This window comes from Chamaea fasciata, unplaced genomic scaffold (genome assembly GCF_029207755.1).
Source record: "Chamaea fasciata isolate MVZ Bird 193981 ecotype frontalis unplaced genomic scaffold, bChaFas1.0.hap1 SCAF_1, whole genome shotgun sequence".
Classification (NCBI taxonomy): Eukaryota; Metazoa; Chordata; class Aves; order Passeriformes; family Sylviidae; genus Chamaea; species Chamaea fasciata.
In genome coordinates, this window is record NW_027094086.1 from 139,171,046 (window position 1) to 139,243,134 (window position 72,089).

General features: G+C 41.1%; 1 protein-coding gene across 1 annotated transcript; it reads right to left on the minus strand.

Moving 5' to 3' along the window:
* Positions 1-12,656: 12,656 nt before the first annotated feature.
* ITGB1 (integrin subunit beta 1) lies at positions 12,657-56,213 on the minus strand. Its single transcript, XM_066200083.1, has 16 exons — positions 56,055-56,213; positions 36,383-36,452; positions 36,052-36,137; positions 34,308-34,530; positions 32,152-32,322; positions 31,604-31,842; positions 30,283-30,438; positions 29,181-29,276; positions 28,299-28,388; positions 27,508-27,648; positions 27,181-27,383; positions 25,955-26,193; positions 24,331-24,553; positions 23,332-23,564; positions 21,010-21,176; positions 12,657-13,897 (listed from the first exon to the last, which is right to left on the minus strand). The coding sequence occupies exons 1-16, from the start codon at positions 56,061-56,063 to the stop codon at positions 13,832-13,834; spliced, it is 2,412 nt and encodes an 803-aa protein (XP_066056180.1). The 5' UTR covers positions 56,064-56,213; the 3' UTR covers positions 12,657-13,831.
* Between the last annotated feature and the right edge of the window lie 15,876 nt (positions 56,214-72,089).

A 72,089-nucleotide genomic window follows, 5' to 3' on the forward strand; every position in this document is an offset into this window, starting at 1 on the left:
TCTGTGGCAGTTTTCCTTGAATGACATTATGTCTCCTTAATTGCTAAATGCTTTGAAACTGCAAGATGGACAGGAGAAACCAGACACACCTGGCCATTTAAAGTTCCTGGTGCAATTCCCGAAATGACTGCCAGCCTTACGTGGTCCTTGTTTATGGGCTAAAAATATGGCAACATAAACACTTTTTAAAATTCTAAAAGTTAGTGAAATAATTTTGTTCAACAGTTAGCCAAGAAAACTGGAATTTATCTGTGTTCTCAGTCTTTTCAGACTGTAAAAAACAGTACTGTTTGGATGTTGCACTTATATTTCCACATTAGCAATTAATTTATTTCTTAACCTTTTGCATCCCCATCTCCTGAACCTTGAAGTTTTGTTTCTGTAAAAAGAGATAATGGTTCTAAAATCTGCAGATAGCTTTGCCTGCTTGGGAACATATTCTCATCTTGCAAATAAGTTTGTAACAACTTAATGAAACTTTAAGTCTCAGTTTTAGGTAAATATATAACAACAGAAACATGATATATATTAATCCTTTTTTGATCTTGTTCTCTGCTATGTGGTGCTTCAGCCATTTTAAAGCTTCATTATATTAGCAGGAAAGTATGTAGTAGATTTAATGTAAATTATTATCAAGGCTGTAAGGTATTATGTATTTACATATAGTCCTATATCCAATATAGATCACTAGATCCTATAGTCCAAAAAGACCACAGAATTAAATATAGAACATAGTTTTAAAATAAAATATGTTACTCTATGTCCTAGATTAAAACTAATGTGTTTTTTCTAAAGTAACCTTTGCTTTTCTCACCATTCGCAAGGAACTAGAACTTCTACTAAATGGCAAAAGGCTACCATTAATAAATCAAGTGAGTAAAATCTAAAAATCAGCAGCACCAGAAGCTGGCCTGGAAACTGGTAAAGGAAAGCTGCTCATGTAGGGTCCTGATTAGAGAACATTAAACATGTCATGAGCATGTTGACAGTTTGCCCTCAGCGAAGTGCTATTTATCTTCATGTGTTTTTTTTTTCCCCCAGCTATTACTGAAACTTGACCAACTCCATCAAATCTTACATTTGTGCCAATTCTCATCTATCTGTATGAAATGACTACTAAAGGATGAGGTAAGGATATAATAAAGGATGAGGTGAAGATATGCTGCAGTGAAATGTAAAATTCTCATCTGGGGATGGAATTGCCAACCTCTGTGCTCTGCAAGTGCTTTCCAAAATGGGCCCAAATGCCTGTGTCTGGACTGGTTCTTACACTGCCTTCATCACTGAGTGAGAGTGCAGGGGCTGCACGGGCCTGCAGCAGGAAATGCCAGAAAGGCAAATTCTTAGGAGTTACAGAAAGTTATCTTGACTCTTTTCAGAAACCACCGTGTGCCACTTTCTAGAGGAAAAGCAGACACTGTTTAGATGTTTTCTCTATTGAACATTTTTCTGAGTAGCTTTTATCTTTGCGAAGGAAACAGAGGAGCTTTGGCACAGTAAAACTTGCTAAGCTGTCATCAGGTACAGAAGATCTGAAAGACAAAGGAGCTTTTGAAGACAGTTAAATAGACAGAAGCACTGCTAAATGCAGCAGAGATACAGAGATCTGTATTCTATTATTTAGGTCCCTGTTTAATTTACCACCTCACATGCACTTATTCAAGAAATGTTACTGCTGTGACCACTCCCAGTCTCAGGATGAAGTGACAGACTCTGGTGAGTTACTGGAGATGCCATGAAAAGTAGATTTATTTTAAGAGGAACTTAAATAAGGTAAAATACTTTATTTTCACACAGGACAGACTGTCAAACAAATGACACAAGACTGGGAATACTGGCAGAATGCACAAAATATAAATAGGCATCAAGCTTAATGAGAAAATATGTGGGAACTGTAGAGCTATACAAATGAACAGGAAGAATACCCACAAATGCATAGAATTGGGCATGAACTAATATATCCTGCCGAGAAGCTCAGTACCACTGTCGCTGGGGGTACTTCACTGGTTGTAATTTAAAACTAGCTCAGATACTTCTTCTCCTTGGCAATTAGATATAGTTTATCTTGTCTAGTGTTCATTTTATTATTTTTTTATGATGCATATTTATGTCACGTGGACATTTAAAAGCAATACTGAAAAATTTAAGTTTTCTATCAGAGGGAACTGGGCTCTGGTGGAAGAATTCAGATGGTATGATCTTGAGGCAAGGGTGTTGCGTGGACAAATTGAAAGGGTTTTTAAAAGGTTTTTTATAACATTTTATTAGGACTTAAAGGAAGCCCCTTCTGTTTGGACAAAGATGGAAGGAGGATGTTGAGTAGATGAAGATCCCAAAATGGCACATGGATTTTCTTTTTTAAGAGCAGTGTGAGGAAAAAACTTAGAAAGTATCCTGACAATGCGTACTTGAATGTGCAGAAAGTAAAGGTATGGCAAGGTTTTGGGAAGAAAGATACTAGTTCTTTTTCTCAAGTTTGGTTAAAGCTGATAAAACTTTGAAATTACATAATTTGAGAGAAGGACAGATGGAGGATATTGCTAGAACAATTAATGATGCTGAGCTTGATTTGTTAGTCATCAGCATGGAGATGATAACTGAGGATGTGTCAGCTGATGAAATTGCTTGGAGAGAGATCATAATGTAAGATGAGAAAAAGGCTATAGATACTGCCCTGGGGAATAATGAGAGTGGGGAAAGAGCAAAAACACTCATCAAAAGATCAACTACAAGAACAGTCTTGAAAAGAACTGGAGTGAAAAAACCTCAATCTTCAAGTCTAGTGGGTGTAAAAAGCCAGGAAGGCAAGAATGACCAATGGCATCAAAAATTGGAAGAAGGTAAAAGAAAGAAAGTATGGGGATGAAGGACAGTGTGATTATGCATGTCAAGGAGCAGGAGGAAGGCCCTCTGGGAGATGACAGCAGGATGGTCAGAGGTGCTGACAGGGGCACAATCCCAAAGAAGCTGGGCAAGGCAAGGTGAGTTGGTCAGGTTATGGTTGTTGGCATCACCAAACAGTCCAGCTCACATGGCAAGTCCAAAATGATGAGACATAATCTGAGGTCAAGTCAAAATGAGGGTCAGAATCAGGGCTGGTGACAGCAGCCAAGTTCAATGAACAATGCAGGGATTGTCGGGCAGGAGCGTAATGACAGGGCAGGCCCAAAGTCACGGCAGGGAAACAACTCAGCGGGGCCAGGTCAGTGAGGCCCCGGCCAGGCAAAGGCAAACCCACAACAGAGCCCTGGGCAGGCCCTGGGGACTCACAGGTCCCACCCTGGGGAGAAGGGACCCCCCCTCTTACCACTGGCTCTGGTGCAGCTTTGCTCAGTTTTCTCCCCAGCTGCATCATTCCAGAGCCAACCTTGAGCGCGGGCAGCTCGGCCCCTGGCAGGTAATTCACTGTATTCAATCCCTCGTGGTGGACTCTGGCACGGTTCATGGGAGTTTTGTGATTGGCTTAACTAGAGTCAGGAACTCATCCTCAGGCCTATGTCTGACCATAATTCCTTCTTGCTATTGCAATGTGTAAGATGGGAAAATAATTTATTATGATCTAGAGGCTAGAATGAGAATCACAGCTGCATTGTGATAAAACCAAGAAGATAATCTGTGTTTTGAAGGGCTTAAATATAAAGTACAGGACATTCAGGAGAGAAGAGTTAACAAGATAATAGAAATGCTAAGGTTTTCCATTCCCTGTGCACTTTTTAATTTTGGTATTGTTTAAATGTGAGCTTTGTCTTCAAGGCTTAGAAATTACTTTTTAAACTCACAGTATAGACTATTAATTTATCATGGACATTTTTTCCAACATAAAAGAAATTTTAAGCTCAGGATCTATCTGTTAGGATTCAATTTTTAAAGAAAAAATATGAATGTAGTTTTCCAGCTAAAGGAGCTATCAATCCAGTGAAAGCTTCTTGCATTTTTGGAATGAAATCTGAAAGACCTGCAGGAAAGCCTGGGTCTGGCAGGCAGCCAAGCAGGCAGCACAAACGGTAACACACAGCTGCAGTCTGATGCTGCATTATTTATTCATGTGTGTCCATGGAGTAGAATCATGGAGACATTCATATCTCTCAGGAGTAAGAGTGCAGAACTGGCTTTTCATAAACATGGAAATTATTTTTAGCAATTTTTAATGTTTAGAATTCTTTCCCTTGAGATGTGAAGGAAAGGAAGTTGAAGGGAATATCTCTTTTGACATAGCTGAAAATGATCATTGACTGAACTTCTGACATGGAGGAATAGTATTTTAGATTGTCTGAGAGCTACTTAAGCATTTTTAAAGAAAAAAACATTAAAAGCCTGATAACCTAGAAGCATATTAGTTGAAGATGCATATACTTGTGATCTATGTCTGCAGTACTATATTGTCACAGTAAATGGAAAATGTTATCAAAGGTATAAATTTCAGCAGGTAGGAATTACTTCCTTTTATTCTCTAAGCTGTACAGAGAGAAGGTGTTACACACTTGCATTATATCTTTGTCATAGTACATTTTGGTTTATAGTCTTGTTTTAACCACCGCTTTAAATATTTTTAGTATTAATATTCTCTGTGTCTAATTTCAGTATACTGTATTTACTATGAGAATGCAAAGGCAACTTTTCCACAGTAAGCACTCTAGCTTAAGATCTTACATTACAAAAGTTTGTAAAGCTTTAAATTGAGTTATACATCTCTCATTTCCTATAGGGAGGAAAGGATATGAGCTGAAAACAATTTTAGCTGCAAGTCTGAAAGAAAAATTGAAAGATCTGCAGCAAGTGAGGAATTCTGTAGCAGATCAGCCAAGTGCAGATGGGTAAGAGGGTGAGACCCTCTGTGGGCATTCATCTGCATGTACAGTCAGCAAAAATTATGGCTTTGGTTGACAGTCCTAGAATGGATCCTTAAAGTATTTTTTTATTTTTTAATTTTATTTTAACTGAAAATACAAATTATTAACACTTGTTTGTGATTTGGAATATATCAGATGAAATGTGAGTATTCTGAGCTGTTCTATGCAGATAATTGTCTATAAAAGATAATTAGCCTTAAGAATCTTTTGCCCTATCAAGATGGGAAGACAAGTCAGGGGATTCTAAACTCCTTTTTTGATAGATGCCTTGCTCTCTTTCAAATTCAGAACTTGATTAATAAAACAGAAAAATTAAAGTTAATGATCCCAATATGTACTGAAGTATTTTTAACATTCATCAAATTTACCTGAAAGTTCTCAATGAGTTTTGAAATATGATTTTGTGATGTTGCAGCCAGGTTCTTTGAAGACCAGTGTTCTAAGGCACAAGAGGCAAAGCTAATTTATGTAGACTTTTCCTTTGTGTTCTTTTCACTGCAGTCGTTGCTGTTTTGTGTCCTTGCAGTTCTACTGAAGATGCAGAACCCTTACGGGCTGTATTTATCTTCTCTGCTCAGCTGCAGCTGCCTTGCTTCTGCAAGCCTCTGAAAAGCTGTGCTATGATTTAGGTGTTGGCTAGGACACGTTTTATATCTAAATATAACTCTTAATTACTCTCTGCAATTGTTATGTGGCTACAGACATTAATATGAAAATTTGATGATAAAATATTGTAGTTTTAAGAAACAATTTTGGTATAAAACTGTTGATAGACTATAAATTCTGATAATGTCTGTTCAGGAATTACTGAAATAAATAATAAATAATTGAAAGATTTTCCAAGAGCAGGAAAAACTTGGTTCAGAAAACTTTTTATACTATTTTTGTCCAATTTTCTGGTTTTATTAAACTCTAATGAAACTGATGGGATGTTTCAGGTAACAGGAAAGAAATATTACGCTTGTTACACTAAAATGTTGTACTACAAGAGCACAGGTAGTACCCCAGTCAGCATGTGCGTGAACAGTGCTTATTTGTGAGATGAAGATTGTCTCAGAAAGGTACTGAACAAATGAGCTGATCAAGGAGCTGCTTGGAGAGATAATTTACTGTTATTCTTGAAAGTGTGGAAAGTTTCCAGAAAGTTGTAATGGAGCTACTGTTGTGCAAGTGTTTTAAAACCAATGGTTGTGCTAGTGTTTTAAAAGAATACAGGGGACAGTATCAGTTTGATATTGAATCATTTAGTAGGGCAACATTAATAGAAAACTAAAAACTAAAGGAAGGAAATATAGCTGATGTAACTGATTCTTGTTTTATAGAAGATAAGATGCAAACCAACTTAATTTTTTTTTTTGAGCAGTGTTGAAGTTACCCTATTTATTAATAGCATTTATAATGCTGGCAGAGCTGAGATCTGCAAGATGGTAGAGTTTTGCAGAAAGATATTTTTACTACGAAATTAGATAAATATGGAATTAACTGTTCTGCCAAGTAATTCCAGCTGAATATTTGTCAGCTTTGCGGTGTGTTCCTTACCAATGTAAAATTAAAACAGGTTATTTTCATTTTAATTTTCTATCTCAAAAAGATTTAATTGAGGAAAACCTGATGTCCAGTGTTACACAGGACCCTGAATTCAGTGCTAAGGTCAGACCTGCTTTGCCACTTATGACAGAATTTTCCACAGAAAACTGAGCTGCCCAAGTCAAAGAGAGCAGTCCAGCAAAAGCTGAATTGTTAAATAATTACCTATTTATAGAGTAACATGCCTTCCTGGTTTTCAGCTCTCCAAAAGATTTCCAGGTTTCTGACTGCACAGTGGTCCAGTTTCAACAAGGAATGGAATCCAACAAAACTTTCTCTGTGGTGTTCTCCAGCCACTGAACTGTACCGTACTTGCCCACACCCAGGGCTCAGGGCTCTGGATCCTGTATGGATGAAGGTGCCAGTGAAAGGACATAATTGACATAAAATTTCATTTTTAATATTTTCTTTTTGTTCACTGTAGATAATTCAAACAAAAGCAGAGAATGATTGTATTTCAGCTTGGGGATTAAGTGAATTGGCACTTGGATCATTTCACTAAAACACCAGTTCTTACAGAAATGTAGATGTATTTGGATACTTCCAAGTTAGAGGTGGCTTTGATAACACCAGAGTCTCTAAACCACCTCAAAATGGCTGCACTTTCTCTTCTGGTAGTAGAATTCATGCATCATGTGAAAAAATTGACTGTGAAGCAGTGGGCTGGTAGGGTCTTCGTAATCAGGTTCTGGTAACAACCTGGATATTTATTTCTGATGCATCAGACTGAAGTGAAGTGTCTCTTACTGCCATGAATCTCTTCTGCAACAGCTTCCAGATCTCTTAGTATCTATCTATATCCTATTGCTGTTAGAGAGATTGATGGGAAAGTGTCCTAGTTGTACATCAGTGGAGAGTCTGGAAATTAAAAGAATTTGTTGTTTTCTGTTCTGGGTGGGAGGTTTTGATGAGCCCATTAGTGTGACACAAAGGAGCAGGGCAGACAGCCTTACTGAAATAACTCCATTATTTCTTTTGATTCATATTTTAAAATAGTAAATGTAATTTACTTCCAATTATTGCTTCAAAGTATTTCTCTTGTGATGGAAAAGAAAATGCAGGAGGTAACTGTAAGCTTTTGCTTACAAGATTGGAATCAAACTGCAAATGCCTGCAAGAAGCTGGGGCTCTTACAGCTGGCCGGTGTTGGGACATGAATAGTAAATGCCAAAGAACATAAAGGTTTCTGACCTTCCTGGGTCAGTTTAAAGGTTCATACAACCCAGTGCCCTCTCTCCATCTGTGCTCACAAGTAAATGTAGTTTCACAAGAAAAAGTAGAAAACAAAATATGATTCTTCCCAGCATACTCTCCAGTTTCAAGCTAAGCAATATTTGCTAGTTCTGTAGCTCGTATCCCATGATGAATTCCTTTTCATTTGAATTTTTCTGCTCATTTTAAATACATACTACACACAGTATTTCAGAATCTTTTGGAGCTTATGAGTAATGGGAAGATGTACCTTACATTTATTTCTTGGGGCTGTCTTTGTCTGATAACTCTTTGGTCTTCCCCTATTCACCTTCTCCACTGCCTCTCATGGTAAGTCACTATGGTATCCTTCTTGTTTTTCCAGGCTGAAATTCCCTTTGTATTTAGTAATCCCCTGTACAGAAACTGCTATGCAACTTTTGTTATGTCATCCTCCTCTGAGTCGTTTCTCATTTTACTTTATCTTTGCTGAGAAGGCTGAAACTGAAGTGATACTCAAGATTTAGTCACGCCAGTCCTTTTTTTCTTAAAAAGAAATAAAATTACTGTTTTCTGTTTTGTTTTTACTCTTTTTCTAGTAATCCCTACTTCTGTTGTGTGTTTTACTGACTGTTACTGAGCATGGTCTGTATCTTATTTCCTGAGTAGGCACCAGGCAGTTCAGAGACTGTCACTGAATACATCCAAGTAATGACTGATTTGCACCCTTTAGCCTGGTTTAAATGCATGGATACTGTTTTCTAAGGGGACAGCAGTGGATGTTATCTCCCCTTCAGTAAAGCTTTTGACACTGTTTGCCACAGCATCATTGCAGACAGGGTGAGGGACACACAGACATGGAGTTTATGTCAGATAGGACAGTGAGGCAGGTTGAAAACTGGCTGAAATGCCAGGGCTGAGCCTGGGGCCGTGACTGGTGGTGCAGATCTGGAGGCCATCACCAGTGGTGTATCCAAGGGCTTGACATTGGGCCCCTCCCAGTTCAACATCCCTTAGCATGACCTGAACCATGGGGCACACCCTCAGTACCTTCACAGATGAACAAAACTGGGAAGAGTGACTGGTTCACTGCAGGGTTGGTGCTGCTGGGGGGACCTGGGCAGACTGGGAATGGAAAGAAACTGGGAATGGAAGAAACCTTGTGACATTCAATAAAGGGAAGTGCCAGACCAGTCCTGGGGGAGGAATAACCCCAAGCACCAGCACACACTGGAGCCCAGTGTGTGGAAAGCAGCCCTGCAGAAGGACCTTGCTGGTCCTGGTGACAACACAAGGACAGGGCAGTGCCCTCATGGCAAGGTGGCCAGTGGGGTGTTGCCAGCAGGTCAAAGACTCATTCACAGCATCTCTCAGATTTGAGAACTAGTAACTGATTTCCTATGCTGTGTTTTTTAACCTTCTGTCTTTAATAGCTGTTTATGATTTTGAAGACTTTACATCCCCTGGAAGTTTCTGCAATGGTCCTTTATGCAAAGCACCTTAAGCCTTCTCAAATGATTAGCACTGGCTTTTGGTAGTTTGCTGCTATTCCTTCTGTTGATTCCTCTGTAGAATATTTTCTTGACACTTCATTTTGAATAATTTCTCTGGTATTTGCCCTCTGCTGGGGAATGTTATGTTGGCTATCTCATGAAACTCTTTCATAAGAAATATATAAGCAAAGAATAAGTTCGCATATTCTGTCATTTCTTTATTCCAACTGTCCTTCTTAATCTCAGTATCAGACTTCTTGTTACAGTGTATTTATTATTTCTTGTGCCTTTCATGAGGAACTAAATCCTCTTTAGCATACTTCTAATGTTTAAACTTCTTTTATATTTTCAGCTTTTTCAAGGATATCTTACTTCGATCAGATGCTTTTACTGCCTGTTTAATCCAGCCTTCTGTTTGTGTAATCTTTCTAAAATCTTCCTTGAACAGGTTCTCTGGTACCCAAGAAAAATTTGGTGGCTCCATTCAGACACACAGTTACCTCCTAGAATGAATTTTATTTTCCTGTTTTCCACTTAGGCATTACTGTAATAGATGATTTGACTTTTATCAGTCTTGCAATGATAATATCCTAACAATTGTCATATTTTTAGAGTTTCTGATATTATTCTGATTGTATTATTACTATTCTGATGCTATGCTGTGTCAGGACTCCCATTAAAAACACTCTCAAGTACTTTAAAATTATGTCCTACAGTGTTTTTTTTCCATCTGCAATTTTTCCATTTTATTGAGATGGGCTTAATGTATTTATTATCATTAATGAACATTCACTGGAATTACATTGCAGCAATCTGTGTTCTGGTAGTTGTATTCGTAGTTGCTAATAAATATTTTCTTTCTGCTAGATAAATGCTTTGGCAGCAATTGATTTTTCAAAAAGAGAACCAGAAGTGCTTGAAAAACACCCTCTAAATAGTAGAATTGTGTAGCTAGAACATATTCACCATCTCTATTTCATCAATTTTTTACTTAACTAAAAGCTTCTCTTATTCTACTTTTCCTCTGAGAATGAATTTTTACTTGTTACAGAAAACATATTGTAGACCTTGCAGAAAAGGAAAAAAAAACCCATCAGCATTCCAAGGGCATCAATTTATCAGTCCAGATCCCTCGTGTGTAGGTGCTCAAGACTCTGCTAAGACTACTTTCCAAGCAGCCTTAGAGGTAGTTTTAAGGCAGGAGGCTCAACATACTATGGCAAAATTAGTTAATTAACAAACCACATGATTCCAGAGAATTATTTTCTTTAGCTGACATATTTTTGTTGTTAGCTTCTATCCAGGATAAAAACCCCTGATTATTACAACTGCCATAAAACAATTCTAGCTTAGCTCTTTAGTTATGAGACAGGAGTTGAGGAAATGGATGGATTAAGGAGAGCGAGATTATATTAACTGTAATTATTTTAAAACAGAGAAACTGCTGGGATCTTACATGAGCCTTGTGTGGGATCACAGTCTTCTAAGTCAATGCACTGCTACTGACTGTAAGAGTTCACTGCTTTGTCAACTGGCAGAATCCAGGGAAGTACCAGAGGACAACTATTTACAAACCAAGCAGGATTCTCAACTACTTCTGGTTCCCAGCATCTATATTTTATCCTATTTGAACTACATCTTCTCTCTTAGCCGGATCATCCAATCCTGCTTTAAAGCAAATCCCACAATCTGTGACACTTGAATCTGATCCTGGTGTACGATGGCAGCTGTTCTCTCATTTAAGCAACTGTTCACTTGGAGATATTAAGCAGCTTCCATCTGCCTGGACGCATCTACTGGAAACCCAGTTCAGACACGGGTTTAGCTCTCTTAATGGGCCACTTAAATTCAAAGCCTTCAAGATCTCTGTGAAAAAGCAGCTTACCAATCCACAAATGCATTTTGAAACCAGACTTGTTAAGGAAACTGCAGAAAATGTAACATAATGAGCGCACACAACCAGGTTAGTGCACATGTAATTAAATATTTGCCTAATTTGGGAGCACTGGTAATGCTGTATAGGGGTCAGTGTTCCTAAAGGTCAGCTTCCTGTGCGACATTAATTTTGCATAGTTCAGAATAGCTCTGCAGTCTGGGAAAAACACCGTTCTGAAGGGGACTTTGATACAGTCCAAATCAGAAATTTGTGATTAATCTATTCTACAAGGTTGATAAACCAACAGCCAAAACTGTCAGAAACTCTCCTTTCTGTTCAAGCTGCTTTGTCTCAGTTGCCATGGACAAGTAATACAGAACGTGCTTAGAACAAATTTCTGCATCTTTTCTTATGCAGATATTGAAAATCCTCTATGTTCTTGGGGAAGTGACCAAAGCATTAGGAAGGGAGGCAAGTTCTCACATGTCCCAAATAAAATCTTATCCAGTATGGAGACAATTCTGTGAAGTCAGTATCAAGAGGAACAAACAACATGAGCAGCACATGTAGGTGCAGCTGCCACTTGCATCCGATCTTGTGGCCAGGCTAGAAGGTTCGCAGGCTGTTTTGGTTCCCTGAAGTGGGACTCTGTCATTAAGCACCACAGGCTAAATTGCTGCACACCTCCCCATCTGTGAGTTTGCTCTCATTGTCACCAACTATCCAAAAATGCTCCTGCTGTCAAATCCAGGAGCCCACAAGCAGCCAGATTGCGGCAGCTCTGCAGCATCCCCAGGTCCATCACCAGGTGAGCTGGAGTGTTCATTCCCAGCAAGGCTGTGCAGGCACTGCACACACAGGACATCTGTGCACACACAAGACACAGACCTGGGACACACAAACAGGGACAACAGCCTCCTCCCTGCTGACCAGGAGGGCCCATGGGTGGGAAGTGCAGGATCCCTACAGTGTCCATCCCTCCCATTGCTGGGCTGGCAACCTCAGCCTGGACACGAGCTGCTCCTGGATCTCTGCTTCCCTCACAGAGACAGGATTCAGACAGACACACACCTCCCATCCTGCCCTCACTCCCAATTCCTGCTGCATGGAAACCAGGCTACTTCTGCCCTCGGATAGGTGTTAAAAGGGACGTTCAGAACAGATCCCTGCAGAGCTTCAGCATAACCAAAGTACCAAGAGCTGAAAAAGCCCCAATGAATCATACAAATTCCATGAATATACTTCCTATTTAATGACAATGTGTTTCATAATCTATCTAACAACATTATACTCCTAAAAAAAATTCAGAAGACTTTATTTTCTTTATTTTCTTATGAAACGTGATTTTTCTCATTTGCTGTGTGTTGTGAAAGAGTATTGACCAAACAACAGCCCACTTGCTGGAACAGTTATTAAACTACAGAACTTTTTTAGCACAGAAGCAAATGAGCTTAGAGGGCTTTACACCAACAGCCCCTGCAGGTAAGATGCTGCACCCAACCCCTGGGCATTTTACAATGGCTCGTGTTTGTTAACCAAGATCAACTTAATTCCTTTCAGGTCGTATTTGGTATTATTACAATTATTACCTTGCAGAGACACCATTCTCAGGTTTTTTGAATAGTATCAATTTCTACAAGATAGAGAGACAAGATCAAGTATTTTAAGGTACTTTTATTTAATAAATAACTTCAGTAATAGCACTGTAAAAAGTGAACATCTGTTAAAATAAAAAGGCACTTAAAACAAGAATATGACTATGATGCAGTTTGAATGGTCAGAGGCAAATATACATGGCACATGTCAAGAATGATGTGTGACTCGTCACATGACAAACTATGCAATCTTAGCTACAGGGTAAAGGCAAATTTACAGCTAAGACTGCTAAAAAAAAAAAAAAAGAGGAAAAAGCTTGTGTTGATACAAAAATATTACAAAATGAATCGCAACCAAATACGTTAGAAAGATTAGAAGGTGACAAAGCACCAGGCTTGAAAGCAAAGAAACATTACAGAATAAAGACACAGCATCACGTAAGGCCCTTAGGTGATCTGAGGATGTCTTGGTAAGGTACTTCATGATACTGCCACCCAGGGCTTGAATTTACAAAGAAAAACTAAGCAAGTTACCAGTCAGCAACTTCTTCAGTAATGGCACATGTTTTAAAGCTATTTTTTCCTTCTAACATTCTTCTCAAAACCTTTCATTTTAACCATAACCTGGCAATACGCAACTTCAAAATGAAAGATATTTATGCACACACTTTTCAGTCTTTTACACTGCTCCCTTCCAGCTTACTCAACTTACCAAATACTTAATCATACATCTAGCAAGTCAAAGACCAATTAACCACCAGCTCCATGCTACATGAGTTTCATTACATCTGCAAACTCAAGCCCTGATTTCCCTGTAAAGCTAAAAAGTTTAATACTAAATGGCTAGGCAGAGCCCTCATGCTGATTGCTTTAACCCCTTCCCTCCCAGTCATGCCACGCAGCATCACGCCCTGCACAAGACCTGGATTCACAGCATGGGAATGGGAAAGGTCAGAAAGGCACCATGTGACCTGGGCTTACTAGGCTACACAGTCTCAAGTTTTTTTTTTTTTTGTCCAACCTCTGGCACCAAGTACTCTTATTTGCAAAAAAAAAAAAAAAAAAAAAATTTAAAAAAAAAAAAAATAAAAAAATTACATATGGTACATTTTCACACAGGAAAACAAACCTATATGTAATGAATTAGTAAAATCACTGCAGTTTGCCCTAAATCTATCTTATTGTGACTACAAAAGTTGCTATACTGCATACAGTGTTGTGAAGTTATGCAAGCAGTGTTCATTTTCCCTCATATTTAGGATTGACGACAGTCGTCACTGCACTCTTGTAAATAGGATTTTCACCCTAGAAAAAGAAGAAAAAATTATATTAACATTTAAAGATTTGAAAAAAAGATATGTGTTTGCAAGAAGCATAAAAATTAGCGTAAGAAATTACCCATTAATGCTTTGTTTGTACACACAAACAGCTTAAGTCAAACTAGTTTTCCTTCTAGCAACTTGAACAAAGGCATGCACAGCTAATAAATAAAGCAAAGGGTTAGCAGGATCCTGTTCCATTTGCACCACAGAGTTCCTTGGAGGCAGCTGAACCTTGCAGGCTCATCTCGGGGCTGAGCCATCACCCAGGGCATTTTATAAAGATCAGAATTGTAAACAACATTGTTTGACACCATGACTGACCACAGACCACATTCTGCTATAATAAACATTAAAATAGCTTATCTTACATTGCAATTGAATTCTAGGAACAATGTGGGAAAACTTCTAGTATTTTGCTAATACACAGTCAATATTTACAGTGAACATTCAGTACTCATCATTGTCATTTTATTCCTGCAGGTCTCCCCACCCCCATAAGGGCAAAATGTACAGATAAAACAAAGAAACTTCTGTACTGGTACAGATGCTGTAATAAAAAAATTATTTCTACTGATATGAGACAAGCCTACAGAACAATTGCTAACATCTCTCTTGTTGAGATTTAAAATCCCCTAAGTTAAGCTTATTTTAAGCTTCCTTTTTTCCCAAGTTTCCTTCTATCTCAGTAAATCTTACTCCATTTATGACATCCTTGCACACCTCAGACGAACAGCCTGAACTCAAAATTAACAGATAAATCTTCACAGGAGAAAGGACCACTGCTAGAACGGCCTGGAGATGCAGCTCTGAGCTCTTACCACAGCCTGAACCTCCGCCTAAATGAATGTTTTCTGCCAGCATGAAGCTCTTCTGTGCATACACAACTGATTTCTGAGAAAATCCAGCTCAGTGCAGATGTCGGCTCGAGTCTGTTCTGACCAGGGCCGTGTCTGGCCTTCAGCAGCAGTAAGGGAATCTCAGTCCCTTCGAAGTTCCTCCCCCAATCTGAGATGGGCTATATAACCATATTAATTCAACTCTACGAATATTTGACTCTATTTACAATATTTCAGGTTAAACCAATTTTTCCTACACTCAATTAAAGGACACACAAACATCCGGTGTCTATTTTTCAGGGCCATAAACCTGGAAAATCAGCTAGGAATATCACAAAATGTGCCAAAGGCAAGCAAGAACCTCACTTGCTGTGAAATTTTCTCATCATGGCTCCTGGGAAGTTTGCTGCCTTCTGTTTGCAAGGCCCAGCACAGGACAAGTAACTGATCTACCCCAGCACCAGTGGCTGCTGCTGAGGGAGACCCTGCAGCTGCTGTCATGGTTCCTTTCACAGGAAAAGGGTATTTCTCCTCAGAGCCAGCTGCTCTAACATGTGAAGAGCAAGGAGGCACATCCAATCCTGCCTAGATCCAAGAAACTTGTCCAGCCAGAACCTGGATTTCCAGACAATGGAAGTCAAAGTTCTCTGTTCAGCCTTCTCAAGACCTGAGTCAATGTAACCTGGACAGAGGCGAAGGAGGAGCTGGGTGTTCAGTGGCTGTACTTCACAAACACGGAGTAAAAGCAGAAGTCCCTTCCCCCTTCTGTCAGTTCCCAGGCAAATGCTGTCTTGATTAAAAGTGTTATCACCTACTGGTCTGGGAAGGGATGAGGAGTAACATTTGGTCAGGTTTTTTTAAATTTTAAATCATGGAAAATCATGTGATGTGCCTAGTTCTCAGACAGACTAATTAATCAATGCAAAATGACGACCTTCCCCAATATTTTTCGCAAAAGGTTTGCAACAGTAACATGCAAAGGAAATGTGAAAAACATCCAGGGATGAGGAATTTAACCTGGTACTGAAGTATCTCTTTATGCCTCCAAGTTCTTGGCAATCAATGTACATTGCTTATTTCCTTGACAAAGTTTAATGGAGAATTCTCAAAAATATAAATATAAACCAATAAAGTTTATGATGCAGAGGAAGTCTTTAAGCGTAAGAGGCTGCATCATATGCAGAGTAGAAGTTATTGCACAGCTCTCTCATGTAATTATGGAATTATGTAATACTTGTTACACTGTGCTGTTAGCCTCCAACATTTTGCAGAACAGACTCCCCCACCACATACAGGGGGTATACACTCACATCTTCTAGTTGTAAAAGAGAGAACTTCTACCACATAGTCTAGGAATGGGTCTAAAGGTAAGGACTAAAACTTGGAAATTTGCTAGATGCTACTCATACAATTAATTTGAACCTGAAATCAGGCTTAAAATACAATTTGCAAAGTAAGATTGCAAATTTTTTACTATACTGCTTTTTGAAGAGAAGTCAGAATTAAAGTTTTCACGCTCTAGATTTAGCATAAGGATACTGAAACTCTGTCCTGCCTTCCCTTGTACTTGCACTTCTCAGAAGCCCAGAGTGGGATTTAGGTCACTGGACAAAGCACTTGACTAGGTGTTTCCCCATGTCAGGTCAGTGTCTCAGTTCCCATTACAAATAATGGAGATTTAGTCAATATTCACAACCCTTCAGCTTAAACCAACCTGACATTTGATCAGCTAAATGGTTCCTGAGGCTCTACTGCCTATAATTGCAACACAGGCACCTGATGGATCTGCAGGTTCCTTCCCTGCTCTCTTCTGGTAAACCACCCTGTCTAGAAGCTGGCTTGGCACGGTCTCCTGCAGACAGCTCTACATTAAAATAAATATCCACTAATCCAGCATGATGCTCCCCTCCCCTCACTCAGGGCCCCTCACAGCTGGCAGACGGTATACATTTTCAGACATTTAGAAACACTCCATTTTTTTAACTGGGCACTAAAACATGGGATTCCAAACTCTCCATCTTAGACAAACAGCATGGTTTTAAATACCTTCTTTTCTTTACGGCACTGCAGAGAATACACTGGTTTGAGCATGCAGAGTTAGGGAAAACAAATTTGCCACATGCCCCTACAACTGAAAACGCCATGCACACTTAGACCAAAATTAAAATTAACAAATAGTAACTCATACAAGACTCAGTGAAATACTGAGTAAAATAAAGATGGAGGTACTTTTGAAAAGGACCTTTAGCCAAGAATAAAGAGCTACGTTCTTGCAACAATATTCACTTTTCGACTAGACTGTCCTGTTCAGAGGACAACCGTTCACCCTGGTGTTGTGTAAAGATGAAACTATTACACAGATGTCTGATTAACCTTACTCCTTTTGCTCCAGGGGCTCACTGTTCCAACAGTCATTGAAGTTACCTCCATAGTGGGTTTAACACCTAAGTCACTGTAAGAAACAGAATTTAAACTCATGCACACACTTTGTTCAAGAGCTGGCTGTGACTATTTCCAGCCCCTGCTGATGTCCAGTGCTATTTCCCAGGAACACGGGGCAGTGCGCAGCCCGGCCCTGCGGCGGCCGGTCCAGGGATGGGCCGAGCTCCGGGGACGGACAGAGCTCGGCCACAGTCAGGCCAGGCGGCCGCCAGAGGGCACCGCCAAGCCCATCTCCATCCATCCTTGGAGCACAACCCAGCGTTGATTGAATACAGGAATTGATAGGAAAGGGACTGCAAACAGCATCTCCGCTGCCACATGTTCATCACTCAGCAGCAAGGCAAGTTACAGGCATAAAATCCAAGTCAGGAGAGAACAAGTCCCTGAGATTTTGAGTATTTGAACTGTTTGTGGGGTTTTTTTAACCAGTAGCTGCTAATAAGACTAACCAAATTACTACAGACTTAGTGTCTAATATAAATGTGTTTATCACTTAGGAAATTCAAGATGACTGAATCTGGAGTCTGTTTGAAAGTACTTAGCAATGCACAAGCTATCCCCATGCAGGAGTAATGGCATTCACTGCAAATAGCAGCTTTGTGTTTTCAATTTGTGATGCAGCTTTTCAGTCCAGAAGAAATTCATCCTTAGACTTGTTACAAGCATGATTGCACCAAAGTTTTTATGGCTGACTGGGGTAGAAGCTGGGCAAACAGAACTCTGACACAGCTGTCTTGAGCATGGACCACCAGGATACCGTGGCATCATCTGTACCACCATGGACCAGCACCAGGGAAATATCTGAGTACCTGGTCCATGACAAACTCCATGGTGCTGCAGTTCCCTCACCACAGAGCCCCAGCCCGTGTGTGGACGATGGCTGTGGGACAGGGGAAAGGTCATACAAACTGCACAAAGTTCATTTGTGTATGCACACACCTGGAGGGAATCCACTATGGTGTAATTTTAGTATAATGGGGTTTCAGATGACTTTCCTGCCTTGACATTACAAGTTAACTCTTAATCTAAATGAGAGGCTATGGCAATAGTCTAAAGCCACCAGAAAATCTTATCTATAGGAAAAAGCAGGACCTTGTTCAACACCTCATGGCTCACCTACTCTGACCTCCCCCTTTCCAGTGGTCCATAAGAATAAACCCACCTCCCTCTCTCCCCAGGCTTCTAATATTTATTTCTATGAATACTAAAAATTATAAAGTCTTGTTTAAAAAAACCCAAACCACACCCTTTCACGCTTTTAACCTTCACATCTGAGCGAACCAAAAAGGCAGAAGGTAATCCTTCCATTTACACCAGAGGAAAGCTTTTTGCAGGAAATACATTTTGAGGAGAAATGGCAGCACCAAGGACATTACATCCTGAAGAGTCACAGGGTAGAGAACAAGAGCACAGAATGGAAGTTACACACCGTATGGTTTGTTAGGTGCTTGTCCTGCATGCAACAGAAAGTACACAATTAAGTGAATGGCAGAAGAACAGGTAACAGAGAATCAGATGGAGAATGTGAAGTGTTAGAAAGGACCAAAAACCCGATTTTCTCCCCAGAATAATTGGCTCTGGGAAGAAAAATGAAAAGGAGGTGAATGTGGTTGACATAGCAGGCAAAAGGAACATTATTTACAGTCCATTTTGGACACACTGGAAAGTGAAATGATTGCAAAGAGAAAAGGAAAGTGTATCTCTTCAGGAAGGGCTCAGAACGCTACACAAAGTATTTGGAACCATTATCACAGTGAGAGCAAGAGCCTCAATACTCTGAGTTCCTGCCTTCTCCCCTTAGTTTTTCTTTACAAAACCTTTTGAATGCAACACTGAAAAAGGGAGACAGCAGACAGTACAAAATTAGAGATCCTTCTCCTTCCACTGCATTCTGAAAAAAACCTCATGGATGTTTAACGGATGTGCTGCCTTCCCAACTTCTTCATTCCTCTCCCTCTTGTCTCATCTCTGCACTACCTTCTCTCAGTGCTCTTCTGGCATCCATTCCCCACCTCAGCCTCCCTTTCATTCCTTCCCCAGCAGCCGGGGGTCCCAGGGACAGAGAACACCTCGAGCACACATGCAAGGGCAATCAGAGTCTGCAGAAGGTGTCTACTCATCACTTCCGCTTCACTGACTTCCTCTCCTGGATACTGCTGTTCCTTCTGGTGTGCTGGGTGTGAAGAGAACTGAACTCAACCAATGAGCTCAATCAACTGAATTCCAATCAAATGAGGTGCTCAGGCTGAGTTTAGAAGACAGTAAGAAATTGAGTGAAAAATGCATCGAGAGGGAACAAGAATATTTCCTCCTATTAGTGTTTCATTTCTATGGACACCCTAAAGCTGGCTCGGTTACAAGGACTGTGATATTGCCAGTTTCAGTAGAAATAAGGATGAAAAAAATAAGGCGCATATTTGATTTTAAAATTAGTAGAGCATATGCATTTCATACCTTAATTACAGACTAAGTCTATACTAGGTTAATAAAGCCAAGGCAGTTTACAAAAAAAAAAAAAAAAAAGTAATGCTACTCTGCATGTTCACAGAGCTATTCTAATAAAAACAGTGATATTTATAGGCTGGGATATTTTAGGAGCATCTAATCTAGCTTAGCAAAAATATTGATTTTAAGCACACTGACTGCTGATTTGAAGAAACAGAAGACAAAGCCTCCCCTGTGTGTCTCTCTACAATCCAAAAATATTCTTCAATCCTAGGAGCTGTTCTATTATGTATCCACACATCTACAAAAATTATTCAAAAATCACTTGTAGAATAGTTTAAGCCAGTCCTGGCAGTATTAGTAAGTAAGCAATCTCACTGTCAAAACCAGTTAAAAATTTTCAAGCTGCATTCTTGAAAACCCCACAATCAAAGCAGCAGTAGATACACTGAGCAAGACTCAAACTGTGATTAACTGACTGTGACACAGTGAGTTTGAAGTGACATGCAAAGGGGAAAAAAAGGAAAGAAAATGAAAGGAGATACAAACTGAGACTTAGAGACCAGCTTTACGTCCATAGTTTGGATTCTTGAAATTGTTAATAGGGCTCTTGTATATTGGATTTTCTTGCTGAAGTAAAAGAAATGGTCAATGTCGAGTAATTAAACAGGAAAAAAAACCAAACAACATTCTCAACTATCACTGAAAGAAAATCATGCTATATATGAAGTGTTAGTAATTTTTTCCCCACTATGAGATTAATCAAATTTTTAAAATAAAACCAAAAGGCTTCCTAGGACAACTAAAAAAAAAAAAACCTCTTATCAAGCACATGGGGGCGTTGACTCCTACAGAACTGTAGCAAAGGGGTTCTTGATTAGCAAACTCCTGACACTGCTCAGAGGCAGCAACTCCGTAGTCTGTGAAAGCCTATGGAGACCACAGGCTTGTTCTTGCACATTTCTCTGTTGACAAAGAGCTGGGAAGATTTCAACAAACCAGCACCAGCCATGATTTTGTGACTTTCTGGAAGTCTCCCAACTAAACCTGTGTGAGTATTTACAAGATTTCCTCAATGAGAGCAAAATTTTCTTCTTTGCTTTCTACAGAAGTAACTCATCTTTGTAATAAACATTTTAATCAAAATGTTGTAAAGCCTGGTAGAAGTGCAAAGCTGAACTGTTCTGTCACCATCATATTTTCTCTCTGAAATGCTATTTAAACCCAAGTTACTACTCTCTTTTCTGCCTCAAGAAATACTTCTCTAAGAGGACTGGTTATAATCTGAAACACTTGGAATAACATGAACAAAAATCATCTACTTTTCGTCCACTACTGCAGTGTTCATACATAGAAAAGCTTCTTGACTCACCGTATCCCACTTGGCATTCATCTTCTCCTTTTCAAATTTAGCAAATTCTCTTCTGTCATGAATGATCATTAGTAGTTTCCAAATCAATAGTAATGCAAGTCCAATAAGAACAATTCCAGCAACCACACCAGCTACAATGGGAATGATGTCAGGACCACTGGGGCACTCTGGGGAACAAAGCAAGGGAAACATGATTTTACAAAATGGTAAAGGTAATGCATATCCAGAAGCTGTTAACATTTGATTTTGATGAACCCAGTATTTTGAATATCAGACATGCCAATACTACTTTTCTTTCAAATAACAGAATTTTTGGAATATGTACATCCTGTAACATTCCAACTTATTTTTATCCTTCTAATCTGTGTTTGATCTTAGCAACAGAACAACCTGTTCTGATGATAATGTTTATACACTGCTAACTGCCTAAGCCATTTATTTACAGTATTAAGAATAAAATAACTGGTAATTGTATTTAAACATGCAAGAGCTCCAAGTCAAAGCTGTGGCAGCTGGAGCACAAACGCTGACCAGCAGAACAGGCCCCACATACAGAAACAGAATATCCTGATTTGAAGGGACCCACAAGGGTCACTGAGTCCAACTCCTGGCCCTGCACAGGGCAGCCCCAAGAGTCACACCATGTGCCTGAGAGCACTGTCCAAACACTCCTTGAACTCTGCCAGGTTTGGTGCTGTGACCACTGCCCTGGGGAGCCTGTTCCAGTGCCCAGCCATCCTCTGGGTGAAGAGCCTTTTCCTAATATTTAACCTAAATCTCCCCTGACACAACTTCAGGCCATTCCCTTGGGTCCTGTCACTTGTCACCACAGAGATCAGTGTCTGCCCCTCCTCTTCCCCTCAAAAGGAAGCAGTAGCCTGTGATGAGATGCAAGGTGATTTAAAGTGGCTGACACAGAAATAATAATCCTCCAAATTAAAATCCAACTCCACTATTAACATAAAATTCCCAATAATCACAAACTGAAGAAAGGATTTTACAGAGCTCAGTGCACAGACAGGAGGAGTCTGAAGGAAATTAATGCAGGTTCCTGTGCAATAGAACAACTGTGGACAGAACACAGCTTCTCCCACACTGCAGACTCCCTATCTTCATAGCTGCCTCTGCAAGAGTGAGGGAAGTTGGAAGGGACACAACAGGAATTCCTCAGGAGCCAGTAAGGAACAAGTGTCTGCTCCACGGAACATAGCTCTACTGCCCAGAGCTTGTTCCTTTAGCACCTGTATGGCACAAATTAAGGTGCCTCCTTGTGCATGATGGGCTTGATTCACCTCTGAGCTAAGGCAGAGAAGTTTATACAGGAAAAAAAGGTCAGACCTCAAAAGTGTAGGGCATGTATGGCTTGTCCTAGGAAACAGAGCTTAAGTTCCTCCTCTATACCGTGGACTACTTTTGTAGAGAATTTAGAACATTCTGAATTGAAGCAGTATTTATTTCTGAGAGCCACTAGTCACTGGACTGTGTTAAGTCATGACCATCAAAATGATCAATTCTGAAAATGCCTCAAGTATATAATACAGCACTAAATCTCTAAGGTGGGCGTTTTCTATCAGGCTTTTCAAAATCAGGAGACCACAAACTGCTAATGTACAGAGCCCTAAGTTTTGCACTGTTAGATGTAATATCCAGTGATTGAAACTAACAACACTCTTGGTAAATAAATGGTAAATTACTGATCAAACCATAGAATTGTTCTCACTTTTTTTCTATCAGAAAACTGATCTATTAAGGATTAACTAAACAAAATGATTTTGGGACCTATCACTGAAGGTACCACAGTCAAGTAAAAGCAAAGGTTCTCAGCATAAAATAATTCAAGCAGTTTGCAGCATAGTACACAATGTCACGTAGACTGATCCCAAATTATTAAGAAAAAGAAAAGAAAAAAAGTTAACAAAACCCCACAGACACCATTGTTTATAACCTACAGCAGAAGCCTAGTAAAAAAAAAACTTATCAAAATTTATCTAAATAGGACTTGCTACAGGAGAGATAAAATAAGCCTGAACGTACATCAAGTGCTAACAGGAAATGTTTCAACAAACATACATATCTGATTTACCTTTTTTTTTTTAAAAAAAATAGAATCTGTTTCTATCAGTCCAAGGGTTTGAAAAATCTAGACCTAGGGAGACTTAATGTTTTTCTAAGGCCACTCAGACACGCACAACTGTCACCTGGGGAACAGGCACCTGTTTCTGAACGCATTTAACTCACCTAAACCAACCAAGGGTACTCAGCAGCGCCCAACAACTGCACAAATGAACAACAAAGGAGGAAGAGGCAACGTCGTGTTCCTACCTGGGGTCTCCACCACGTGGACATTGGCTTCACCATTTGAGTTGACAGAGTAAGTGAAGTAGAACCAGCAGTCATCAACATCCTTCTCCTTGCAGTGAGACAGGGGGTCGGGCTGGACGGGCTGCGGCAGCTTGTCCCGGCTCTCCACGCGCGTCATGTTGAAGTGCATACACTCCTGGGAACACGTCTCCTTCTTCTCTCCCTTATCGAAAGCTCTGCACTGAACACAGTCCCTGGGCAAGAACAAAACAGAAGCAGTGCTTTTGGATGTGTTCATGGAAGATTTCTAGCATTTAATCTAAAGGAAGGTTAAGGAGAATACATAGCCAAAAAAGGCCACGAAAACCAAAGCTTTTGCCATAAAGGTTAGGAAAAAGTAAAGCAAGACATGCCTTTGTACCAGTCAGAACATTTATATACCTTAAGATTAACAAATGCCCTTTTCATAAATTCCTCTTTCCCTGAATGACCCACAGGCTTCAAGGACAGAAAAAACCCAACTTTTTCAACACCTCTACCTGGGAAATGAATGCTCTCAGAGAAGGCACTGTAAGAACAGGGTATTCACAGTGGAACACATACAGGTTAAAAAGAACAAACTCAGTGACAAGCTTTACAGTGGGGTATCATTGAATAATTCATTGAAAAAAGCACATTGAACAGGATTTTTACACTAAAAAGACCAAGGTTTTTTCTCAGCACAAAGTGAGTTGCACAGGAACACGCTCAGCCAATAATCCTAAACTTATTTCAAAGTCTTCATGCAGAAAGTGCTAAGTTTCTAAAACCCTGGATTTCCAAAGCGAATGATGCAAATTTCACCGGCCCACACAGGTCTAGGTTTAGTTTTTGACTGTCAAGTTAGTAATTTTAATAGCATTTCTTTTAAGCAAAAAGCTTAGCTGAAGTTTTAAGTATCAAAAGCTTTGTTTTAAAATTCCTCACATATCACAAACTCAAAATGCACAGAAGCTGGGACTTGGTTTCCTGGGTACGTACTTGTGTTCTGCACAGACACCGAGGCAAGTCTGACACATTTCACATGTGGGGCCTTGGAATTTGGGATCTGTACAGTTACAGGTGCCACATTCACAGGTTCCTCTTCCATTGCAGATCTGCCCATTGGACGCCATACACGGTGTGGTATCCAAGGAACAATCGCAGGCGCTGCCGGTGAAGTTGGGGAAACACTCGCACACTCTGCACTTGCAGATCCCATTTCCTGTGCAGTGAAAAGGTATGGCAATGAAATCAAGTCTAATATAAAACAATCTGTGACATGAGAAATAAACGTTTACCACCACAGGGTAGATAAAAGAAAAAGAAACCATGGTGGAGAGATAATGAAGACTCTAATGAATTACGAGGCACAGAATAAATTTTAGCTCCTTGAAAGACCACTTGCAGGCATTTGTCCCTTTTTCCCATTCTCCTATACATTTGGATTTCCTTTCATAAACAAAATAACAAGACTCAGGAATATCAGACCAAGAACAATATAATGTGATGATCATATCCCCTGGGTGGAGAACATTACAGCACTGCTTCAGTTCCCAATCTTGAATGCATACAGATAAATTGACCACTCCTGTCTCCATAGCTATCACTATACAAATGTACAAAGCAAGATGTAAAAAGATGAGGAGTGCACTAATTGAGTATTTAAAACACAGAAAAATGAAACAGCTTTGGCTCCACAGGACACCAATGTTCAGCTGCTCTACTTCTGACCTCACACACACAATCCAATTTCATGCTCCTTACACTCTCTGCACAAGAAAAACATGCCTTTATACTGATCTGGATGATAAGGAAAGATCTTTGGCTACACCTCTCCTCCAATAAGAATGAAGTGTTTCAGTCAACACTTTCCAGTCACCATGTATCCTGGAACATCACCACCACTGCTCCCATCCTTTGTGGAGCAAGAGTGGACTCTGACCAAATCAGACAAATGAGGTATTCTCATCACTCAGAGTTTAGTGGCTTCTGTGTTTTATTTTTGTACCACAGACAACGCTGAGGTAGTAGTTATACTCCTACTGGATACTTTCACATGCAAAGCAGCAAAATAATTTAGACACTGGCTCCTGAATGTTTTTTTAAGTTGCTTTTGATTTCAGGAATTAACTATCATCAAAGTCTTGTTTCAAGTGCTTAAGGTGATTTTCTGGATGTTGCACATTCTAGTCTTCACTTATCTTTCAGAACAGTGTCAAGCAGTTCACTAGTATCCTGTAAAGCACTAAAATCAAGCACTCACTATTACAAGTAAGCTGAGGGCGTTCTCTCTTTCTATTGCCACACTGAGCCAATACAACATTACAATCTCAGGACAGTTGTCTCAGCCTTCTTTACTGTAATACCTGAGGGTATTTCTGCAATAAACAGCAGAAGTCAGGTTCACTTTACATCCTTCTCAGAGCTGTGATTCAAGGCAGGTGAAATGTGCATTAACAGACTACATGTTCAGAGAGCTGTTTTATTAACAGACAAGTGTTTGCAATCTCTAAATCTGTGAGTATCCTCATCTCTGTTATCAAGTGGATTTGATCTTTCAGCTAAGTATCCTACTCTGCTGGGTAGAGAAGACAGACTTGTAAACTGCTGAAGCAGCTCTTACCTCCACAGATTAAACCATTCGATCGATCACAGTTGAAGTTGTCACATTCACAGTATTTGCCAGAATACACCTCATTGGTGTTTTCCCTCTTCTTGCACACGCATTGTCCACAAATGCACTCTCCATTGTTACTGCAGATTTCTGTGCTGTTCTCCCTCCTGCAGTAAGCATCCATATCCTCACTATTTACTTCATCTGTGCTACATTCACATAGTCTTCCAATACGTCCTTCATTACATCTGCAAGGTAAAAACATGACTGAAAATGTAACCTTAATTGAAAGTCACACCAAAAAAGGCCACAAGATTAGCACAAAGAACAGGAGTAAAAATGACTACACTCTCAAGGGATGTTCCAACTTAAACTTCAGATGAGATTTCCAGCTGACACCCATGTACCAGTTCTGGAAGGCACTGGAGCAAACTGGACTAAGTTGCTTTTATGCTGATTATCTTAACTGATATTCCAGGTGAGAGACAATGTGTCACCCCCTCTAACTGAACTGTGACATAATCATTGTTAATCCCTCTCTCATGCGACAGAACACTAATTATTTCTCAAGTGACAGCAACTGTCCCCTGTAGCTGCTGTCATCTTTCAATGAAAAGGTTTCCTATGAACAGCAATTAAGCTGGAGAGTAGATGATCTTCAGAGCTGTCAAACTGAGATCTTCAGAGATCAGCACTTCTCATTATCAAGGGTAAGGTATTGATGAGCAAATGGAGGTTGCTTCTGTTCCCATCAGTGATCGACAGATGGTTACGTGGTGTCCATCAGAGACAAAGATCATTGGGAAACTGCTGCACTTACAGAAACAAAAGGCTCTGCTTACCCACAGGCCTGTTCCCACCCACATGAAACCAAGTGGACACCAGTGACAGTGACACCAAGTGTAAGATGTTTTTCTACACATAGGTGGGAAAATCTGTTCTCTTTATTCAAAAAGAACACCAAAATCTTATCTATATCCTTTCAAGTACTGACTCAAGGCCAAATTTGAATTCTGACTCATACAACAATGCTGATCTAATGATCTATATTTAAGCATAGGGATTGTTTGCAGAGATATGGCAGCATTTCAAAGTATCCTAAAACAGGCCTGTAACAGCAATTCTTATTTTTTCACTGAAAAAATTAGTAAACCTAAGTAAACCCTAACTAAGGAAACAAAGATCTTGCTCATATTCCCCTTTTGAAAAAATAAAGAAAACGTCTATTTATTTACCTGCACGCACCACATTCAAATGTTCCATTTCCTGCATGGCAGGCTGGACTATTAGGTTCTCCTTCACTTTGACACTGACACTCACAGATGAACTGGAGATTAATTTCCACTTCTTCAGTGAATCCCAGTGGTTTAATTTTAATTGTTTCATTTTGTTCTTTCTTTGGACATTCATTAGCTGTTATATTAATCTCAAATCTAACCTGCAAAAAAAAAAAAAAAGGAATGTCATGTTACTACAAGGAGTTCTGTCTGTACTATTAAAAAGCTGTGTTGGACACCAAGTGCATTTTATATTTGAGCAGCAGAACATGTACTCTGAGTTACCTCATCTCCAATTGAAATGTTAGAACACTTCCTTCCATCTTCTTGTGTGTCATTCACTCCATTCTTGCAGAAAGATTTGTAACTGATTGTCACTCCTTTTGGTAGTTTAGTATTTTCCAGGATAACCTCTGAAGAAAGGGACTGAACCAACAGTTATTACCTAACTTCAAACTGAGTTGCAGAAATGTTTTGTTGAAGAACAGACATTATACAACTATGCCCACTCTGAGCACCAGCCCCACAGGCACACCGGAATTATTTAAGCTCCAATGTGCTGAGAAACAGAAGCCCCCAGGGCTGCCCAAAGTCATGCTGTGGCGACTCCTTCTCGTGTCTGAACTTGTTACAAGGTCTGGAGAGATTTCCATAGATGTTGGAGACACTCGTTTATGCCATGTACTCCAAAGGAGAAGTGAGGCTCATTTACACACAATGCAGCAATGAAGAAAATATTGTAGGGCCAAACCCAGCAAAATGGCCTTTTTTGCTAACACTTGGAAAGAAGGTGAAAGTGAAGAAGCTAAAGAAACAGTGTGGGTTTCAGTTGTGAATTTTATTTTTTGAAAGGGAAAATGTGGATGGTAAGTTTTCTTTGTGATGTCATTTTAAATGACTTTAAGAGCGTACCTTTTTACTCATCTAACCTCTTACCGCCACAGAGTCTGAATGTTTAGTATGGTTTTACAACAATGGAGTTTATTTATAGTGTACAATACCAACTAATCCACCTTGGAGTCTCTGCTTGAAAAACTTAGGAGCAAGAAAAATTAATACATAAAATCTGAACTTACATTGTATGCATCAATGATCAGCTGAATCACATTGCTGGAATTTGAAGACAATGTTCCCACTGCTGATTTTGGTATCAGATTTTTCAGTTCCTTTCAATATTGACAAAAACAGAAGGGAAAGTACACTCTTACTAGCAAACAAAGTATAATTCACAGTGTAAATGGTAATACAATTGTTGTGTTCGTGGACTAACTAGTGAAGTACTTCAGAAAACAAAGCTGTGTTGCCAGTGATGAACACAATTTTTGAGGTTATACACAGCCCTACTAGCACAAACACCCAGCCTTTTCTTCTCCTCTGCATTCTAACTCTGCATTTGATAACAGAATACTAAGCCCTTCTCTTGTACAAGCTGACTACAATCTCTCTTGGAGATTCCACACTTGGAAGACATTAAAAATAGGCAGGCATCATTTTCCAACAAAAAAGGAAAAAAACCAAAAAAAAACAGGTTAAAAGAAGGAAAAATATGCATGTCCTTTACAGTCATTTCCTATTGCACAATCACATCCAGCAGTTTAGTTAATTTTAAACATGGGGTATATAAATAGAGCACAAGACACAAAATATGTTCTTTCATAAGTGTGTCCCCTGATTCAGTGTCCACACCCCCCTCAGCTATGTTGCTGCAAAAATGTTCACAAAAATTAGAACTGCAAATGTGTTTTCCACTCACTCATATCTATAAAGAGCAGGAGGGAGAACGGGCACTTTCTCACTGGAAATTACACACAAAGTCAGTTTTGATTTAAAGAAATTTAAAAAAAAGCTTAACAATAAAGTATGTGGGTAGCAAAATATTACTTCCATAATCACTTAGTTCCACAATCACTTTTATTTCAAATAAGTCAATTTTAATGACTTCAGAGTAATTTCTTTACCTTATAGACTGCCTGAAACTCTTCAGTAACAGCAAAGATTGTCTGAATATTGTTCTCACTAAGTTTCTGTACCAGATGAGCAATAGAGGGATAATCCTAAAAAAAACAAGCATAAAATTAAATTCAAAATTGAGACAAGTTGCTAGAAAATACTCAAAAAGACTCTGGCATCATAAATACAAATCATGTTTAGAAATACACATACTCCTAACTACCCAGTTAATGCCACAGTTCTAAAGCAAAACAACCTCTGAAAACAAACAAGCATTGGTAAGATTTCATATATGCCTCATGAAGATAGGAATTTCTTCACATGGACATTATGACATTCCATGACATATAAAAGGTTAAATCCTTAATCTCAATGTTCTCAGAAAATTATCTTCAGTCCCTCAAAAACACTACTTTTTGCACTGTCACAAAGAAATGATGAAATAAACTGAATTAATTTTAGGTTTTTATTGAACAATTTTCACTCAAAGTTAGGAATATATGAACACACAAACTTGGTAAAGCTTATTGTGGTTACCTCATTTGGTAAATATTTCTCTTTGCATTTTTTGTCTGGTCTCCCCACCAGTAAACCACAAAGGCAATGTTAACCATACTCTTACCATAAACTTTGCATTGTAAGATTTCAGTCTTAAGAAACTATTCAAGCAGATATTTTACAGTATTTTTCACTAGTAACCTATTCTGAAAATGAAGACTGGTGAAATGATAAAATAATGAAACAGCCACTGCAGTTTTCCAGTGGACATACAAGCCCATCACTTAGGAGTTGGACTCTGACTCTTGTGCATCCTTTGTTACTCAGAATATTCTGTGATTCAGTGTGGCATACAGGATTATTAGTCATCAGAAAGGTTACAATCCAGCAACACAATCATAGCGTGAAAGTTGCCATTTCTTGATGTTTTCCAATTAAGACTGGATTAATTCTTGCACATTTGCTTTAGTTTAGCTGAAGTCACTTGATGTAAAGAGATAAATTTTCTAAGACATAGTGATCTGAAACTATACCAGATGACCGAATGAGTTCTTTTGAGCTTAAGATCATCATAAAATATTCATTTCCCTAGAAGATGATATAAAAACTTACGTAATAGTGGCTCATTGTGTACACATTATTTTCCAGATGACATTTCCCATCATTTGGCAGAACAATTCCACCAAGTTTACCATCTCCTGCAAAGTGGAATCCAGCATCCGTGGAAAACACTAATAGTCTTGTAACATTCCTCCAGCCAATTTGTTCCTTGGGAAAAAAACAAACAGATTTTTGGTATTTCATACCAATTTATTTTAAAGCATTGGGGACTAACAGCTGAGAGAGAAGTGCACGGAAAAGTAGACAGACTTAGGAGAAGCCACAGGGCAAAAGTGTCACCCTGGAAAACATTAATTCATGCAAACCTTGGAAACACTTATGTTTCATTAAATGTCTGCTCCAAAACATCTCCTGCAGGTTTTCGATCAAAGGCAAAAAGATTCTTTTTGAGATAGACCCTGTTCAGTTCTCACTGAGGAGCGACAGGGTTTAGAAATCAGGCTCTTCAGTGCCAGTGTGCAGCAGTGCTGCAGTACTGACTCTGAAGAATCCTCAGCCTTTGCCAGTCTAGTGCAAATTTGCACCCAGCACAGAGCTTGCCAGAGGACTGGCCCATGAGCATCCTGTCTCACAGCTGCAGGGCCTAATTATCTAAACTGGCCTTTCCTATTTCTTTAAAATTTTCCATGGAGCAGAAGCCATAGCTAATGTAATAAATGAAGACCATGTTAAGAGTGTCATATACTGACAGCTACCACCAAAAAATCCCTAGAAGGCTTATGATAAACACTGTACTTTTAAATCAAGACTCTAGATCATTTCAGAAAGTCTTGAATCCATCAACCAACAGCAAAGATAATATGGTAATAAAGCAATAAACTTGAGTATTGCTTTTTTGGGAGTCCATTTTGTACAGGTGCATAGACTGTTCTGGTCTGTCAAAACGACAGGAACAATCCTTAGGCCTTCAAAAATAAGTAAAAAACCTGCTTTCCATCTACATTCTCAGAAACCAGTAAAAGTCACAATACACCAAATTTCTGCAACCACAACCACAAGAAGCTTACAGATCTCTAAAATAATATGAGAACAATTGCTTACTCAGGATCTCATACACTTTTAAACAGAATCTGACTCTTCCACTACAGCAAACTTCAAAAGATTTGTCTCTACGTGCTGTGATCAAGACCTCTGCTCAGCACTTTCACATTTTGCAGTTTCATTCACTCACTGAATCCCTCCTCACCTACCCTGTCTTGCTTGCAGGAGGTGACATATTCAAATGCCAGCCACTACGAAACACTAAGGCTGCATTCAAACAATTTGATCTAATAGAACTGCAAAAAAAAAAAAAATTTAAAAAATTACTTACCCCACAAACTGCAACCTGCATTATTGCATCAAATCCACCTTCAGGAGAATCTAAGTTCCCAGAAATGTGCTGTTTACCTACAAGTTCATTGAATTTGTTTCCTTCACTGGTAAGGCTGAGCACATTTTTATAGCTAAATGGACTTGTACAGTTCTGGTCCCCTGTACAAGGATTTCTGAGTTTGGCTGGTGTTGTACTTATATAAGGCATCACAGTTTTCTCCACAAAAGAGCCAAAGCCTAGGACAAGAACAATAAAATCTGTGTTAGTTGAAGAATGGAAGTCTCATTTCTATTATCTCACAACAGAATTCAAACGCATTATAGCTGAACTGACATCAGAAATAGCTCTTATACTTGTTTATGTCCCACCTTCTCCACCAATGTAAAATACTTCTGTGTTCAACATGTCCTATGTATTAGAACACCTGCCATAATACTGCTAAATTAAAAAATAATACTCTTCATATACAATCACGTGAAAAATGTCAGGAAGGAAATTTGGGGGGTTTAATTTGTGCTTTTTTAGAACAGGCAAATCTTTCTTACCAATCCGAAAGTCTGAAGTTATTTTTTCCATCTCTAACATCAGAGCTGTTCCGAGACTTTTAACATTCTCTAAATCATCTTTCATAGAATAGGAGAGGTCCATAAGATAATAGAGGTCAATGGGGTAGTCTTCAGCTCTCTTGAACTTTAATGAAAAAGTCTGGGGTTCCCCTGTTTCAGAGATTAAACAACAAACAGAAATCATTACAAATTCCATAACTGCACCAGCAAGAAAAATGCCGTTCTAAGGAAAGGCTTGTAAATCCTTATGAAGGTTTTGAATTACAGGTGAGTTATTTTTTCTCCTGTTGCCTGCAGTGCTTAACATCAAGTTATGATAAAAAAATGTCCACAAGTGCTTCTTTCAAATGTTCAACTTCATATTTCTGAGGTTCTTTATCTCCCCACAGAAAAACTAGCATGCCAAAACCCAAGCTTCTTGTAGTTGCTGCAATTTCAAATCTTCATACTTGCAATCATTCTAACAAGGTTCCTGTAAGACTGAATGGCACAAATTTTCAACACCTATTTTCATCTAAGATGATTTCAATAATTCTCAAAAGTTAAAAATCCACATTGTTTTAATAGGCTTATAAAAGAAAAATTAGTTCTAGATGGAATATTACAAGTTACTTTGCACCTACCAAGCTCAGAGCACAAAAACGGCAGTGAGAGAACAGCGAGTTAGTATTTGTTGTGATTCTAAGCCCAGACCCTGCATTTTACCAACGGAAGAATGTAGTCTCACTCTGATGCTGAAAGGCAGTGCAGAAGGATTACACACACATACCACACATCCCCTTTTCCAAAAACTGTAACCATATTCTTTCGCCTATTTTATATGAAATAAGGAATTAAATCAATACGATTTCCTGCTCCCCTCAGTCATTGAGCTTAAATGGTAGTATTGCTGCTACTCAGGTTGGCCTAATAATTAGGAAACATTTGCTAAGCATCAGCAAAATTAGTAAAGTGAGAAAAACATTAAATGGTCAAGTTAAATAGCATATGGATCACATAGCTATATAACATGGTTTTCCCAAAAAAACCCACAAGCAACAAAGCAAAGGGGGAAACAAGTCATAACACAAAAAACCCAGCACAAAAATCTGTTTAGATTGTCCTTAGCTGGTATTTCAAAAAGCCTGCACAGAAAGCAAGTATCCCCCTCTGCAAGGACACAATCCCTCAGACAACGTATACCAATGGAAGTGCTTACAAACATCTTTTGGGTAATTAGATTCTGGTAGCCCAGGCCCCTGCTATGCTCTGATGAAGAAACTTCTGTGTCAACACAGGAACAATAATTTGGTTTGAAACAAAAAAGTTCACATTAGAAATAAACAGGAGCCATACCAAAACTGCAAAGTAATTTTCATTACTTTCCTCTCTACATCATGCTGAGCCTGCTTCACATCACCTTCCAATTATTACTGCAACTACCACCAAGCAGCTGACCTCTTCTTCCAGGAAAACACAAGACAGCTGTTCAATGGGTCTACAGTACCTGAGAACTCTCCTGGAGGACAATCTCCATCGGGCTCAAGTGAGCCACTAGCCCTGCCCCTCCTTGGCCCCCTCATTTGAATAAGTTTCTCTTTAGGGGCGAGAAATGCTACACAACTACTTTGTTTTCTCATTACTGTGGTTCTGCGTCCACATCTTTAGCCTCTGGAAGGCATTTTACATAGCAATCCAAAAATTGTGCTGCATAACTACAAAACCACTTTGTTCAGACACGCAGACTTCAGTCAACAGCAGTACTTCAAGCAAAAGAAAATGCTCTCATAACTTAAAAGTTCTTGCTGACTCCTCTGCTTTCATCCTACAGGCACACTGTAGGAAATCAACTACAAAATACTGAAAACAAAGCAATTTTAACTTTCTGACATATCTAACAATCCATGTTGTATCAATTTTCTCCTCAGTTCTATTGAGAAAATAGAACAAGTGATAATATCTAATCTTTCTTAAAAATCAAACAGTATTTGGTGTACCTAAACACCTGGAGCTGAACCGAATGGCTCTGCTATCATTCACATTATCTGAAAAATAGTCATTTCTGTAACAAAATGGTTACACACGCAAATCAAAAAATGCACAGATGTGGTGGTGACAGAAAAATCATTCCAAAACTGGAACGAAACTGCCCTTACCAACTCTTAGATGCAGTGATAATTTCTGTGGCTGGATTTGTGTAATGGCTTCTGGTCTCAGCTTCTCTGCAGCACCTTTCTTACGATTTGTCACTTCTCTATTTTCGAGCACCTGTTTGCTGCCTCTGGGATTTTCTATATCCTCCATAGGGCAGCCTTTACTCTTCAGGGCTGCCAAGTCATCACACCGGGCAGATGTTGGCTCTCCTTCTTGCAAAAAGTCCTAGAAAACACAGGCAAAAGAGTATCTAGTTTAAAGCCATGTTCAAGTTGTTATATTCTACCCACAACTGCTCTTTCTACAATGATCACATCTTTTTTTTTTCCAAAATTCAGTAAAAAAACCACATGGTCTTGAAATGTAAGAAATGATACTACATACATTCAATGACTACTACTTTACTTTCAGGAGTTTGCATCTACTTATAGTTATCTGTGTATAAGATGCAAGTAAGAGGAAAAACAAAAATAAAGCCCGATGCCACCTCCATCAGAAGGGGGATATCTTTAAATTGGATACTCTAAAAGTGACTGCAAGTAGAAAAATCTTACATTTTCACATAGTTACCAATAATGTGAACCTACTTATAAAGCCTGCTTTTAACATTCTTTCCTTTTAATTAAGGTTATATAAGTGTACCTTGGTACTCTTTACAACAAAGTAATTACTTTACAACAAAGTAATAGCTATATGCTGACAGAGCAGGGCAAAGAGACAACTCTTATTTTGGGGAAATTCAATCTGAAAGTAACACCCATAAGCAAAACCAATCCTTAACTTTGTTCTGAACAACAAAGTATCATTACCTCAAACCTTAAAAAACCTCTAACCTTAAATATAAATAAATACGGCTTCTAATTGAGAAACTTGGCAATTCTGATTCTGCCCCTTTCCCCAAAATATGCATATAAATAAACGTATACTAAAGCTTGTCAGTTTTTGGTGATACAGACCTACAGGAAATCTGATAGCTCAAGGCCAAATTATAAAATCAGTCAGTTTAATTAGATGTTGCAAATTTATAAGCTGGTTTGGAGAATAGTAAGTAGGCAATATATAAAAATAAAGATAAATTATCATCTCCTAGCAAGAAACGAGAAAATTTCTCAGTTTCCAATAAGAAACAAAAGAAGAGCTAAGAAAACATTTTCTTCTGTTTCTAACCTGAAGAAGATATGTCAGCATACACTGGCTGTATCTTACACTTTGTAGTTTCCTGAACCTAATTTTTCATAACCTAAGAACATGCCCTCTTTTTGTTTTGTAATGAAACAAACTACCCACACACACAAACCTATCTCCTACTCTTCAAGTCTACCAACAACAGAAAACTAAAATTTGAAAATCTTTCTTTTAGAAGAAAAACCCCCTTCAATCTCTTTCCCTACTCCACCTACATCTGTCTGAAATTAGCTCTTACTCTAATGTCACTGGCAGAATATAATTAAGCATACTCAGACAGAGTCCACATTGGAGTAATTATAAATAACTATGAGACAGCCTATAGGGTCTGTATACACTTGGGATTTATAAAAGGAGAAGTAAATACATTGCGAAAAACATTTATACTCAAACCAGAAAAATCATAGTATTTGACTTTTTAAGTACAAACAAGTATCGAATTGAAGAACTAGAGGAAACTACTATTAATGAAAACAGACCTTTCTATGTGGGTAAAGTATTCACTAAAGTTTGAAAACAAGGGAAAAAACCAAACCATAAAAAGATTTTTGCAACACTTACTGTTTTTTTACACCAGCCACAGTTTGGTCCTGCTTGTATACATTCCCCACATGACTTTGCATTAGCTTTTATGCAGTCGCTTCCACCTAGAGAGGAACACAAATTTGACACTTCATTTATAAAAAGGTGTTTACAACAACAGCATTTCATTCTGGCCCACTGTTTTTTTAAACTAAGTTCCAACTACAAACAGGTTATTAACATGAGATATGACTGGCCCACTGTCATTAGCATTTGTCTAGTGAGGTTGTATTTATCCGCATAAATAACTGCTAAACAGATACAGGTTTAAAGGAGAAATTAACTACTGCAGTGCAATCAAGTGCCTTACCTTGCTGGGCAAATCCGTTCCATATCAAACAACAGAGGACGCCAGCACACGTGAGCAATTTGAAATTAGTCTGGAAGACAAAACCAGAAAGCAAACTGGATGATTTACTGTAATGAGTAAGTGCAAAAAAACCACCTCACGAAGCTGTGGACATACAACTGTTTCACAGGAGAAAAGGAACATGGAACAAATGCAAATCTAATTATCTTAGTTGTACCAGCTGGACGGTTTTGCCCTAATACAAACCATGTTTGTGGGCTACACTGTATTTAGAAGACATCAGCAAACAGGGCAGCTTCTCAAATTACTTTGAAATGCTCTTCTGCTAGGTAAACCAGCAAGCTATGAGAAATTTGGAAACATCCTTCACTTGGGGGGAAGAACCGAGACCAATCTATTAACACCTTATAAAAAAATATTTACGTTGTGAATGTTATCAGAGAGGTACTTCTAAATTAAGCTACCACAGCAATACAGGACGGAAACGGAGCTTCTATACCCACACCTCTGTTTCAAGATAAACACCACAGCCGTTTACAAAACATTTTCTTCTGAATCTTCCAAGGACATTTTACAGATTAACTTTGCACTTTATACAGCAAACCAGAAATTTCTTCTCAAAATATGCACCATAAAGCATCCATCCCTGACATAAACTCTACCCCTGTTTTTTCTTCTATAGACAACAGAAAATTAATGGATGACACCCATATCAAAGAAAAAACCACTTTGTTCAGCACTGTAACTATTAATGAGAGACTAAATTTTTAAAAATTTTTATCTACCTTAATAGTAGATTATCAGCCAGGGCCACTTGTCTTCTAAATTTTGATACTCTTTTAAATTCTATTTCATTTTTATTCATTTTAAGAGTTCTGAGAACTTAGATGATAACAGCCAGTTTCCTTGAACACCCTAAAATGTTACTAATTAAAGCCTTTCCAGACATCCTGGAAACAAAAGTATTCTTAAAAACTTTTTGTTCTAAAAAATATCTCGCAGTATAGCCAAGGAAAAGTGAATTTGGCAGGATCTTCTAAACTGGACATGCAATTTTTCTAGAAGAGGTACTGTTTTTCATATTAATTAGCAACAAAGTAAGCAAGGCTCAAATTAGTACAGCAGTTGAGCTTTGGTTTTTGCACACTGAAACACAGTTGTTACTTTGCACATCCAGCCAGACCTATCAGACAAAGGACGGCTGCTCCAAAATCTGATGGGGAAAGTTTCAAACAGAAGCCAACCCTTTGCTAACAAATTGTATCCAACAACAATATTAGATGGCTCATATTTCTCCGATAAATCATTTTGGCTCACTTTTCAGTGGATGCTATGGTGAAAGGACAGGCAGTGGAGTTTAGACACAGAAGAATTAAGAGAATATGCCGTTGAACTACTTTGATAGATGTTATGCATAAACACAAAAGAAATTACTGGTTAAAAAAAAAGAGGAAAAATCGAACTGCAATTTATATCTTACTTAACTTTTGAGCACTACTTAGTGCATATATGCAACTTGAATTTCTCTCTGCACACTGCTGCAAGTGACCAGTCTTTCATTCACAAAAGCTCTCTTCCAGGAACACTCTTATTAAGTCCCTTTATAAGTGATCACCTAAATTCAACCTGTGCAACCACAAACCTCGATCAGAGGGGAACTGTGACCCAAGGAATGTGAGCAGGCAAAAGACAGATGAAGGGACTGAACCAAGGCTTGGAAAGTCAGTGGTTAGGGGCTCACCTACCAGAGCAGGAATCTGGACAGCAAGTCCTTACCAGGTTGCTCAACTTTTAGGTTCTTCTTTCCTGGTTTTATGGTAGGTATGTCCTGTTCAGCAAAGCTTGCTTCCCTCCAGCAAAAGGATATTTTGTTACTCGAGAAGCAGTTTTGCTTTTAGTACAGCCCTGAATGGAGTGGGTTTTTCAGTAAGAAAAAAGCCGAGCAGCTGGCAACAGGTGAATACCATCTTTCCTGTCAGCCTAGATGAGAAAATTATAAACCTTTTTAGGGCAGACTAAGAGCGAATGCACAGCAAGTCCACCACACAGACTATATAAATAAGTCAGCAAAGATGTGACACAGCGCTAAAGCTATGATTAAGACCATTTGGAAGAGGAAGGTTCCAGTGGAAACGCAGGCGCATGACGAACGCAGCTCCGGGCACAGAGTCCCGGCGAAGCTAACAAGGAAAACGTCCTTTCCCATTTATGGCTGCGGCGATGCCGCTCCCGGAGCGGCGCACGCAGCTCGCTTCCTCCACCTCCACAGCGCACCCGCTTCTCCAGCTGCCGAGCGCTGGGAAAACACGGGCAGAGATCTGCTGCGTTGGATTCAGTTCGGACTGCTGTCCCATGCAGACAGAGCCATGCACAGCCTCGTCCTCCGACCCTCCTGCCGCCTGCTGCAGCGTCAAATGCATTCCCCTGCAAGTCCCCAGTGAGCACCGGGAACTGCCCCTCTTGCAGATTTTTCCACTGAGGGAATGAATCCAAACAAATAATTCCCGAGCACGCTGGATGGCCAAAGGAAGCCTTTGGAAACCTTTGGTGGAGCTACAGCTGAATGTCGTGTCAGTATTCAACCGCAGATGACTGCAGCAGAAAAAACCCCAACTGTTACAATAAATAATTTTTTTTTTAATGGAACATCTAACTCTTTTCTTTTATGCTTGTTCTCCCCTTTCTAAATTCTTGAAAAATATTCCAGAATGCTTGAAAAAGTGTGGTTTTTTCCTCCCTGAAAAAAAGCAACTCAAAGCCAAGTGACTGAAATCTCTTTAATAAAAACCGTATCACCATTTGGATCCTTTAAAAAAAGCTGCAAATAGTGTGCTGTTGAAAAACTGATTTTAAAATAATTTCTACACATTTGTGAACCATACTCTATTTTTGTTAAATATTTTAGAAAAATAAACACGGACATAACCTTAAATGTTTAGATTTAATGCTTTCCCAGTTACTATTTTTTGCTATCTCAACAAACAGTAATGCTTGAAGAAAATTTTTTATTTATAAAATCAGCTTTGATGGAAATTGGAGCTTTTAATTTGAAGTGAGAGACTCATTAAGTGACAACAGAATGAAGGAAGGATTATTTATTTCTCTACAGAACTTCGAATTTGTAAATTAAGTATTTAGAACCTTCACATTCTGCTAATCATCGAGATATTTAGAAATTAACCACTCCACATTACTGAAGCCTTTTAAAATTTATTTATTAGAATGGCAATAGCATCCCTGCAGAAAATTAACGGGGCAAATGGGATCAAGGAAGAAAGGGAAGAGTTATGCACACGTTTATTGCTTTGAAATTAAATACCGATGGCTATGCTGCTCTCCTCTCATCATTCTCCAGCTCAGCACTGCCATAGGCCACAGTTTATATAGATATTAAGGCAATATTAACAACAACGTGTTAGGTTCCTGCAGTATTATTCCCCTCAGCTGAGCTGCTCCTCATCTCACCCAGTAATGCAGCATCCACCAAGCTGATGGCAAGCACAGGGAAACACTACACGGCATCTGCCCCTGCGGCATTCTGAACTGTGCTTTACTGCAAAGCTTTCCATTGAAACACGCAACCAGGCCACGGGGGAAATATTTCAGTGTGCAGTAAGAGCTGAGCTCTTGTGCACATGCCACTTTCTGAGGCAGCATCCAGTCAGCTTACTCATAACCCCACACACCACTCTAACTGCACTTAGAAACCTAGAAATGAATACACAACTCACACTTTTGGACTCGCATTCGTGCTGCCCGCAGCCTGACGCCTCTTAGCATGAGCTGTATTTTCATGGGTTTAAATCTTGGTTCAGAAATGCTGCATGGAACTGATTCCTCCTAGAGCTGATGTCACGTTTACAGCCACTCTCATGTAGTGCAAGGATAGAAAGTCACTTAAGAGACCTGCCCCATGCTCCTTGTTGATTATTCGCTCTTGTTAATCAACCTCCTGGCTGATTATTCTTACTGCTTTCCTTTTTGATCAATGCCAGCAATACTACGGCCACCAGGAGGGCTGGAGCAAGAAAAGATGTCTGAAACTAATCCAACAAAGAAAGTGTCTTGTTTCTTCCACCTTGGTACAAAATCGCTTATCCTGGTGTGGCAGAAGCGGTGAGATGAGGATGGAGAAAAAGAGAACTTGGAGGACGGGGGGAAGCAAAAGCTCGGGCTGCTCAGCCACAGCCTGTGGTTGTGTGCTGGACTGCGCTGGTCACACAGCCAAACCCCCACCCCCAGGCATGAGGGCTCTGGTTAAAAAAGGAGCAGGAAGAGACACGTTTCTAAAATAAGCAAAATGAAATAGTCTCTGGAGATGCCTGTTTCAGAACTCGATGGCTACCCTGCTACAACAGTTCCTTCTTCCCTCCCTCCAGAAGGTTTCCTGGCATAAGCTGAGGGCCATACTTTTCAGTGTGAATTTTATTGACTGGCAGAATGAACCCTATTGACATTTGTGAAAAAAGTGGGGGGAAAGAAGGGACTGAAGACCCAAACAACCTTAGTGACATGGGACAGCAATCACACAAACTCTACAAACCTCTAGCAATGACCTGCAAATACACTTGACAGCAGAACTCCCGCAACAGATGTCATTGGTTACAGTCCTCAAGTTGCCTGCACATGAAACAACGCTAACACATACCTGCTTGTATAACTATTCACTGTAAAGAAGCAATTCACTAGGAGTGAAAGCAGTAAAATGGTATCTTGTTCTTCTGTTTTGAGAGAAGCATATTGCTGAGTAAGGCACCAGTACAAAAAAAAAAAGTTTCACATGGAGTTACTTTTGATGAAAGCCTTCAAGCCTGTGGCATAGATTTTCCCACAAATCTTAAATTGGTAATTCTTCATTTATGACCTTCACAGCTATCTTATTTACTTAATCAGTGTTACTGTGATATTGAGGTATAGTTGGAATACACTGCACAGTAAATTCCAGGATCACCATTAAGAAACTACGTGATGCAGTCTTCATGAAGCAAGCAGAGATTTGGGATAAAAACTGGTGCTTAAACTACCACCAATTTTAATCAAAGAATCCAATCCTAAACTCAGCCTGCAACACTATTTGTTCCCTGGATGCAGACCAGCCCTGTGATGGCTGCCCTTCACAGAGGCCCAGCTCCTGACCTTGCATCATCAGGGATGAGCCAGCAGAGCATCACCATGTAGGGAAAGTGAACTTGATGGGAAAAGTCAAGATGGACAACACAAGTGCAGTCCCAAGAGCTGGACTTTGCAACACACCATTCCAAATGGGAATTCCAGAGGTAAGCCTTCCTTCAACAGCCTATCTATCTAACAGCCTAACAGCACAGCTCAAGACCACAATGTTCCTTCTGCCCCTGGTAACTTCACAGACAAGAACACAGCAGGTTTTGAACTACTTGCAGTAATATGGAAAGAATGGGATGTTATCCCAGACTGAAGTGCAAAATAAAAAATTCTTTAGCACTGAAATAACTTTTACACAAAAAGTTCAGCACATCAAGACCACTTACTCAAAATGTTTCCTAAGAAAACTTTAAGGCATAACCACTTCAGCTACCGTGATGCTACAGCATGAAAAATTAATAGCATTTCACATCGGACGTAACTTCTGTCAGTTATTTCTAAGTTAATGGAATAAAACAAGTCTCCAAACACTTATGAGAATCGATTCCATAAACACTGCTTTATCAAGGCATCATATATTAAAATAATATATAATAAACCAGTTAGGATTTAAGTTTCAATTACAAGAGAGTTAAAATCTACAGAAAACTGATTTTCTGCTTAGGCTAGGGAGACCAGCTCCTCCATTCCAGCATGGTTCTGTAAGGTCACCTGCCAGAATTAGCGTATGTCACTGTTAGTTCAGAAGATTCCCCTGGCAGGGGTGGGAGTCCATAAAGAGATGAGAATACACATTTCTGCATGCCCAAACCATGAGAAAAGATATCACAATTCTACAAGTTTGACATCGAAACTACTGTGCCCCGCTTCCGTGGCCAGTAAGGCATACAAACATGAACAGTAACGCAACTGCTAACTCTGAGTTACTACACTACATTACTACCCCACAGTTTATTCGTACAGCTCTGAAAAATTTCCCACAAAATCAAAGAGCTTAAAATTCACCAAAAAGGCCTGAATGGAGTGGGAAAAATCAGTAGGTGTTCGTTTCTAAAATAACCTTGTGTCTTTTGCTGAAATCCCAGCACGGGCACCTACATCACACGGCCTCTTCAGCAGAATAAATGAAAATGTTCAAGTACAAGTACGAGCAGGCTGAGGCCACAGCTCATGAGAACAGAGCTGGAAGGCGGTTCATGGTATCATCTTGTGTCCCCAAAGTATGGGGTGTTTTTTAGTTTATATAGGACACAGCTGCTTCAAGACTGAACCACTGACTTCGTAAGTACTCATATGGTTTGACCATATTATTGCTTTTTACATAAAATTTGCTGGTATTTGTTTCTGGGTTACACAGGAGTTCTCAACTTTCTGACTGTTCTGAATAATGGAATGAAAAGCAACTGGGGATTTTTATGCAAAGTATTTTTTGGTTTTGATTTGAATTATGGAATGGAAACAAATCTGCCCAAGTTAGGTGCCTGGCTGTAGGCAATTGTGGAGGGGAAGATTTTTCTTAATGGAAAACATAAATTTCATCTATAATCAAAAAAAACACAGGTAGCAGTTTCAGAACAACTGCAGATGATAAAGTTTTCTGGTATTTGACAACTCTCCACAATGAGAAAAATAAAATGCAGTAGATCCAGCTGGGACATGACAGAAGGTTGTAATGGATCCCACATATTTTACAGTACTGTGGCATACACAGGATGTAAGGTAACAGGGTTTGAAAGGTCCTTCCTCAGCCCCAGAGCGTTTGCATTCCCATTTCCTGGGAATGCTCTATCATCCTACAGGATATACTAGTAAGAGCTTTAATTAAACCAAAGCTGCTACACAGAACAAAAGGCACAGAGACCGAAAACGAACTGGTAATTTTGTCTCTAGTTTACCTACTGAAGGGCTCATATAACAGGAGGTAGATAAAAAGGTATAAGTGGGGTTCCAGTTACTGTTCCCTGTAATATTTACAGAATTACAGCATATTGTCCATGAGAAAAAACAGAGACTTGGGTTCATCATTTGGAGTATGAACTTCATTTTTTTTTTCCACCAAATGCTCTCTACCCTGAAGGAAACAGAAGGGAAACAGATATTTGTTCACACTCAGACACGTAAGAGAGCCTCGGCTGCAAACCTCCTGTGTCGTTGATGATGACTCTGACCAGTGCACACTGGGCTGAAATCCCTCTCTACCTGCAGACCTGACCAATCCAAACTATATGGACTTCCGTTGGGACTTAAGTTAAAAGTGAATACAAGGAGCTAAATACAAGGAACCAAAGGCAGCCAGGGAGCTTCTGGAAAGCCAGAATAACCTACAGAACGTAGATTTTTATGGAACATAGCAAACCTATTAAGGCACGGTAAATTACATACCATGCCTGATTTCACTGTATTTCTGTATGTCTTTCACTGTATTTTTGTGTTTTCACTGGCAAAACCTATTGATAGTTTCTCCTAATGACAAACTCTTGCAATCAGCTGCACATTTAAGTAATAGTCATCACAACAAAAACAAGTGCCATAGCAAATTGTAAAGAAGACTACTGCTTCTAAAGCCCACTTACTTTATTCACAGAATATTCTGAGATGGAAGGGACACACAAGGACCACTGAAGTCCAGCTCCAGGCCCTGCACAGGACAGTCCCAAGAATCACACCATGATTTGTCTTTTCATGAAATATTTCTATTTCAGAACCCACACACGTCCAAATTTCATGCTGACGATTTTGACAGAAGGTAAAAGAATGGGGGAAAGATGCACAGGGGCAACTTGAAGATGCAGTTACTGACAAAGAGCCTTCCTCTTTCTAGACAGCAAACCCCAAGTGCAACCTTGATCTCTTCCCTTTGTTCTCAGGCCTTTTGGAGAGCACTGTGGTGGAGGCAGGATTAACACTGGTTACTCAGCACCACTTTTGAAGGAAGGACCTTTTTTCAAACAGTGTATGTACACACTGCTACGCACAGACAGCTGGTAATTCATGACTATATCTTCATAGTACTACCATACTACAAATCATTACTAATTTAAGAACACTACTTTGCTGTATTAACCATCTTTGTCCCTGGCTTGTTTTTTACACACATGAAGAGATTATTCGTGTAACCCTTTCTTGACCTGTTGAATCGTAATTTGAAGCCAAGATTCCACAGTTCAGGAGCTGCTTTGGAAAGCATCTCAACACTTGAAAGACAGGTAGTACTTAGACACAGCTCACAAGAACAAGCAACCTGTGCAGGATAACCACACATACGAAACTGTTCAAGAGCCAACTCAGGTACTCTTTCTCATGAAAATGTTCCTTTTTATTTAAATACTTTTACCAGGCAGTTACCCACAAACTGCAACTTACAGCGTAAACTCTGACAGCTGTATTTTGGAAAATTGGACTAACAAACAGGTGTATTGTGCTTAATATTCAACACTAAATTAGGAGAGAAATACAACTCTGCATTGCTGTCCATCAGAGCACTCAGACTTGCAGCTACACCTCATTAAAACATCAGCAATGTGCTTTACATGTTAATTACCTATGGCTTATACTTAGTTTAAGATGCAACATTTACAACTCTGACAATCCAGTTTGCAACTACATCTTGCTCTACACTTTTCAAGCTGTCGTGCTTATGAAATCCCATGTTGGTACAGCCAGCCCACAGAACCTGGGGATTCTTACTGGAATATGATACTATGAAGCTCTTTGAGTTTTAGGAAAGGACAAAACAATAGAATCTGTTCCTGTGCTGCTTATGCTAACATGCAAGCACCCTGTAAAGGCACCTCTCCAAGCCTAAACCACTAAAACACACCAAGCCCATTGCTACCTCGATACTGTGGTTGAAAGTGTTTGCTGCATCTACAGCACCTCTAAACATGCACACCTAAAAATCCCTCTCTTTAAGGTAAGTATAAAATGTGGACATGTGGCAATAACAAAAATATGTAATTTTCCCCCCCTTAAAACTGTTACTGTCAAAAATATCCCTTTTCCATATTCTTTCAAACATAAGCTTCCAATAGCTCATTGCAACCTTACTCACTCAAAGCATGTTGTCTCCAGAAATTTTTAAGAATTATCACCCTACTCAATCTTGCTATTATCAGTAGGCATTTTTCTGTAAAAAATATTTCAGGATTTTATTATTACAAGCATCTCCTCACGTAACTCTGATTAAAGCAGAATTTTAAAAATCTCTTGTTTCAGTACTTTTCAAATGCTTTTAGAACCATAAGTTGTTTTTGCCATAATAACTTAATTTCTTCTCTAGTTTAAATATAACACCATTTTTTTCGTGGGAGAAAGTGTGAACTGGATATTTAACTTGTTTACATAGGTTTTTTTTCAGCCTACAAGACTTCCTGGTGAAGTTTAGCACAGGCAGATTACAATCAGGAATACCACATAATAATTTGAGCCATTCTAGTAGAAAACATGGGGGTCTGTTCTGTGCAGTGGTATTAAATTCCTGCACACTCTGCACCACTTACTACTCCCATAAAGACACTATTTAATTTTGTGCAACTTAAACCTCACATTTATCTACATGGGGAAATGAAAAGTTTAGTTAAGTATATAAATATAGCTCTTACACAGCTGACTGTAACTGATGCTTCCGAGGCTGTATTGCCTCTCCATGACTGCCACAACATCTGGCTAAACTTACTTTAATTCAAGCTTTTCTGTTAAAGGAAAAGCAGAACAGAGGCAAGTATGTTCTTAAGTAAAACGCTAGAGAATTTCAATAAATGTAATGTCTCACTCATCTATTTCTTTAAGAAAAAACAATTGCAAATGTGTTGCTGGCTACTGCTGCAGGTACTGCAGGAAGCCAGCAGCTGGCACACCACAAAGAGCAAACTCAGCGGAAACTTGTCTGTTGTTACATGGCAGAGCTCACCCACCAGGAACTATCATTAACACTCAGGGTGCAGTTTCAACAGCCAAAACCCAGATGAAAGCTAACTGCAGCTGAATGCATCAGCAGTGCTGCAGCATCTCCAAAAGAGCAACCTCTGACTCTGCACCACCACTCAGGGACCTCCCTCACCTCTATCCCAAGCCAGCTCCACTTGGACCTTGAGCCCTTCCCCTTCCCCTCCATGTCAAAAGCCACTTTCTGTAAGCCTCAGTGAAAACCAGACCTCCACATAGACAGAGGAGTGCTGAGCAAACAGCTTCTAAGAAGGAGCAGGTGGCTGTCAGACTGACTGCCCTTCAAAATTACACTGGGTTCTCTGCTGCTAAACTAGCCTAAACTGAGGCTGTCACAGGCCAACTATCCTAAGCTGATCTTGGATGAATTGTTTATAAATGCTCTGCAACACAGCCAGCCAGTTTGGGGAACTACTGTGATTTTATTTTTACAGGTTATCAGAATAAATTAGTTGGCAAAAAAAATTAACACAAGCAGAGAACTGAAACATTTTAGGTTTGTTGTTGTTGTTTGTTCATATTTTAGTTCAGAATTTGAATAGCAAGCACATAAAATAATAGTTACAGATAACACTCAAATATTTAACATCAAGGTTTTAAAAAGAGTCACTATATATTCACTATTCAAACACAATTTAGAATGAGACTTGTACTGAAACAACTCTTATCCTCAACATTCTTTTAATGCCAGGTAAGTGTCCAGAAAAATGATCATGCAGAAATAATAAAAAACTGGTCATCCCACAGAACTGCATACAGCCTTATAAATCTGTATCTATGAGATTTTGAATATAATTTAATTCTATATATATTTATTTTTTCATATGTATGATATATATTTTTGTGTACATAACTAACGATGATTATCAATTCAACGGCAGTGATAACTGGCAAGGCAGAAGCACAAACTGAAACAAACAGTGGACTTCACCCAGATTTCAATGCAAATTTGTGCACTTGCAAAAAGCTCATCAATCTCAGGAAAAAAAAATAGCTTCAACCTTAAAAGACTTTTTAATAAAAAAATCAAAACCAAAACCACCCAGACTCATCACAAAGTACTTCATAAAAAGCAGTCCTTGCCTGAAAAATCTGCCTATTCATACACTTCTGCTGCTTTCCAGAGCAGGATTTTAAGCCTGGAGTCCTGCTTCTAAGAGCACTGCAAAAGATAATAGAAGATGAGGTTTCTCATAGTAAAGTACATGTACCAGTTTGCTACCAGTGAACCCAGGTGACAGCTCAAGTTCTCCAGACCCTAAAATTCCCCACTTTGCACCCTTCATCTCACTGGTGCCAACTGCGGACGATACTTTCACCTCTTGGCTGAGCCAGTGGAACAAGCTGAGCAATAACACCTTGCTGAGTGATTTCTCACCTCATCTAGCAAGTTAAGATGGATTACTCAAGTCAGAAGAGCACTGAAGCAGGCACGAGCAGATGCTGTGAGGTTCCACGGCAGTTTATGCCAACTTATCTCGGCACTGCCACAGTGCCACACGCTCTCGCTATGAGTTGCAGGTTTTCCCGTTCCTCCCCTGGCTCTGAAGCACGCCCCTCGCAGTGCATGTGGTCTCCCAGCTGCAAAAGCTGATCTAGCTGAAAATTAATTTTTTGCCAAGCTGTTTTTTAACCAGAACAGTTATTTCAATAACTCGATGTACAGCCCTATAGCTTCAACAGCTGATGCAAGCAGGATGGCAAAACTGCACAGCTACAGGCAGGAGGGACAGTTGAGACCTACAGCTGGTACAAATTGCTGCAGAATCACACTCCTATGAAAATTAAATGTAATTTTACTTGAATTCATGGTTCAAAAGCCACTGGAACATTTTGGTAAATTTGGAAACCAATTGTCTGCTGCAGAGTTTTGAGTTATCATAATGAGTGAGCTATTTTTTTTCCTAACTTTGCAGAGACACTGCATTAAAATTGCTTCCAGCTACAAACCAATGTTAATCATATTAAATACAGGTATTATTCATTTAGAAAGTGAAACTGCATTGTGAATTATGGACCAAAAAAGAAGCAGTATCTGTGCAAATTCTTTTATTGCTTTCCAAATACTCTCCAAACGCGACAGCTGGCAATGGCAAAAATGCTGGCAGCAATCTTACACAGTATAGTTCCTCCTTAAAGCTGAAGTTGAGTTCACTGAAATTGTGTTCACTGAAGTTTCACTGAAATGAGATATCTGTAACATGGCTGTGTAACATTTTAGTCTAGCCTTTGCAAAGTTATGTAAACAACATGTGTAATGGAGGGAGATAACACATACATGGAAAAAAAAATGTTTATTGCTATTTATTGATTTTATTATGCGTTTTTAACAACCTATAGCTGGTATGCACAGCATGTTCTTCCAAAAAAGGAAATTTGCTGCTTCCTTTTTTATGCTGAAGTCCACACCCAGGAAAAATTACACTGAAGTTCTTGTACATTTATTTCTCACACTGATTTGTATTTGCATAGAAGTGACAAAAACAACACAAAAAAAATCACTCCCCATTTTTGAACTGCACAGTAAGTGTTATCTTCTAAAATGTTACACTTTCAGATGTTTTGGAAATTCATGTAAGTTATATACATTCGTTTGTAACTGAAAGATAGATTTTGCATTTATTCCTGCACAAAATCAGCAAATTGACAATTCAAAAACTGATAAGCCTTGTATTTTATGCAGATGGGCTATAGCATGCCTTTCAGCTTTGGGAAAATCTCCACCTGGCATCACAGAGTCAGCACAGTAACACACACTAAATACAACCTTGCAAAAGCACAAAAGAAACCTCTGAGAAGGTAATTCTTGACTTTATCCTAAGCCCACTAAAACTAATTCCCTAATACACAAGAAAATAAAACATCAGAGTAATAAGAAAAAAGCCCAGCCAGAACTCACTGGCAGCACATCAACCACGCTTACCCTAGCCAACCTTGCGGATAATGACAGCAAAGATTTCTTCATTTCTCCTTTTCATTAACAGAAGAGGGAGCATTTCACTTGCTGACTGGACAAGCATAAAGCCTTCAGCCACTCCATTCTGAAAGATGTGTTAGCAATATCAGAAGTCATCCTGATATAAAATTTGTTCCAAATTTCTCGATAACCTACTACTAAAATGTGTCATCTTTTGACATTTGTGAGAGTGTTTTGATTTAACATCAAAAAGACTACATTCTTTCACATTTATCTCCACTTCAGAAACAGGCCTTCCTTTCAGTTGTACTCATCTTTATACAAAACCTCTTTACCCAAGATCTGGAAAACCAGACAGCTGAGGGTCCAGGCAGAGCTGGATGTTGCCAATTTAATATCTGAGCAGCTGAATTTGTGGAGGATGCTGGCCAAGCTGCTAGAATGTCAGGTCCTTCAAATGACCTCCCATGGTCCCCAGGATGCTCTGGTTACCCCGCTGCTCACTGGGAGAGCATCCTCTGCATTGTGGAAGATCATTCCCAGCAGGTCTTGCCAGCCTACAAGGACCCAGGGCACATGAGGACAGATCAGATGGTTTTGTAGAGCAGCTTCCTGCACAAGGGGAAGATGTGACTCTCGGCGCCACTGCCCAAGGTTAGCACATGTTAAGACACATCAAACTACAATTTTACCAAAGAAAAATAAGAAACACCAGCATCACAGGTTATCCTCCTTTTCCCCTTGCAGAATGGACACATCCTTATCTCAGTATTCACTTCAAAGGAAAGATTATGCCAAACTACACATCCCAGGTTCAGGTTTGTTTCCCAGAGACTAAGTATGCACTGATATCCAAGATACCACCTTTGACTCATCACCATTTCCTAAGTGAAATACTGACTTCTTCTAAATGATTCTAATCCAATTACTTTTCTTCTCTTTTAAATAACCACAAATCAGTCATCTTTAAACGAGGGTAAGTTCAGTGTTTCAGTTCAGCCCAATATATAATTACTGTTTTTCATTCTACCACAAAGGATGAGAAAAGAAGGTATCTCTTTTACTTTTTAACTTCCATATCAAAAAGGTTTTTACTTGTACATCTATAAAGTAAAAAAAAAAATGTTAATAGCTGTAACAGAAAATTAACTACATGCAAGTACTTCTTCATAGTATAAATACTACAGAGAAATTTATAGTTTAAAACAACAAGAATTCGCACAAACAACAGCCCTTCTTCCTGCTTTTGCACTAGGATGTACCAAGAGCAGAAGTTAAAACTAAGTGAGTCAAAACTAAGACTAAGTTAAGTATAAGTAAGTGATGTCATACAAAACACAAAGCAGAAATAAGAGAACTACACATATGATGCCAATCATTTGGGGGAGGAAATACTGGCATTAGATACTATATATGTTGTAGTTTATGAGCAATATAAAGACGAATCTGCACTTAAACATGGTCTTACAGATTAGAATTTTTGAGAAAGCGACTTTCATAGTCTAATGATTTGCTGACAAATGTGAGAACTGCATTAATTTAACAAAGATTCACAAAACATTTCCTGCGATAGAAGGGAATGAAAAGGCGAGAAAAGATCAGTATCTTCTTAGCTCTTACACGCAATAACAGAGTTAAGACTCCAGCCTCAGCTTTGTTACTCAAAACTTTCCCCTCTAATAAAACCACAAGAATACTAATGGTATTTTGTTGCTGCTGTTGGAAAAGAAAAAAAAAGCACATGAAACTGCTTTTAAGACAGAAAGCATGTTTCATAACCTATTTTGCAGCTGACTGTAAAGAGAAATGAGAAAGATATAGCAAAAAAAAAAATCACTGATATATTAAAGAGCCTCTGCTCAGTGACAACCCAAAGATGAGTACATGTAGGAATTCTATCACCTTTTGCAAAAGAAAACATTAATATTATAGTCTCATCGGGCTAATTCCCCTACCATGTGCTCGGTTATGTGCAAATTTTGTTACAGGTTATAGAGATTTTACCATCTCTCTGAACACATACAGTCCATTAATGGGAAAATACAACAGCCCAAGAAGACCACTAGCCACACAAGTTTATGAACAGAAAATTAAGAGAAGGTGGTTATTACAAAAATACAGGATGTTTACTAACAACATTCTGCTAAAGAGAGCACCTTCAATACCGAAAAGGCAATCGTCTTATTTAGTGATGTATAACAAGGTGCATAGTATCTCATTTTTCAATCACAGAAGGCAAAATCTTCATTTTCTGTGTAACATTCACAACAGAAGCTGTTCAGCAAGTTTACATGTGTCTTAAATCGGGCTAGAAACTTACACAGCTAAAGGCCACAACAATTTCTTACAATAAAGCTGTGCATACTTTTTCCTGGTACTTACACTAATAATCCACATGGTGGGAGAGAAAATGGTGGGAGAGAAAAAAGTTCAGAGAAAGAGTCTTCTCATAAATTTATTCTAAGTTACAGTTTTAGGAGTTTACGTTACTGGACCATACCTATGCAGGACAAATTAAAAAAGAAAAAAAAAAAAGAAATAGAATTTGTCTTTCCATTTGTGGGTAAACACACAAATGGTTTTGTAGGCTACCCCAGAAATGCCATAACCACAAAAACTGACAGATACTGGTCAATATTGTGGTCCCCTCTGGTTACCACATGACAAGAAACATCATCCTTTTTAGAAAGTTGGCAACACAATACACCACAGGGCAGAGCAAGGAGGAACTACACAGAAAAAAAGAGAACATATCTGCCGCCATAAATGACAATATTCAGCAGCATTAGAACTATCCGACAGATTTTAATTTTCTGACACAAAAGGAGCATTACATCAGACACAGATATTGCCAGTATCTGTCCAGGAGACAGAGGTGCAGAATTTGTTCATCTATTCATTTGTTCTCAAATCTGTGATACACCTTCCCTCTTGAAAAGCAAACTAACATCCTCTTCGGAAAAAAACAGCTAACTCTCCCTTACAACAAAAACTTAATATCATGTGCAGCTCTGAGATGTGTTTGTCTAAAAAACATCCCTGCACACCTGTGCCAGAGCAGAAGCCTGAAAAAGCTTGACTATCAAACCAGCAACGTTAGAACTGGCAGAGAGAACGCTGCTACTGGAACCTGACTTCAAGGCAAGGTGAGCGGAGCGAGTGAAACAATTTGTAGAATCAGCAATATAAAGACAGATGGGAGATGAGAGGCAGGAAAACACAGACTGAACTCCGAGTTTTCTGCTGCTGGGAGACCGGAAATTTTCTACCAGGCACAGAATATAGCAGCTGACTTAAAAATCTAGTCACAGGGGAATAGTACACATACTGGCAAGTACTTTTTAATGACACTTCCAAAATAAATCTAACTACGTACTGCCTTAATTACATTTTTAAGATTGATTTAATTTATGTAATTGCTTTATGAGCTCTACCAATTGAAGCAGTGTAAAAGGCAAAGAAAAAAAAAAAAAGAAAAAAAAGAAAAAAAAAAAAAAAGGCACTCCCAACAAGGATTCCCACTCAGAGGGCTGACGGCAGCTCCTAAGAATTAAAAGGATGCCAAAGGGATTGGCCATCCTAAAAAAAAAGTTGGGGAAAAAAAAATCACTTGACGTTCTAGAAAAGCAAAGGAGGCAGAATAGGCTCGGCTGTTGTAAAGTATAGATTCTGTCTTCTCTGTATCTATGTAATCAATGTCTTTTCCACGTGCCACATGAGGTGGCATGAGCAATCTTAAAGCTAGTGATTAATACTGATTTAACTTCATTTGTGCAATGTCTCACTGATTGCAACAGTCTGTCTTACATGGAAGGGGTACAAAACACATTTGGAAAGGAATGAGGAAGAGGAAGGTCAGGTATACCAGTGGCCAGCAAGCTCCATCCAGTCTTCCTCCACAAAACCCACTTCCTACACCATGTGAGGAGAACTACCAGAGAAAGTAGCACAGTTCACACATCCACCTCCTGTGCAGCAGTGACAGGTGACACAAGCAAAGGCTGCACGAGGCATCATGAGCACTTCCACACTGAAGAAACCCAGGCCCCAGGACCATCTGCAGGAGAACAACAGGGACTCTGCATGGCTGTCCACCAGAAGGAATGGGAGCCCGATGCAGAACTAGAACCTTTGCTTACTAAAAGGTCCCATCAAGAGAAGGTACTTAACAGCCTGTTGAGCAATCACAGCTACAGCACCTTGGTTCAGTACCAAGAACCACAGACAACCACGAAGCCTACAGCAGACTGATGAGAAGCTGGGAGAACCACAAGCTAAGTGTGCATCACATAACTCAGCTAAATTGAGACTGGGTGGAAAGGTAGGCATGACAACTATTTACAAACAACTGATGGGCACTCATACCAGCAGCAGCAAGGGAATTATATTCAGGGCAAGGGCGACCACAGCACGTGCCCACCCCATGTGTGCATGGCTCTCCCCAAGTTATCTACTTCCTGAGCTGCTGCTACGAGCAGCAAACAAGCTTTTTCAAATCTGAACGACAGCAGAGCTACTCAATGAGAGGTACAGAGAGGACGGTTTAGAGAGACGAATGAAATCATGAATCAGGAAGAAAGAACAGCAGGAAAAGTTCTCAGACAGTTTTTTTTCAGCTTTGGGAATCACTTCCCAAAGGAAGTGGTATAAGGCAAACCACTTGAGTCATTTAAAACACTCAAGACAAAGTACAGAAATTCTGCACTCCCATCAGAAATTCACGTGTATTCTTAGAGAAACAAGCAATCCTCTAAATCAGTCCTTCACAAGGATGGGCATTACTGGGGACATGGCACAGATCAGATGCCTGACCACAGCAGAATGAGCTCCCTGGCTGCACCCAGAAAGAACACCAGAGTTTTAACTGCTGACATTTCATTTTGAAATAAATATGGTTTATTTGTCGTGTGGCTGGCAAACAGATACAGCACTTACCAGCTCCAACTTTGATCAAGCTAAGATTATGCATGCCTGTCAGCTTTTCACCTTTCAGCTGAAACATCTTTGAAAAGGACAGAAGTTGAAGGTGTTCACATCTTAAACTTGTCTTGTCTTGCCAACTTATTGCCAGTGGCTCACTGTTTTTGCAACCCTTATAAATAGAGCCTTAGGCGAGCTTGCAAAATGCTACTTAATCATTTCCCAGAGGCAAGTAATATTTTTTGTGACAAGAGAATGAATCATCGGTTTCGTCGCTGGATGGATGTGGACAATGAATGTCTTTACGACTCCTAGTCTCGTTTAATTTAGTCTAATTTACATCTTTCTAGTAGTATAATACTACTTTAAAAAGTCCCATACATAAAAAAACAAGAACAACAAAACCCCCTCACTGTACCAACCTGTCTCATTTCTCAAACTAATTTTTCTCACACTACCACCATCACCTACCAAACGACCTGTGTGCCAGGAGTACAAGTCATTTAAATCTGTTTCCACATAATGAAGTCCTGCTTCATTTCAACACCTTAGCACACAAGTAGCATTAGCCGTGAGTGGTTCCACTGATCTAAACGGAGACAATCCTTACTCCTAAAGGTTTGTGTATCTTGGCATGAACAGGACTGTAGCAGCAATGACAAATCTACCAGAAAAATCAACATTTTCACCCAACAGCTATGTGCACATGTGCTGGCATGAATGGACTGTTGTATTCTATCAAGGACAAATGAAGCAAACAGGAATGCTGATCAACTTTTTTTCATAAACGGTCACAAAGACTACCTAATGAGTTTAACAGGCAGATACTTTTTCCATAATATAAAGACATCTGACATGGGCCTAAACAGTGAGTCAGAATGAATTTCCCATCGCTTCATGTTTCCTTCCAACCACCAGTAAATGAAGGCAATAACAGGAGACAAAGCACTGCGCTACTGCTGAAAGATTTTTCAGAAACCCCCATGCAGGACATGACACAGAGGCCTCACATTCCCACTGCCACCCCGACACAAGTTGATAGCAAGCTACAGAGGCTCAGAGCCAGTCTGGACGGATCGAGCAGCCAAACGCTGCACTGCGACCATCCCGTCATTCAAACTGCACATACCCCGCTCTCAGTGCTCGCCTTCTGCAGGTACGTGCAGGTCAAAACCCTGAGCACTCAAGTCCTGCACTGCCTCGCTCCTTTCGTTCCCATTCCTGTACCTCCAGCGCCCGCTTCCCGCGGAAGGCACCGTCCCCCTTCGGACGCCCGCCCTCCCTCCCGGGAAGCCGCCCGAAACTTTCCCAGCCGAGTGCTGCCCCTTCCCCGGGAACCAGCGGCGGGAGGCGGCGGCCGGGACAGGACACAGCACCGGCACGGGCTCCGTCCCTCTCGGAGAGGAGGGGTCGGGTCGGGGCGCTGCCCGGGCAGGGCCGGCCCCGAGCGGACAAAGGCCCGGCCGGCCCCGGCGGCACGGGAGGCCCGAGGCCGCCGTCCCGCCGCCACAGGAAGCCTCAGGCCGGGCCCGACACCTTCCCGCCCACAGCGCCGGGCAGGCACGGCGGGAGGCGGCGTCCCGTCCTCCGCCCGGGGCCGGCGTCGAGGGACCCGCACACGGGGCGGCGGCGGCTCCCGGCGGGGGAAGCGGCGCTCGCAGTCCCGCACCGCCCGCCGGAGCCCGCCCGAGGCGCTGAGCCCCGGGGCGGCCACTGGCACCGCTCATCCCGCTCCCGGCCGGCTGCGATCCCCGCCCGTGCTCCCGTTACCTCGGCCATGGCTCCGGGCAGCGGGCGCGCTCCGGCCTGCCCGGCTCGCTGCGGCTCCCTCTGCCCCGGCGTCCTGGGCAGGGCTGGGCTGGGCGCGGCGGGACGCCCGGGCTCGCTGCTCGCTGGCTGCCCGCCGCCGCCTGCTCCGAGCTGCAGCGGGAGCCCGGCCGCGGGGGAGGGGAGGTCCGCACTCGCCTTTACCCGCCCCGGAAACACATTCCTCCTCGCTGCCGTCAAGCGGGCCGGGGAGGCGTCTGCGGCGCGGCGGGCAGGCACGGGAGAGCCGTTCTTCAGGCAGGGCTGGGTGCCCGCTTCCCTCCCGCTTCCATCCGTGCCGCCCGCCAGCGCCTTATTTGGCGGGGTTTGCCCGCGGCCCGGCCGCCGGGCCCAGCGCCGCAGCCCCCGGGCTGGGCCGGTGGGTGGGGACGGGGCTGGGGCTGCCCCGCGGCCTCCTCGCCCCGCCGGGGCCGAAGGGCTATTCGGGCCCAGCCCTTTTCCAGAGGTGTTCTCCTGCTCCCCTCCTTGCCTGGCTCCCCGCGCGGCGACAGCGGGGAATCTGGGCAAAGGGGATCCCCGTTCTCTTGTTGGCAGCTGTTTCCAAAAGCAATGGAAGTCACTAAGTGATTGATGGCTATGGAAGTCACTAAGCGATGAGTGGGCTTGTCTGGTGCTAACATACGCCCCGAGCTAAAAAGTGGCTTTCCCCCAGTCGCTCGGCCGCAGCCCGCTGGTGTTCAGAGCGTGCCCTTGGTATTTTAAAGTGTCCCTTACTGTAGGTACTTGAGAAATTACCGATTTTAAAAAAGTAAGAACCATGACGTTCGACACCTTTTTGAAGGTAAGGTGTTGGGAAACATAAGCTATGAACTCACAGCTCTAAGCCCTGTGCCTTTATGTGTGACAGCTGGAGCTTGTGTCAGTTCTTGTTTTGGTATTGTTAACTTAACAAGCAGTGCTGCAACTTGTTTATAGTTTAAATCACTTTTCCCTTGCTTGCTTTCTAGCTGCATTTTGAAATAAGAAAGGAATGATGTTTTTACTTTACTCAAGTGTGGCCTGTGATTCAACCCCGTGTTCCACTTGGGCAGTGCAGTGGTTTAGGGTGCAGTCTTGTAACAGCTGTTTTAGCAGAAGCTTTTAATGCTGGTACAGCTGCAATTGCAAAACTCTTTTAGTGGTGTTGGAAAATGAGATTGAAATGACAGACTGCTGCTCCAAGCAGCTCTCAAAAAGCAAGCCCTGGACAAATGAAATAGTAGATAAATAACTTTGACATTCAGAGATAAGGACAGCGGGGACTATATGTTTCAACAGGTAAATCAATATATAATATTAATACTGTCAGGAAAGAAGAAAGTCACCAGAAAGCCAACGTTTTAAAAATGGTAAAAATTAATGCCATGCAAACTAAAAGCAAATGCCAGAGGAATAATGATGTGCCAAAAATGTGGGAAATTTAAGTATTGGAAGATAAAAATTACTTTTATCCAAGGTGTCCTGGGTTGAAGTATATTCTATCACCATCTTCATGAACTGTTGAAACCAGGTGAGGCAGTGCTCCCTGCCTCCTCCACTCTGGCTTATCTTCTGTTAATGGGCCATCAGCACCTTTGCTACACAGCTCACAGATAACCCCCTCCTGGACTACCTCCTGTTAATGGGCCCATCAGGCCTTATCACATGACTCACCATCCCATTGTGGGATGCTCCGCCCAGAGGGAGAAACCAAGCATTCCAGCCTGGATATAAGCTGAGACTGTGAACACCAGAGGGGCGCTTACCCACTGGATTCCCAGAGGACCCGAGCTACCAGACCTTTCTACAGGATCACTGCTTCAGGAAGACCACCTCATCTGGACTGCTTCCATCACTACGCTCAGGTTGTATTCTGACTCTGTCAGTGGTCTTTTGTATTATTGCATCGATTTTATTTTACTTTCTTTCTTTTTTTTCTTTTTTTCCTATTAAATTGTATCTCTGACTTGGAGCCTCTCATTTGTTTTGTCTTCAAACTACTACATTTTTGGCGCCCAACGTGGGGCACAAGGCACTGAGAAAAGTCAGAATTACAATTTTGTATTGAAGAAGACACCTGTTCGCTATGATGCTCAACATGCTTACGTGTGTCTTATATCTATCTCTCTATATTTTTCCACAACTGGGGTACTATCTGCCAGTCTTAATGCTCCTGCGTAGACCAGGGTATGGTACTAAAATTGCTTTAGTAGTCTATTATGTCCATTGCTTGATAAACTCTGAGGCAATGAACATTATTCAGAATATACACCCAGTTTTGTTTTCTTGTTCTGGTCTAGGATGCTGCATCTGGGGCCTCAACAATCTCACCCAGCCCCTGTGGGGAGGGGTGAAGAATGATTTTTTCCAGCTTTTCAGGCATGACACAGCAGTTTTTGAAAATATGGAATACCCTCTGGATGCCAAGGACAGCATGATGTTGTTGTTAGTCCTGCTTTGTCTTCTCTGCACGGCCCGCACCATGCTTAGAATCAAAACACTACATGGTGTGATACAGCGTGTTCTGAAGGAAGAGGAAGAGGGAAAAAGAAGCAGAGCAACGATATCAGTGTCTACACAGAGTGTCACAGAGGTGAAAGGAACCAAAGGCAAGGCAACAGTGTCCTCATCTACACAGACCTTCACAGAGGAGAAAGAAGTCAAAAGTGAGGCAACAGTGTCCACATCTACGCAGACTGTCACAGAGGAGAAAGGGACTAAGGGTGCCATCAGCATCTCCACACAAACCATCACCGAACCGGAACAGCCTAAACCAGTAGCAGTTGCCCCCGTTCAGAAGAAGAAATCAAGGACCAAATCAGTCCGCATAGTGACTGATGAGGGTGCAGCAGGACCTTCACAATCAGCAGAAGAGACAGAGCCAGAAATCATCACTCGCTCTCTATCTCTGGGTGAGCTGCGTGACCTGCGAAGGGAATTCACCCGCCAGACCAACGAGTCCATCCTGACCTGGCTGCTCCGCATCTGGGACGCTGCAGCCAATGACACCATTCTGGATGGAAGTGAGGCCAGGCAACTGGGATCGTTGTCCCGGGATGTGGTCATTGACCAGGGGATTGGGAAAAGCCAAGAACCTCTCAGCCTCTGGCAGCGACTGCTAACAAGTGTGAAGGATAGATACCTTTGTAAAGAAGACCTCCAAGTGCACCAAGGAAAATGGAACACAATAGAACAAGGTATCCGATGCCTGAGGGAATTGGCTGTGTTGGAAATCCTTTTTTCAGAAGATGAGAGATTTCCTAAAAACCCAGATGGTGTCCAGTGCACATCACGGATGTGGTTGAGATTTGCACGACTTGGACCCGAGATGTACTCACGTTACCTGGCAACACTGCAATGGAGGGAAGGTGAGGACAGGGTAGGTGTCTTGGCTAATAAACTAAGAATTTACGAGGACACTGTCACTGCCCCAGTTCGTACCCATGTCTCGTCTGTGGAAACAAGACTGGCTGAGCAAGTCCGGAACTTGATTGAAGAAGGCCATCAGAAACTGAAAAAAGAACTTAAGGAAGAAATTTACCATATCCAGCCAGAGTCAATGAGAGTCTCTGCCATTAGGAGCAGGCGCTCCCCAGCCAGGGAGAGAGGATACACACCCCGAGGTAACCTCTGGTCTTTTCTTCGGGAGCATGGAGAAGACATGAGGAAGTGGGATGGAAAACCCACCTCCTCCTTAGCAGCCCGGGTACGTGAACTGAAAAGAGAAACACCTACCACAAAGAGCCCATCTAGAATCAATGTTGCTCCGGTCTCTCGTGCACAGAACTCCAGACGGTACAGGAATGATGATATGACTGATCCTCTTGAAGGAACCTCAGAAACATATTTACAAGAAGAGAGCAATGTATGCCATGACCAGGAATAGGGGGGCCCTGCCTCTAGCCAGGTAGAGGAAAGGGACAATCGGATCTACTGGACTGTGTGGATCCGATGGCCTGGAACATCTGACCCACAAAGATATACGGCTCTGGTTGATACCGGTGCTCAGTGTACTCTGATGCCATCAAGGTACGTGGGAGCAGAACCCATTTCCATTTCTGGGGTGACAGGAGGATCCCAGGAGCTGACTGTACTGGAAGCTGAAGTAAGTCTAACTGGGAAAGAATGGCAGAAACACCCCATTGTGACTGGTCCAGAGGCCCCATGCATTTTGGGCATAGACTATCTCAGAAATGGGTATTTCAAAGACCCAAGAGGATACCGCTGGGTTTTTGGCATAGCTGCTCTAGAGACAGAAGGCATCAGACAACTGAGTACCTTGCCTGGACTCTCAGACGACCCCTCTGCTGTGGGACTACTGAAAGTTGAAGAACAACAGGTGCCGATCGCCCGAGCAACAGTGCACCGTCGGCAATATCGCACCGACAGAGACTCTGTGGTCCCCATCCATAAGATGATTCGTGAGCTGGAAAGCCAAGGGGTGGTAAGCAAGACTCGTTCACCCTTTAATAGCCCTATATGGCCCGTGCGTAAGTCCAGCGGAGAATGGAGACTGACAGTGGATTACCGTGGCCTGAATGAAGTCACACCACCACTGAGCGCTGCCGTACCAGACATGTTGGAGCTTCAGTATGAGCTGGAATCCAAGGCAGCAAAATGGTATGCGACCATTGATATTGCAAATGCCTTTTTCTCCATTCCTCTGGCAGCAGAATGCAGGCCTCAGTTTGCCTTCACCTGGAGGGGCGTGCAGTACACCTGGAACTGACTGCCCCAGGGGTGGAAGCACAGTCCCACCATTTGCCATGGACTGATCCAGGCTGCACTGGAAAAGGGTGAGGCTCCAGAACACCTGCAATACATTGACGACATTATCGTGTGGGGAAACACTGCAACAGAAGTCTTTGAGAAGGGAGAGAAGATCATTCAGATTCTCCTGAAGGCCGGCTTTGCCATCAAGAGGAGCAAAGTCAAGGGACCTGCTCGAGAGATCCAGTTTCTGGGAGTGAAGTGGCAAGATGGACGGCGTCAGATTCCCACTGAAGTCATCAATAAGATCACTGCAATGTCTCCACCGACCAACAAGAAGGAAACACAAGCTTTCCTAGGTGCCATAGGCTTCTGGAGGATGCACATTCCCGAGTATAGCCAAATCGTGAGCCCTCTCTACCTGGTTACCCGCAAGAAGAACGATTTCCACTGGGGCCCAGAACAGCAGCAAGCTTTCGCCCAGATCAAGCAGGAAATCGCTCATGCGGTAGCCCTTGGCCCAGTCAGGACGGGATCAGAGGTGAAGAATGTGCTTTACTCTGCAGCCGGGAGCCACGGTCTGTCATGGAGCCTTTGGCAGAAGGTGCCGGGTGAGACTCGGGGACGACCACTGGGATTCTGGAGCCGAAGCTACAGAGGATCCGAAGCCAACTACACTCCCACAGAGAAGGAAATCTTAGCCGCCTATGAAGGAGTCCAAGCTGCCTCAGAGGTGATTGGTACTGAAGCACAGCTGCTTCTGGCACCTCGACTACCGGTGCTGGGGTGGATGTTCAAGGGAAAGGTTCCTACCACACATCACGCCACCGACACCACGTGGAGCAAATGGATCGCCCTGATCACGCAGCGCGCCCGTATTGGAAACCTGAATCGCCCTGGGATTCTGGAAATTATAACAAACTGGCCTGAAGGTGAGACCTTTGGATTATCCTCTGAAGAAGAGGAGGAGCAAGTGACACGGGCCGAGGAAGCCCCACCATATAACGAGCTACCAGAGAGTGAGAGACGATATGCCCTTTTCACCGACGGTTCCTGCCGAATTGTAGGTACTAACCGGAAGTGGAAAGCTGCTGTATGGAGCCCCACACGACGAGTTGCACAAGCTACCGAGGGAGAAGGTGGATCGAGTCAGGTCGCAGAGCTTAAAGCTGTCCAGCTGGCTTTGGATATTGCTGAACGAGAGAAGTGGCCAAGGCTCTATCTCTACACTGACTCATGGATGGTAGCTAATGCTCTGTGGGGATGGCTGGACCGCTGGAGAAAGGCCAACTGGCAGCGCAGAGGGAAACCCATCTGGGCTGCTGAGATTTGGCAGGACATCGCCACCCGAGTAGAAAGGCTGACCGTGAAGGTTCGACACGTGGATGCGCACGTACCCAAGAGTCGGGCTAATGAAGAACATCACAACAACGAGCAGGTGGATCGAGCTGCCAAGGTGAAAGTATCTCAGGTTGATCTAGACTGGCAGCACAAAGGAGAATTATTCCTAGCTCGTTGGGCTCATGATGCCTCTGGTCATCAAGGGAGAGATGCAACATATCGATGGGCTCGTGACCGAGGGGTGGACATTACTATGGACAGCATCTCCCAGGCTATCCATGACTGCGAGACCTGTGCTGCGAACAAACAGGCCAAGCGAGTGAAGCCTCTGTGGTATGGCGGACGATGGTCAAAGTATAGGTATGGGGAAGCCTGGCAAATTGACTACATCACCCTTCCCCAAACCCGCCAAGGCAAGCACTACGTGCTCACCATGGTGGAAGCAACCACTGGATGGCTGGAGACCTACCCTGTGCCTCATGCTACTGCCCGGAACACCATCTTGGGCCTGGAAAAGCAGGTCCTGTGGAGACATGGCACCCCTGAGAGAATTGAGTCAGACAACGGGACTCATTTCAAGAATGGCCTCATAAGCACTTGGGCCACAGAACACGGAATCGAATGGATATACCATATCCCATACCATGCACCAGCTGCTGGGAAGGTGGAACGCTGCAATGGACTGCTTAAAACTACCCTTAAGGCACTTGGTGGAGGGACCTTCAAAAATTGGGAACAGAACTTAGCGAAGGCCACCTGGATGGTCAATACCCGAGGGTCCATCAATCGAGCTGGTCCTGCCCAGTCTGAATCCTTGCATACAGTGGATGGAGATAGGGTCCCTGTGGTACACATGAGAGGTATGTTAGGAAAGACTGTTTGGATTAATCCCACCTCGGGCAAGGGCAAACCCATCCGTGGGGTTGTCTTTGCACAAGGACCTGGTTACACTTGGTGGGTGATGCAAAAGGATGGGGACACCCACTGTGTACCACAAGGAGACCTTATTTTAAGTGAGAACTGTGTGTAGGATTTCATTATATATATATATATGTGTGTGTGTGTGTAGTTTAAGGAAGGTATTGATTTGGGATGATGTAGATGGTAATAGAATAAGGGGTGGATAATGTCCTGGGTTGAAGTATATTCTATCACCATCTTCATGAACTGTTGAAACCAGGTGAGGCAGTGCTCCCTGCCTCCTCCACTCTGGCTTATCTTCTGTTAATGGGCCATCAGCACCTTTGCTACACAGCTCACAGATAACCCCCTCCTGGACTACCTCCTGTTAATGGGCCCATCAGGCCTTATCACATGACTCACCATCCCATTGTGGGATGCTCCGCCCAGAGGGAGAAACCAAGCATTCCAGCCTGGATATAAGCTGAGACTCTGAACACCAGAGGGGCGCTTACCCACTGGATTCCCAGAGGACCCGAGCTACCAGACCTTTCTACAGGATCACTGCTTCAGGAAGACCACCTCATCTGGACTGCTTCCATCACTACGCTCAGGTTGTATTCTGACTCTGTCAGTGGTCTTTTGTATTATTGCATCGATTTTATTTTACTTTCTTTCTTTTTTTTCTTTTTTTCCTATTAAATTGTATCTCTGACTTGGAGCCTCTCATTTGTTTTGTCTTCAAACTACTACACAAGGTATTCTTCCTTGCTTCTTTATTGTAGGGGAAAAAAGCACATCTGGTGTTAATTACGACAAGCTTGTGGATTTTGATCCTTGTTTGGGCCATTGACTTAATAGATGGACTCGATCCTTGTGGGTTTCTTCTAACTTGAAATATTCTGTGGTTTTGCCAAAATATGCAAATAGTGAGCACCCATCCGCTGGAGTGTACCACAAAGAAGTGGTAGCAGAAATGTGCTACCACGATCACTGGGGCTCTGAGGAGTAAATAAAACAGCTCAATAGACTGGTTCAAGTGCTACCCAATGCCCTGCTCAGATCTTATTGCGTCAAGTAGCCAGTGGCTGGCTGTGCTGAGCAATAGGAAATCGACAGGAAAAAGTCTCACAAATGGCTGAAAAAAAATCACTGAATTATTTGGCTGCTTTCTGGACTCCTTTGGAGAGCACAGATGGGTATGAAAATCATTTGTTATTTTCCAACACTTCTGAAATACTAAAGATGTCAGAAAAAAAAAAAAAAGTGCTGGAAGTGTCTGAGCCAGTAGACACAATTATAGGTGATGTCAAAATGTTTAATGTAGCGTCTCTATACTGCAGTGTACATGACATCTGGGAGAATGAATGAACAGGAGGGCTCTAGAAAAGATGGATTTTTATGGATTGAGTGGGAAGCTGAGAAGTGTTTGGTTCACTTTTAACTCATCTTGCAGATCCAGATTTCATTATAACTTCTACACAAAATGAATCCCAAACCAGGTTTTGGTGTGTCCAGAGTTGCCTTTGTAAAGAAGGCAGCTCTGTAAATCAGGGGTGCCCTGCTGCCGCTCCAGGGCTGGGGCTGAGTATCCCTGTGCCAGGCGGCTTTACTGCAATCCCTCCCAGTGCCTGGCCGGGAACCTCGGGGGGTGGGGGGGGTCACTTGGGTGCCTTGGGAGCCACTGCCTCCAGAGAAGCAGGAACTGGTTGGTAGGAGAAGCTGCAGCAGCTCCTAACTAGTTATCAGGTTATTTCCTTGGTTGCAGTTTCCTGTTCGCCACATGTTGCTGCCAAGCCACTGAACTCTGACTTACTAAAGCCCAAACAGCCAGGGAGCTGTCACCCTGTTCTCCAGGATCTGCTCCACTCCTGCAGCTTGCAGAGGGTTTAGAGGGAGTTGTTTTTCAACTGGGGCCTCAGTGATAACAAACACAGGGCTGCCATGGTTTGCGCATTAATACCCAAATGAAAATGCCTTCCATCAGGGCACTCATTAGGCAGCTTCATAATCTCACCAGGCACTAACACTTCCACCTTTACTTCTTCCTACTGTACTAGATATCTCGCTCACCTCTGCCCCAGGGAGTGATAATTTATCTACTGCTCCACTTTCCCAACAAACTTCCTTGCTGACAGCAGAGTACTTTCTCTTTCCACCCCTCTTCTTTTCCTTCCCCGCCTCTTCGAAATGCTCCTACCCTACTTCAGGTATATATTTTTTTTTCCAAATTAAAGAAAACCAAGTTACAAACCTGAGGTAAAAAATCATGGTCTGATCACAAAAGATAGATAAAGGATGGGAGAGAAAACAGAAGGTCAAAGTCATTTTCCCAAGGATAGCAATGGATCCAGGAAAAGAAAGCAGATCTCCTGGGAATGCATCAGACTGCAGCCACCTGGGTTGAGCTGGCTGTGGGAGCATCCAGTTTTCCTGGCCTGACCTTGGAGCAGAGCAGCAGCTGCAGCTGCAGCCGCTGTTTTATTCCAGCAGTAGCTGTGCTGTCGCCAAGGGGCACAGTGAGCACTGAGACCTTGCTGGCAGCTGGTCAGCACTGGGCTCTGGCTTCCAGTGTGGAGGATGGAGGAGATGTTAGGGCTTGAACACAAGATTCATAGAGAAGGTATTATTAGAAGGGTCACTTAGTACAGGAAATGATGGTGCTAAATGGTTGTGGTCATTGCTTTTGATAACAGCCTCTATTTGGCTCCTTGTGAGGGATGAGCAACCCTTCTCTGGAGACAGGCAGGGAGCAAGTCTGGCAGCCTGTCAGCCATGTACAGTTTGCCCATAATATGGAATGTGGTGTTTGCACTGGAGCCAGGTTCTCCTGCCCCACACAAGGAGTGAAGTGAGCCACAAATGTTCAGCCAGGAGATTGCCATAGATTGTATTCTGCGGGCAAAGGTTTGCTCTGCAAGGTTGTCTGCCTGCTGTTCACGGGAGCAGTGTGCAGCACGTAGGTGCAATAAAGCTGATATATTTACACCTGGTTTATGATCAATGCTTAGATCTCTGCTTTGTTCAATCGACAGTCCGGTGTTTAACATAAGCCTGGAAAGGTCAGAGTCCACCAAGCCCTTGCTTCAGCTTGCCAGTGTTTGAAAAGCAACTTGTGTCTATCAAGTAAGAAGAAAGGAGAGGTCACCAGAACACATGGCCCCTCTGGTGGGACTGTGCCCTTGCTGGCTCAGAGCAGGCTGTTGGAGTGGAGGGACTAGGAAACAACGTTTCTTACAGCTGCACTGTGCCTTTTGATCTTTCCTCTGACTCGTTTTCTGCACTTCCTTCAGCTGAAGAGCTGCTCTCCCCTCTGTGCATATGTTTGAGTAGGCTGAGCTGTTGCTGTTACAATCCCTGCTGCCATTAGCATACACATTCCTTCTTGTTTGTCACATGAAACTTATATCTTCCAAAGCACTTTGTGCTCCTATGTCTTTGTGAAGATCGTTTGTTTTATGCAAAAATTCTGTAGGATATTTTGATCATCAGTAAGCAAGTCAGGAGTCCTTTTTCATCCTTAGGCATGAACCACAGGTTGCCCCCTGTGTTCTGAAGTAGTGAGCAGGTGTTAAGTGAAGAGACTGAAGTCTTTGAGATTTATTTTCAAGCACTCCTACTCATGATAACATAGGGCAGAGAACTTCTGCACCAGTTCCCTATGTTGCTTGAAATTAAGCATGTTTTCTAGAGAACTAGATTTAAAAACTTCAGGTTTGAAGATACTTTTGTGTTTAATTACCCAAGAAAACTGCCTGTGGGACATTAAAAATATCCCCAAAGGGTGATAATTCTGAATGCACAGTAAGTTTCTGAGATTCAGCAGTTAGTTAATTCTTACCATGTGCTGCTTTTATTCTGCGAGACTCTGAGATCACGTGCTTACATATTCTGTTCCCTCCTTCTCAGGGGATTCCCACTGTTTAGAGAAGCAGCTCATGCTCATTCATGGGAAAAAATGAATTCCATGGCCCCCAAAGAAATGGGCAAGTAAGATTGCAAGAGCTTTCCTTGAAGAATTCTGCTTCGGTTTTGCCCAGAGGGACGTTTTTGCAACCTCAATGAAGTAGTTATTAGTGCATAAAATTACTGAAATTTGGACTTTTGCAGAGGAGAGGAAGGATAGAAATAAGAAAGGAGGATTTTGGTAACATCAGCTGCACAAAAAGTAGAAGATAGTAGCAGTCTACTAGTACTGAGAGTCTGTCATGGGAGTGGGAGTAAGGACAGATGTCTTGTTCATTGATACGTAGGTGAAAGAGGAGGTATGTGGAAAACAGAATATTTTAAGCAAGACTAGTAGGCAAGATAAAAGACAAAAATAGTCTGAAGGAAATAAATAGTAATGGTACCACTGGGAAAAGAGATTTGGGCAAATAGAATCACTATTGTATAAGGTGATTGGCTGTTCTAGTTGAAAACAATGGAAAAAAAAAGGCAGAACAGAATATTTTTCTAATACTATTTCTGTCAAGTAGAAGAGTCCTATACTGAGATTGTTTTGAAACCCCCAATTTATCCTCTCTGTTATTACACACCTGAAGTTGTTTTCATGATTGCATTTCTTCAAGTAATTTCACTGACTTTTTTTAGAAGTTATTTTTTTTAAGGCTCGTATCTTAAATGCTTTGGCAGTAATGAGGTTTGGATGAAGATGCCAGAGTTTTAAAGCCAGAATCTCTCACTTGTGCGTTCTCAATGATCCCCATATGATGTCATCTTTCTAGAACAAGTGTCATCAATATTCTTTTTTTTTAAGAGGTTATGTCTGGTCATTATTAACAGTTTTGCTTGAATATTGATTTAGCCCACTACCTTGCCATCTAAGCAGAGTCTAATACAAAGCAATTCTGACTTTCTGTTGTCTAGTCACCCAGGTTTTCTTGCCTTCTTTATGATTCTGGCAGCAGTTGCAGTTATTTTGCAGCAGTAAACTGTGTAACTCACAGAACTCACCAAGCAATTGAGTTTCTCAGTCTACAGGTGCAGACTCTTAAATGAAATTCATCATCAGGTAGGGAGTAGTTCGCTAGTATCCTTGGTGGTAGGATATTCTGGCCACAGATGACGTATTTAAAAACACAAAGTTCTGATTTTAGCTGAGTGTAATGAGCCAACAAAGAATGAAAGTGAAAATATAGTTGTTGATGAACTTATATAGAACAGAGAGATTCACAAGCACTTTTGAGAAAAGCTCAAAAAGAGCAAGGTTGAACATTGCAAGGAGGTGATTTGATCACTCTAGTACAGGTTAAAAATGTATTTTAAAGTTACTAGGATTCTAGTGCACATGTAGGCTATCCTGGATGTCCCATTGCTCAGGTGGTAGAAAGGCATTTGGCTTTCAGCCTTTTGCCTCACAGCTTACTTGGCGTCTGTGGTATTTTCTGTAACCACATACTTGAGTATGCGGCATTGGCTTTCTGCTGTAGCTGAGGTTTAGCTAAAATTAAACTGTCTTCAAACTAGTAAACATAAATCTGAATTCTCTCTGCTTGTCTGGTATCTGTATCACAAAAAATCGTGTACCAAATGTGATCCACCCTCCATCTTTCCCTGTCCTTCCTTTTTGTTCTCCCCATTTTTGTCTGTGATCAATCAGATTTCCTTGCCTGCTTTGAACAGTCCTTTTCTGGTCTGCAGTGTGGGCTCTGGGCTGTTCCTTTTGCCAGTGGCATACACACCCTCATGCTTACACATTCCTGCTGCACTGATCTGTCCCCGATTCCCATGCAGAAAAGATGAGTTCCAAGAGCTGTTGAGCACACAATGTCCTCTGAAAATGAACCTGCAGGTTCCAAGAAAACTCCACCAAGCTACTTTCTGACTGGAGTCTGCATGCTATAAACGAAGCTTTGGAAAATGTCAGATTCTAGTCTCTATCAGATATATGTGCCCGGTCTCATAAAGTAGCCTAATTTACAATGCTGTCATAAGAAGGGCCAGGGATGCCTCTAATGGCTTTAAGACCTTTGCCCTGATGATGGGAGGTTGCAGGAATTACTTTAACTTCGTTTTTTGTATCTTAGTTTTACACTATTGAAAATGGCAGGTCTCTTTTTACCTTCCAAAGCAAAACATACAACTGCCGGAGAATTATTTTCTTCGATGCCTTCAGCCTGATGCATGAATAGAGCAAAGCTATATTCATATAGGTAATAGGTAAAATGGGTAATAGGTAAAATAAACAGAAATTTGGCCTTGACTGAAGGCAGTAATAGTTACATACTAGTTTTGTAGGTTTATGGGGACATTGCTGAAGTCATATTAGTGAATTTCCTAGAACTGTGATTTGTAAAAAGCTGCAAAATGAAAAGAAGATGCTGTCCAATTTAAATAATTCTCTTTGGTGACATAGCTGTAAGATAACTTGTAAATTCTAAATTAACATTGATCTGTGCTGTGTCATTTCATTGTCTAAGTAGATCTGACAGAGTAAGTTTAAAAGCCATGATTAATAGTATATATTAACTTTGAAACATATCCATTTTAATAGTTTATCTTTTGACAGTATGTCTTAAAAAAAAATTGTGGCATTTTTGTCCAAACCCCCCTCCTTTTAGTTTTTTTCTTTATGAAAACATCATAAAAGGCTAGCACCTTATTTTAGATTAATTTGCTTTCTTTTGTTATTTTTAACACACAAAGCAGAAATGTCATATTGGTGTAAACATCTATTTGTGGACCATAAGACTATTCTGCAAGGCATCCTCAAGAGCAGATCTGCTGTACTCAGGCCAGTGGATTCTCAGCTTGGTAAAGATAAGAGTAGCTCTTCACCTCTGCTGGTTTCCACAGCTCCACTGGCCCCATCGCTGTTGTCAGCTTGACACAGAGCCCCAGCCCATGATCCATCCCGCAAGCAGCCAGCACCAAACTTTCCCTGAGATCTGTCTCAGCCAGAAGCAGCTCCTTAGATTCTAGGCTGATCCCAGCCAGTGGACAGAGTGATTCATGCTGCCTGAAGATTAGCGCCTGAAAAGTCTTACCTCTCTCTCCCTTGACTCTAACAACCAGTTTGTACTTGGCACTTAACTCTCCGTGGGCAAAGTGAAGTGTTGGGAGAACCCTCCTTCCCTTTTATGTTCCACAGTTGTAGATAATGGACCTGAGTGCTGGGAGAAAAGTGTGTGCGCCCAGTGCAAGCAGCTGCAGGAAGTTGGGAGCTCTCTGCTAAGTAGATTAGAGACTGTAACCACGTCCTGAAGTTTTATAAACTTCTTACTCAGTTCTTATTCGGCAGAACTCTCTGTGAAACATTTCCACTTAGTCAGGGGCTATTCAGCACAAATGATTGATCAGAAACATTTCTCTAATGTAAATCAGCCTTATCATGTTTAAACACAAATACAACTCCTACCAGCCAGGATGTTATGCATACTGGGAGTGGGAGGGATGCAAACAGCTGGAAGCATTCCCTGTTTACACATTGCCATACTGCTGCTTTGCACAGTTGGAGAATTGCAAAGGAGCAGTTCACTGCAGAACTGCAGAAGGAGCAGTTCACAAAGAGTTTAAAATGGTTTGCCTTACGAGCACATGATTTGCTTTTCATTTCATGCTTTGATTTCAGTCCTCTGTTTGGGCTAAAAATAAGGAGACAGAAATATTAAGTGTACTGGCATTTTATTTATTTCACTAATTTCACTGCCATCTTATAGAAGAGAATACCTTCCCTCCAAATACTTGTTTCACATTTCAGAGATTTCTTTCATGCTGCTGGGAGATGTATTTTCTGTCTTTGAAAGTACCATAAAAGTACAGTGAACTGGCTCAAGCTGACTCATGGTTGGGGCAGATGATGCTTACAGCTCAGCTGATTCTGGATAGCATCGTAGGTTATTTATACAGCATGTTTAAGGCTTTCAAGTGACTTGTTTGTTCTTCCTTATTTAAAATTTAATTTTATACCAGGAAGGCCTTGGGTATTTATATAACAGTTTTATCTGCTGCACCTCATCCTTTTACTGGAGTTAAACTGAATAAAAGTAGTGTAATTTTTGTTTGGAGGCTTTTTTATTTTCTGTTGGGAAAGGATGGGACAGAAGTGAAAATGAAGGTTGTTGCCTGGACATTTTTGCTTTAGTCATACTCTCAGCCTTGACTTCTAAGTGCAAACAGGAACTTGAGTCACTTGTGGGAAAAGGTGCAAACTTGCTTGTGTCACTTCACCTGCAGTGAAGGTTTGTCCTTTGCTCTTATTTAGTTATTGAAGTAAAACCAAATGACACAGCACTGATAAATCCATATACTGAACTACTTGTATCACCTTACTGTCTTTATCTTACTGGACTTACTGTCTTAAGAGCACTGTGGTATTTCTGGAAATAAGCTTTTTCCTGGGATACAGAAAAGTGAGCTAATTTAAAAAAATCTTTTTTTTTTTTTTCACTTGGTCATTTTAATAATTTTTTCTTCTCACAGAAGTCTAGTAAAAGAAATACTCGGTTATGAGATAATTTATGTCTAAAAGAAAATCCCAGGATGGTTGTATTAAATGTTTTGCTGTATGACAGAGAAGATCTCATCCACCAACTACGCAATATGCAGTTAATTTCACATAGGAGTTCACTGACAGTTTTCTCACATGGCACTCTCATGTGGTATTTAGGGTTTCATATCCTTAAGCTTATATCCAGTGGTAAAGTGTCCCCTCAATGATACAGAGTGCTTTCCTGGCTGAGCAAGGGATGTGAATTCTGGTGTCTAGCTCCTTAAACTTTAGATGTCACCCCCTGTCATCTTCCTTTCTTTCCAGTACTGGTAAATAAAAGACAAAATTCTATGTGATTACATTTCTTGAAGTGAGGGAAAAGAGGTGGATTAATTATTGTGTAAGTTGAATCTGAGTCTTGATCTATTTATATTTATACATATATACATATATATATATATATATGTGTGTGTGTGTGTATACATAGATGCGTATACATATGTGTGTGTGTATGTGATTTATGGAGGTTTTTCTCTTCTGCACAAAAATCTTTTTTTAAACAGCATCAGAGTGGTAACTCTCTATACTGTCTGGTTTTAATACTGATTCAGAACACTTAAGTAACTCATCTAGAT

Coding starts and splice junctions, on each gene's coding strand:
- ITGB1 (XM_066200083.1), bottom strand. Junction 29,277..30,282: donor ACACAATGAGCCACTATTAC/GTAAGTTTTTAT, acceptor TGTTTTTTTTAG/GATTATCCCTCTATTGCTCA. Junction 23,565..24,330: donor GGTGTCTGTGCAGAACACAA/GTACGTACCCAG, acceptor GTTCTTGCCCAG/GGACTGTGTTCAGTGCAGAG.